Source organism: Leuciscus leuciscus (assembly GCF_965113295.1).
Source record: "Leuciscus leuciscus genome assembly, chromosome: 18".
Lineage (NCBI taxonomy): Eukaryota > Metazoa > Chordata > Actinopteri > Cypriniformes > Leuciscidae > Leuciscus > Leuciscus leuciscus.
In genome coordinates this window covers 3,132,869-3,204,957 of record NC_138742.1, presented here as the reverse complement: position 1 = coordinate 3,204,957, position 72,089 = coordinate 3,132,869, and the positions used below count along the sequence as shown (strand labels likewise).

Below are 72,089 nucleotides of genomic sequence, written 5' to 3'. Positions count from 1 at the left end.
AACTATAGATGCAACGATACATATGCAACGGTATACATGCAACGATATACATGCAACGATAGATGCAACTATAGATGCAACGATATACATGCAACGATACATGCAACGATACATGCAACGATACATGCAACGATACATGCAACGATACATGCAACGATACATGCAACGATAGAACGATACAATGATACAACGATAGATGCAACGATAAAACGATATGATACAATGATAGATACGATATAGATGCAATGATAGAATGATACGATAGATGCAACGATACAATGCTACAATGGTAGATGCAACGATAGATACGATAGATGCAACAATAGAATGAAAAAAGATACAACGATAGATACGACAGATGCAACCATAGATGCAAGGATAGATGCAACGATAGATATGCAACGATAGATGCAAAGATAGAATCAAAGATAGATGCAAGGATAGATGCAACAATAGATATGCAACAATAGATATGCAACGATAGATATGCAACGATAGATATGCAACGATAGATACAACGACAGATGCAACCATAGATGCAAGGATATATGCAATGATATAGATGCAACGATAGATACAATGATATAGATGCAACGATAGATGCAAGGATAGATACAACGATAGATGCAACAATAGATATGCAACGATAGATATGCAACGATAGATGCAACGATAGATACAACGACAGATGCAACCATAGATGCAAGGATAGATGCAATGATATAGATGCAACGATAGATACAATGATATAGATGCAACGATAGATGCAAGGATAGATACAACGATAGATGCATCTTGAAGAATAAACGTTGAGCTGTTTTCTCATCTCACCTGAGCCACAGACCACAAACACAAAGAGTGCGAGGAGCCACGGACCCACCGGAGACTTCTCCTCACTCACCACACGCTGCAGGACAAACACACATTCATCACATCTACTGCTCAAACATCCAATCACAGCACAGCTTTCAGTGTATGGGGCTCCATTTGTGACAAAAAGGACTCGACTGCTTTGTAATACATCCATTCGTCCATGTCGATAGTCACTGCGAACTTGTGAAAAGTCTAATGACCAGTTATTCTGCTGACAGACTTTGGCTCAGGTGTTTCAGAACCAACAAACCAACATTTGAGATGTTGCGACGCGATTGGTCCGCTAGTTAGTCCAGTTATCCAATCATAGCCTCTATTGAGGCAGTCACATGAGTTTATTGTTGAGCATTGATGGATTTATTCAGTAAATATGTTTTCGTCGTTGTTTATGCACGTCTTCTTATCGGATAAAAAAATATTTGAACCAGTTTTTTTATGCGCATTTTTAGAATTTATGCGTTTTTTTATGCAATATCCCAGAATTTGCATAAAAATAGGTGGATAAAAAATATCTTATGACTGCTGTTATTAGGGCTGATTAATAATGGCAAAAAAAAATCACTCTCATGTTGATTTTGATCAATATTGTAATCACAATTAACACGAATAGGAGAAAATCTTATATTAGTAATTTTCATCAAGATAGCGACATATATTGACATTGGATAACTTTCCTGAGGTAAAAGCAATGTTAAGTGACAGTTTTCACAAGCTGTTTTATTGACGTCTTTCCGCGATTGAGACATGATCAGTTTCAGTAAGTTGTTCTGTATCTTTCAAACAGAGTCTGCAAACCGTCACAAGAGACGGCGTTAAACTACCAAAACACTCACACACTATTACAATAATGATGAACATTAACAGCTCACAGAGCTCTTGTACCACCTGACTGCTTCAGATTTATTCTGCCGTTGATAGTGTTGCCAGAGAAACAAATTCAATGATTGGACGAACGTTTTTTGTTCCTGAGACTTCCACAGATGTATGTAATTTTAAAGAAAATATTTAGACCACTTCTATTATTGATTGCTATCAGGATGTGAAGGGTTTAAACCAGAATAACAAAAAGTGTTTATGAAAAAAAAAAAGGCCAAGCCTACCTTTAAGAGCATGAAAACACAATTTAATGTTTGAATTTTTGTGTTAAAATTGACAAAATTTGAAAGCTTAGACTTTGTTTCTTAACGGAAACATGCACATGGCCAATAGTGAAAATAATTGCTATTATCGGCCGAAACCGATTATTGGCCGATATATCGGTGCATCCCTAAAAAATTATAATTATATTAATAATCACAATATCGTTCTTAGTTATTTTATTTTTGTTATTAAAAATAATAATAAAGATGCAAATAACAAAAGGCAGAACAAATACAACATAAGGAAAAAAAAATGAACAGTGCTTTATTTTTTAACAGTAGCGTTCAAGTACGACATAATACAGAAATTGAAAAATCAAATGTTAAAATAGTCACTGCATAGTCTTTATTAATTACAAATAAACTGATTTTAATTAAAAGTATGCTTACAAAGAACAAATGCAACTTTTTAAAATTAAAATAGCCTATATAAACAGTACATTATTTACAATAAAACAGTACATTAATATATATGCTATATGATAGGTCTATTTAATAAATCTATACACAATCTATACCAGACTAACTAATGCAAGCAAAAAAGCTCTCAAGAATTTGATTATTTTATTGAAGGAAAGTAAACCGTCAGTAATATAACACAAACAATAGGACAAATTCAAGAGAAAAAGGATACAAATAAAATAGCTTTTAATGCAAGTCTGACCACCACAGTTTTCAACTAGGGCCGCACAATATATCGAAATATCGCAGATGTATATATCGTGATATGAATATCGCAACGGCTTGCAATAACTGGGGTCATGAAGAAAAGATGAAGAGAAAATCACTCACTCTCGGCTGAATAACTTCTGTAGCTTTAATAAGAATCAGGATATATTTAATTCATACAGTGAAAACTAAGCAGTGTTTTATTTTTACATTTGATTATTCAGTTTGTGTTGTTTAATAACCCTAATGTAGGATAACCTGAACCCCTAAACCCCGAGGTTTACACTGATGTTAAAATAACACTTCTTATATACAGTAAAACACTGATGTTCACTTTCAGAAGCTGTAGGGATGTTTTCTTCTCACAAAAACAATGTGAAACACGTATGTAGGTCATATGATTTTGAATATATTTTAAAGATAATTTGTTTATTTTACACACTTTAAGCATTATCGTGTCGCATATCGAACATCACATTATTTAATGTTATCGCATTTTTCTTCAATATCGCCCTATTTTCAGCTAATAGCCTACTATAGAAATTGAATGATCAAATGTAAAAATAAAACACTGCCATTGTTGGAAGACAAAATTTAAGTTGAAACTTTGAAAATGTTATTATTCGCACTGCATTACCAGTTATTTCTGTTGTTTTCTGAAACTCATTTTACAGATATCCCGATAAACAAACAGAACATTTAGACTTTTGAAATGAGTTTTCTTTGGATGCTTGTTTCCGTCATAGAAAAAAACAACTTAAAAGATAATTGTGAGTTTACATCTCGCTATTGTGACTTTTTTCTCAGAATTGCAAGATATAAACTCAGAATTGGAAGAAGAAAAAAAAGTCTGAATTGCAGAAGTCGCAATTGCGGGAAATAAAGTCCGAATTATATAGATAGTATAGAGATATAATCTCACAATTCTGACTATATAACAGGCTATTGCAAGTTTATATATCATGCAATTTTGAGAAAAAGGTCAGAAATGCGAGATGTAAACTTGTAATTGCAAGAAAAAGTGTCAGAATTGTGAGATAAAAAGTCGTAATTATTTTTTATATTGTTTTATTCTGTGGCGGAAACAAGCTTCCATAGTTTTCTTAACATTCTAAATTAAAACTCTGAATATTATGACAAAGCACGTAGATGAAATATAGATTCATTCACGTTTATACAGTATAACAAAGATAAATGCATCTGAATGTTTTAGAAAACTCTTTTTTTTTTATTATCTAATCTATTTGTTTATTGCACGAAGCAGTCGACACTTTTTGACACAAACAGCACTCCATACTTCTGATATATTTCAGAATAATATGTTACTAATAGCAAAATGCATGGTATTTTTTGTTAGTGGTGAACGTGTATTTGTGTGAATCTATTTGTGCTGATGTTGTGAGCGTAAATATGCGTAGTGTGTAAATCCATATACTGTGCATTACTTTACGTGTTCGCGTGCGTTATGTCTCTGTGAGCCGCGGGAGCGCGCGTACCGTGGTTTTCTGCACGTGTCCTCTCTGTGTGATCGTCTTGCTGTGTTTCTCGTTTGCTACTTTCATCCGCTGCACCGCCGACATGATGCTGAAGCTGCCGCTGCTGGGACGCGTCGCGGGAGGCGGAGGATCGCGCTGGGCCGGTGGACGGAGCGGGTTTGTGTGCGGTGGCGGTGATTCGGATCCGTTCCAGGCGCTCGAGCACTGCACAGCAGCGGTGTCACGTGACCCTGACGCAGGCCACGCCTCCTCCTTACGTCGCTCCTCTGAACCGTTAATAATGTATTAGATATTTGAAAACTAGCTAGTGTAATGTGAATATGTAATATAATATAATATAATATAATACCTCTTGTTCTCATGGCATTGAATAAACAAAAAACATATTTGAAAACTACTATGAAATATGTAAGTATTTTCATCTTTTCCTTTGATATGTAGGCCTAATCTTTTCTGATTTCTACATTGTGACTGTTTCCTTCTTTGTTTATATAATGTTCTCAATAAAAAATAACAAAAAGATATATAAAAAAGATCAACTAAAACTTTGAAACGTTGTATAATAGTTTTCCCTCTTTTTTAGATTTAGATTTTATGTTGTTTCAATGTAAAGCCTTGTATTTGTAACTTGTAGGTTGTTTACATTCATACATAAAACTGTGTGTGTGTGTGTGTTTGTAAAGTTAGGGTGTATAAAATTAAGTGTTTGAGTAAAATTTAGACTGTGTTTTATATATATTTATATATGTAAAATAAGTTATTTTAGCCTAACTTATACATATATCTATTTGTAAAATTCTGTTTATAGTAATAGCCATCTGTATATTATGCTCACATTCTGTTTATAGTAATAGCCATCTGTATATTATATTCAGTACATATCTATCTGTAAAAATTCTGTTTATAGTATTAGCCATCTGTATATTATATTCAGTACATATCTAGCTGTAAATTCTGTTCACAGTAATAGTTATCTGTATATTATATTCATAGGACAAATCTATCTGTAAATTTTTGTTTATAATAGTATTCAACTCTATATTTATTCAGTACATATCCATGTTCTGCACGTATGGAACCACTGTATATCCTGCACTTGCTGCTACTGCACTTCTGGTTAGACCTAAACTGCATTTCGTTGCCTTGTACCTGTACTTGTGTAATGACAATAAAGTTGAATCTAATCTAATCTAATCTAATATATATTCACAGATCCCACATTTGGACAGTTACTTATTATTACGCATAACTGTAAATTTGATCGTTTTCTGTTGGGAATCTGTGCAGTTTAATTGTTGAGTGACACACACACATATCAGTCAGGTTTAAAATCAACAACACCTTTAATTTAGATGTTAAATAACATTTATGGACATCACACAAACAAGTTTTAACTTGTGTTACATATTGAGAACAAGTTCCCACTCACAAAAATGTCTGAACAGAAGCTCTGTCAAGTCAAACATGGTAAACAAAGTAAACAAAACTGACTGGACAATCAGCCAGAGGTCTCTCTCACACACACACACACACACACACACACACTCAAACACAAATACATACACACACTCAGCTGAGAAAACTTCAGCATCTTAAAACGACAAATATGTCAAGTTCTGCGTTCAGTGTAAAAGGCCAAAACTGTGAGTTTTGTTGTAGTTGTAGATGGTCACGTTACAGCCGTTTGGACTGACAATGATCCAGCAGATGCTAAAACAACACCAACACTCTTATGAAGGCAGCATCAGAGCAGAAGGATTCTGTAATGTTCGCAGGTGAAGGTCTGTATGACGAACACATGATCCTCGCGTTCACCTGCACACACACACACACACACACACATGCAGAAAATTAGTCATAACAATAGCACACAGTGATAAACAGGTTGTCATATGATTGTTCACAAATATACTTTGTACAAATATACTAATCGCAATTTACATGTAATCACACTTCAACCGATTTGGCTTATCGCGATTTTGAAATTGCAAATGCTGTGATTATTAGTTATGTGCAGCTTGTCAGTGACGTACGGCTCAGTAAACGCTGCTCACTCTGAAAGCACTGTGAGTTTGAGTCGCTTATAACGTGCATTTGAAAAAGCAACACGTGTCAAACATCTTTCCAAACATGAGAAGCATTTATCAACATTTAATAACATGCTTTTACTCCAAACAAAGAATAAGGCAGTCGTGTGTTTATTAGTCATGTTTAATCAATCAAAGCGTTTCGATCTTCTGTTTATTCAGCGACAGCGATGATGCCCATAGGGGTTTCCTGGAATGATGTGTGTTATCGTACTTCTGCTGCGGGGCATATTTGGCATTTGTGTGTGAGACGCCCTCTGGTGTTCAGATGGATGTGTGTGTGTGTGTGTGTGTGTGTGTGTGTGTGTGTGTGTGTGTGTGTGTGTGTGTGTGTGTGTGTGTGTGTGTGTGTGTGTGTGTGTGTGTGTGTGTGAGACGCCCTCTGGTGTTCAGATGGATGTGTGTGTGTGTGTGTGTGTGTGTGTGTGTGTGTGTGTGTGTGTGTGTGTGAGACGCCCTCTGGTGTTCAGATGGATGTGTGTGTGTGTGTGTGTGTGTGTGTGTGTGTGTGTGTGTGTGTGTGTGTGTGTGTGTGAGACGCCCTCTGGTGTTCAGATGGATGTGTGTGTGTGTGTGTGTGTGTGTGTGTGTGTGTGTGTGTGTGTGTGTGTGTGTGTGTGTGTGTGTGTGTGTGTGTGTGTGTGTGTGTGTGTGTGTGTGTGTGTGTGAGACGCCCTCTGGTGTTCAGATGGATGTCAAGTCAAGTCAAGTCTAGTATATTTGTATAGCGCTTTTCACAATACAGATTGTATCAAAGCAGCTTCACAGTATTAAATTAAAATAATACAACAAGGTTTGTTTCTAGTGGAATTTATTGATTGATAAAATTAAATTAAATATCCCCAAAATATCCCCAACTGAGCAAGCCAAAGGCAACAGTGGCAATGGCAAAGGCAATGGCAAAGGCAATGGCAAAGGCAATGGCAATGGCAATGGCAAAGGCAACAGTGGCAACAGTGGAAGTATGGATGTGTGTGTGTGTGTGTGTGTGTGTGTGTGTGTGTGTGTGTGTGTGTGTGTGTGTGTGTGTGTGTGTGTGTGTGTGTGAGAAGCCCTCTGGTGTTCAGATGGATATCTGGTGCGTGTGTGTGTGTGTGACCATAGATATCATATAATAAAGGCTAGATGTCTCGTGCGCGCTGCTGGCCAATGGAGGTCGACGTCCGCACACGGCGGCCATCTTACCACAGGGTGCTCGCTCACTCGTAATATGGTGCATGTACTTTTAAAAAAACATAACTTGCTCAATTTTCAACCGATTTTCAAACGGTTTGGTTTGTTATAAACGTCAGAGATGTAGTTATGACACTGCATACATATGAATAATTATAACAATGGACTTCCATATGAAAGAATTATAGCCACGTTAATAATGTTTGTAAGAAACCAAACCGTTTGTAAATCCGTCAAGATTTCAGCGAGAAAAGAGGATTTGTGTGCGTGCTGATCACTCACCTTAATTCACAGCTTCCCTGTGGTAAGATGGCCGCCGGTGATGCCGGAAGTGACTCCGCCGTAAGACATCTAGCCTTTATTATATGATATCTATGTGTGTGACGCCCTCTGGTGTTCAGATGGATATCTGGTGTGTGTGTGTGTGTGTGTGACGCCCTCTGGTGTTCATATGGAGTATTTACTAACGATCAGCCGCTGCACTGACAAACTGCACATAAAATAATCGCAGCCTTTGCCAAATCACGTGCGGCTTCATTGCAATTAATTGTGCAGCCCTAGGACATATCAAACATCTTTTAATAATTTTATGTGTACCTGTGTGTGCGTCAGCATCCCAGACCGCTGATGACCCCGATCCGGTCCACCTTCATCCCGAAGCACCCCCGCGCCATTCCCTTCCGGCTCCGGCCCTGCAGCTTCCGGTGCCAGTTCAGGACGTCCAGGACACCGCGTGACGGGGGGCGGGGCAAGAGCGGGGGGGCGGAGTCTGCTGACCCCTCCATGACCTCTGGATGAGCCAATAGAAGAGAGCTGATCCGCGTGACGGGGGGCGGGGCAAGAGCGGGGGGGCGGAGTCTGCTGACCCCTCCATGACCTCTGGATGAGCCAATAGAAGAGAGCTGATCTTCAGCCCAAACAAATCCTGCAGAACCTGCACACAGTTTATACTATGTCAACTTTCTGTATGCTGGAACAACTTGACGATTCAAATAGTACAGCGCAATCCTACTCGAACTGTCTCATATATTTAGGGTACGTTAACACGACAAAGATGTACTAAACATGGAAACGTTTTTCGCGTACAGGTGACAAGGTTGTCAAAACGATCCCCGTTCAACCGGATCCGCGAAAACGGCTAAAAGCGCTGTATTCTGCTGCCAGGCCAGTAGATGGCGATGTCACTTTATGCAAAAATAAAAATAAACTCTATTCATATAGACTGAACACGTAATACGCATGTGCATGACGTCACTGTTTTCACAAATTCACATTTTTGTACTTTTAAACAAGAGATGATAATGATATCATTTTCAAAAACTTGCACTTTTTAACCCGTTTTCAAAAGTTTGTGTTTTCAGGCCCACAAAACACTGTTGTCGTGTAAACGAACGGCGAAAATGCATAAAAAGTTTTCAGTTTTAATGTCGGGAAAACACCCCTTAGTTAAATATAATAAACCTGGATGTCTTACTAATGTGGAAAAGAAAATAGTAATTTTGCGTTTTAAATCTAAAATCTCATCTAAAAAAGTTGAAAGCTTAAGTGTGTAATTTTAAGACAGAATCACCAAAATTATGTCTATTTTCAAATAGATAGCAATACTACATGTACTATTAATATCATATATTTATAGAGTAGCGTGCTCGTGTGTGACTCGACTAGCGCTAGACTTGACCCTCCATTTTTATAAAAAGAAAAAGAGACTAAAACGGCAAATAATATTTTATATTTCTGATGACAACCAGACAATTTTTTCCATTCATTTTCCCATAACGATTTTAAAATGTCTTCGTTAAGAGCTTCTTTGGTCTGTTTGAATACTCGATTGTGATTGGCTGGTAGATGTGCAATTAAACCGTTGCTGCTGAACTGATGCTCGCACTCGCAGGTAATTCGCACATCTCTCTCTCTCTCTCTCGATATGAATTCAGATAATTTTTTATATTATTCATTCAAATAAATGTACTCGTATACGCACTACTTCTCTGACTCAGATCGAGCGGAAGGCTAGACCTAACGAGCCGTAACTGAGGGAAATAACCGTAAATGTTACCCTTCCGGTCAAATATTGCGCTGCAAACATCAAGAACAGTTTTAATTTGTCAATGTTGGCAAAATTCCACGTAGATTATCCTTTAAATAACCCATGAACCAAGCCAACCAGCTACGAGGAGAATCACAATATTACAAACTTGGATTTGAAACTAAAGATTGTTTCGAAAATCTGACTCAAAACTGAACGGCTTTAACCCAAAAATGTTTTCTGAGAACATGCTAACGTTCCCATTAAGCTATTCATGCTATTTCCTTTCTTGTTTCTGTCAACTAAGTTTGATATTCTCATGTCGCATGAGCTCGTTTTCTTAATTGGTGTTAAAACCACAATGTTTAATATTAAGCTGCCCAGAGAGCCAGAGCTGACACTTTGAAAGGATATTTTTTACATGATTGATTTCCCAGTTCCTCTCTTGATCTTAATATACATGTGTTTGTTAAGTTCCTATACGGCTACTTCCTCGCGCTCTTCCATCTCGCTCGTAACTTCTTCTTCTGCTACTTTACTCTCGTGGCAATATTGTTTTAATTATTCATTTTATTCTTTATTTATAAATAAAAATCAACGTTCAAAATATGTAAAGAATTTTTTTTTTTTTTTTTTTAAACGTTTAGGTAACATTCCGTTGTCCAAACATTATGGGAACGTTACTTCTGAATGAACATTCGGGAACACTTAGACAAAAAGGTTTCAGGAAAAAGCATTCCATGATTGAACAATGTTTTTTTGTTTTTTTTTGCTAATGTTTTGAGAACAATATTTAAAACTTCACTGGTTTGTTCATTACTTCAATGATATGATATATACATTCGAATGATATAATCGAATTAAATATGAAAGTATTGATTTAAAGATGTTGATTATGTATGTAGAAACAATTAGCATATTATGCATACAAATATTTGACTAGTTTGAGAACGTGAATGTAGTTTTTCCATCAGGAATTCCACTGCTTTATATGTCTATACAGTGTTTTTAATATGCTTTAAGACAAAGCATGTGTAAGTTCATAAGTCGACACCATTGCTGAGTATTTCCTCCTTAAAACTGCAGTGAACCAAAGACAGTCTCAGAAACACGCTTTGAAATCGCTGGTGTTTCTGACGTCACAAACTACCTTGTAACCAATCAGATCAACGTGTGATCGTCAACCAGTGGATCTCTGAGCTGAGTGAGTGAGTGGAGGCGGGGCTCATTTGCATATTCATAGTACTGCGTATACTTCAAGCTATTTTAAGGCATGAAGAAAATTTTTCAAGGGGAAAAAAAATTTAAATATGTATTTTTGGTGATCAAAGATGAGTTTTATTGAGGATACAATTATTGATTACAGAGGGACTTTAAATAATGTGATTAGATGGCTTCAACTAAAGCAAATACTGTTTGAGGTGTTTATCGTGGAATATTGCCACTATTTTTTAAAAGTAATAGGCAGCATACAGCATATAATGAACCAAATCACACAAGCAATGTCTTTTATCTAACAGGTTTCCCAAACACCGATCTGTCATTCATCCATCAGTCAAGCTAGTCCCGCCCCCAAACTCACGCGATTGGTCGAGTCAGGAGTGAAATCCTCACCTGTGCGTCTGATTGGCGTGCCGATGGCCGTCCCTCTACCTGCGTTGTCACGGTGATGATGAGAAACACGAGGAGAGAGGAGGTAAAGTTTAGAGGAGATGAAAAAGCCATCCTTGTTTTTAAAGAGAAGTAAATATCTGTCCTGTTCTGGCTCGGGTTCTGTCCTGTACGGCTTCAGGACGGGTCTCTGTCGGAGCCGGTGCAACACTCTGCCTTTTAAGAAACATCGCTGTGATGTCACACATCGCTAACGGTTGCCGTGGGCGACGCCCCGCCCCTCACACACGTCACGGCCTCCATACTGAGCGCAGATTCTCATTTCTCCAGCTGATACACACCGACTCTTTCACTTCAGCATGAACACGTCACATGCACGCTCACATTTTTGCGCTTTGTGTCGCGTTTAATCGTCGGCCTCTTTATAGCTCATCACTCTTCACAGTAACAGGCTGATGTGACCTCTGACCCTTTCAGGTTCCGCCCCCTATAAAAGTTCCCCCTGGAAACGGGCGGCGCTCAGGAACTATGTCCTCCTGTGAGAGCGCAGACACAATAGTTCGGCGTCAGATGAGAGTTTCCGTAGCAATGACCACGGGTCACGGGCCTTTCAACCTGCGTACGGACCGACAGACACACGCACGACACAAAATCAGACTCGGTCTCCAAAGCGGCATTTATTTGATCTAAAATATAGTAAAATATTATTAGAATGTAAATCATCTGTTTTCTATGTGAATATATAGTAGTGTAATTTATTCCTGTGATCAAAGCTGAATTTTCAGCATCATTACTCCAGTCTTCAGTGTCACATGATCCTTCACAAATCATTCTAATATGATGATTTGATGATCAAGAAACATTTATGATTATTATCAGTGTTGAAAACAGTATGTATCCTTGTGGAAACTGCGATACAAAACCATTATAAATATATATATATATATATATATATATATATATATATATAAATTACAACTGCAATTATTTGATCAATAATTATAACTTAATTTTGACATTTATGTTACAAAGGATTTAAATTTCAAATGAATGCAGTTCTTTTTACATTTCTATTTATCAAAGAGATCTGAGACATTTAAAACCTTCAAAACTGATGATAATAAGAATTATTATTATTAATAAGCACCAATAATAATTGAGCATCAAATCATCATATTAGAGTGATTTGTGAAGGATCATGTGACACTGAAGACACTGAATGATGGATGATTTGATTGCAGGAATAAATTACACTTTACTATATATTCACATAGAAAACAGCTGATTTACATTCTAATAATTTTTTTTATTTTTTTTATTTTTACTGTAGTTTTTATCAAATAAATGCAGCCTTGAAAATATTTATTTGAAAATCATAAAAAAGTATTTATTATTCCAAACTTTTGCCCGATAATTTACCAAGCCTATTTTTTAAGATATTTTCACACACAAAAAATCACTCGACCGTAACATGAAAAAAATCCTCTATTGCAAAAGCAAGTGTCTAATCGCTGTGTTTAAAAGCAGGAAGTTTTAGAGACTCGAAAACACAGAATAGTGTGTTTCTCTCTCTCTCTCTCTCTCTCTCTCTCTCTCTCTCTCTCTCTCTCTCTCTCTCTCTCTCTCTCTCTCTCTCTCTCTCTCTCTCTCTCTCTCTCTCTCTCTCTCTCTCTCTCTCTCTCTCTCTCTCTCTCTCTCTCTCTCTCTCTCTCTCTCTCTCTCTCTCTCTCTCTCTCTCTCTCTCAGACTTCACAGCACAGCCAACGACAGCCTGACCTCTGACCCCCGGGCACTACATCATACTCACGCATGCTAATATGACACACACACACACACACACACACACACACACACACGGGTGTGTTTCTGGGATGTCGTGCTGAAACGCTTTCGGCCTGATGATCGTCGCCAAGCAACTCTCACAGCGAGCCCCGAAGCCTCCAGCTCTCTGACGTCAGCAGCGCACAGTCCCGCTGTAAAGCCAAAGATCACGGGGAACATTCATTCGCGATACAGTCGCTACAGATCTTTTCTTCCGTGTTGTGACAAATAACTGATTATCTAAGAGAAAACTGTAAGGCGAGACTCGGTTCTGTGCGTCGGTTGTTGATTGGATGTGGAGAAGTGGGCCTGGCACTCAAGAAAACAGAGGCAAATAAGCTTAAAATAAATGAATAAAAAACATGATTTGAATTATATTTATAGTGCATTACTGCAGTGTGAGACTGCGAAACCACTGTTTTAGCTTTAAAGCCTGAATGCATTAATAATGGTTACAGGGGTTTTGTTGTGTTCAGGCTCTACTAGACCAGGTTTTCCTGCTGGAATGTTGATTATTCTCCTCATATTCTCCATTGTTTAATCTCCTCTCTTCCCAGTCTGTCAGTAACGCTCTGGTTTCCCGAAAGCATTGTTAGCCAACTGTGTTTCAGCAGTTTCCCCGAAACCATCGTTCCAACGAACATTCGCAAACAGCATCGCAGAGAGTTGTGTGTGTGTAACGACACTCTCGACCTGTGGTTAGAAGAGTTTCTAGTTTGCATGACATGTGGACTCAATAAATCCTGATCTTCAGCCAAATAATCAAGCTGACATTCAGTGCAACCTGTGTCTTTTATTTACAAATGTCATTTACATCTTTTAGTTTGTCAAGAGATTTAAAGGACTGTTTTTTGAAGAAGAGTGCGCATGTGTGAACGAGCTCTAGTGTGTAAGAAATAGACTATCATTGAATCTGAAAATAAAGCAAAATAACTGAGAAAAATTTGAAATAGTCCTCAGATGCATGTCTGTAATCTATAGTAAAACATCTAGCGTTAATTCAATCTCAAACAGATTGTTATTACTCCATCACCTGTGTGACATCAACGCGGTTGAACAACCAATTTGCGACATAGTTTCGGGAAACAGTCGTGACGAGCTACTTGATTTCTTCAACAATGAATCGTACTATAGTAGTTAAACAGCGAGTTACATCAGTGTTCAGGGAACACCCGTTTAGTTCCTGTCTCTATGAAGCCCCTCCTTCTGAAAAGCACACTGTGCTCTGATTGGCCGGTTGGAGCAGTGTGTTGTGATTGGTCGAGCGCTTCGAGTGTGTTTGGGGAATGTCCCGCCCCTTACCATAACCGCCAGTTTAACACACTACTAACTCAACCAGGCCCCGCCCCTTTATTCTGCGTATGAATTATTATAATGAGGAATATTGTGACGTGTTCATTCCCGGAGGAAACTCAAGACTACACTGGAGGCGTTTCAGGAGTTCAAAAACACTCATATAGAGAATAACTCACTTTTCATGCTCAAACAGCAACATCACACACTAAAGACAGATGAACATGTAATAAAGTATAATAGGTCCTTTTTAATATTTTGAATTAGTCATTTTAGTTGGTTTCAGTAATTTTATAGTGTTTTTGTCATTGTATTCAGTTCTGTGGTGATTTACTCATTGATCAGGCGTGTGATTGGTCGATCGCTCATGCTGCAGGCGTGTGATTGGTCGATTGCTCATGCTGCAGGCGTGTGATTGGTCGATTGCTCATGCTGCAGGCGTGTGATTGGATTACATTTATTCATTTAGCAGATGCTTTCATCCAAAGCGACTTACAAATGAGAACAATAGAAGCAGTTAACCTAACAATAGTGCTATGACCCTTCCCAGATTAATCTAACACAGTACATGTACTGTTTTTATTTTTATATTATAAAGATAATAGAACAGAAGATAAAGTGTTAGTATTAATGTAATTAGTATTGTAAGTTTATGTATATAAACTTTGTAAGTGAATGCAAGCTAGTATTAATGTAATTAGGATCACACACTAAAGATGAAGATATGGAATAAGCTACAGGTCCCCTAAATAATGCGCTGACAGGCCGTTTCTTTCACTTGTTTTATTTATTTACTCATTTCAAAAAAGCACTGATGGAGGAAGGTGGATGTTTAGAGTTTCGGGTGACGGTAGTCTTTGCCTGCAAACTTGGCCTTGTCACCGAGCTCTTCCTCGATCCTGTTGAACACACACACACAGACAGATGAGAGTTGGCACACACACAGATTGTCCTTTAACCTGATTTGTGAGGTGTATGATGTCACCGCTGACCTCATCAGCTGGTTGTACTTTGCCAAACGCTCCGATCTGCAGGGGGCGCCGGTCTTAATCTGATCACATGAGGAGATGCGTTAAGTGTGGCAGAACATTTGAGAAGAGACTGTTTTCACAGCGAGGGGATATTGCGTCGCTGCTTAAAGGTGCAGTGTGTAAGTTTTAGCGGCATCTAATGGTGAGGTTGCGAATTGCAACGAACAGAAGTTACGGTGGTCGACAGGAAGTGATGTCGTTGTCTGAGACAGCAGAGAGTAGCCATTTAAACAATGAGGTTTCTTTACAAAGATAAATTAAGAAATTAGTTTTACTTCATTATTCAGTAAAACAATGTTATAGCGAATATTATTGTTACTTGTTCATCATTGTCAGTGTTTTATTCGCTGACTTTAGCTAGCTTCTTTACATGAACAACATAGTGACGAAACGCGTTTGTCCGCTCAGGGCCACTGTAGAAACATGTCGATGTAAGTGTATGTAGATAGAAATGGCTCATTCTAAGGTTATAAAAACATAAAATACAGCAGAATTTACAGCTGATATTGCATTTGTCAGCAGATCCTCCTAAATATCACACAATGCACCTTTAATGCGTATAGTGGGGCGGAACATTCAAGAACTAAACAACGTTATTTTGTATTTGTTTTCGCTGTGTGATGCGTTTGGTGTACCTGTCCTGTGCAGAGACCAACCACCAGGTCAGCGATGAAGGTGTCCTCGGTCTCCCCGGAGCGATGGCTCACCATCACACCCCAGCCGTTAGACTGAGCCAGCTTACAACTACACACACACACACACACGTGTAAAACTGAGCGGTTCAATGGAGTTTTGCAACACTGATAGAGTTGAACACTGATTTAACAGAACGTAATCAACTTTGAACTGAATAATGACACTGTATGATGAATTACCAGTGAACTGAATTTAAGAATTTAGCAACATTGACACGGTTATTGAACTGAATTGAATGTTTCATAATTGACGAAATTCAGCATTGACATTTATTGAACGGAACAATGACACCATTTAACTCAGTTTCTGTTGTAAAGCAGTTCTACAGAATCATTCTTTTCATAATTGATGAATTTTGCAACATTTACACTATTATGGAACTGACTTGAATCAACATTGAACAGAATTTTGCCTAATGACACCATTGAATTCTGTAGCGCTGCTTTACAACAGAAACCGAATTGAATTCTTTTCATAATTGGTGAAATTCAGGATTGACATTTATTGTACTGAATTGAACAAACCTTGAACTGAATTTATTTCATAACTGATGAATTTTGCAACATTGACACGATTATTGAACTAATATTAAACTGAATTGAATGTTTCATAATTTATGAAACTGTCAGCATTGACATTTATTGAACTGAATGGAATCAACATTGATCTGAATGACAACATTGAATCCTGTAGAACTGCTTTAAAACAAAAACTGAATCGAATTTTGCAACATTAAAACTTATTGAACTGAATTAAATCAACATTGAATTGAACAGAATAATGACAATATTGAATTCTGTGAAACTGATTTACAGCAGGAACAGACTAACATTCCTTTAATAATTGATTAATTTTTGCAACAAACACCGTTATTGAACTAAACTGATCCAACATTGAACTGAATGAAGCTGAATAATGACTATTGAATTCTGTAGAGCTGATTTACAACAGAATACGAATTGAATTTTCATAATTGATGAATTTTGCAACACCGACACCGTTATTGAACTGAATTCATTTGAATGACACTTGTCTTCCATAGAGCTGCTTTTTAGCGGAAACTGAATTTCTTTTTTATAAATGATTAATTTAGCAACATTTGGTTAATATTTTGCCATTTATTACGGTGAAGTTGCTCTATATTATATAAAACGCTATAGATATAAAGTTGATTTGACTGTCTATATCAGGAGAATCATCATGGGCCCTGTAGTGCAGCTCTGCGAGGAGGCCGTAATGGGCCCTGTGGTGCAGCTCTGCTAAGAGGTCGTAATGGGCCCTGTGGTGCAGCTCTGTGAGGAGGCCGTAATGGGCCCTGTGGTGCAGCTCAGTGAGGAGGCCGAAATGGGCCCTGTGGTGCAGCTCTGCGAGGAGGCCGTGCTGTATACTCACGCCTGGATGGACTCGGTGACAGAGCCGATCTGGTTGACTTTAAGCAGGAGGCAGTTGCAGGCCTTCTTCTCGCACGCCTGCTGGATGCGTTTGGGGTTCGTCACGGTCAGATCGTCTCCCACCACCTGGATGTCCACAGATCCTGTAAACTTGCTCCAGTTCTCCCAGTCGTCCTGGTCGAACGGATCCTCAATGGACTGAACTGCAGAAAAGCCCAGACGCACATAAACAGGTCTGTTTGTGCACAAACCATGTGTGTGAGAAGTGTGTGTGTGTGTGAGAGAGAAAGAGAGCGCCAGTGTGTGAATGTGTGTGTGTGAGAGAGAGATCCAGTGTGTGTGTGCGCATGTATGTGTGTGAGAGAGAGAGCCAGTGTGTGAATAAGCGTGTGAGAGTGTGTGTACCTGGGTAGTTCTTAATGAAGCTCTTGTACAGATCTCCCAGCTGCTCTCCAGTGATGTGGCGCTTCGGGTCGTCGGGTGATTTGAAGTCCAGGTCATATTTTCCACTCCTGAAGAACTCGGATGCTGCAACATCCATCCCGATGATGATCTTATCAGGATAGCCGGCCTTCTCGATGGCGGATTTCAACAGCTCGAGAGCTACAGAAATGCATCTTTATTAGAGAACGGTTAAACTTTTTTTTTTTTTTTTTTTTTTTTAGTGTATAAACCAAGTGGCAACCTTAGTGTCTCTCTTGAATCCAACACAGAAGTGACTTAAACTGCAGTTCATCGACTGGCCACTAGAGATCGGCTCCAAAAGAGAGTCAATCCCATAGAACCCAATGTTAAAATACCCAACTTTACAGCAGCATACAGGGGCGATCGAGACGCTGGGTTTATGAGCTATACTGGGACCAGCCACCAGGGGGCAATCGAGACGCTGGGTTTATGAGCTATACTGGGACCAGCCACCAGGGGGCAATCGAGACGCTGGGTTTATGAGCTATACTGGGACCAGCCACCAGGAGGCGATCGAGACGCTTTGACTTCACTTGTGCGGCACGCTTAGAATAAACTCATGCAATAACTCGTACCCTCGTTGTTCTCGAGGATGTTGGGTGCGAATCCACCCTCGTCTCCCACGTTGGTGGCGTCTTTGCCGTATTTGGCTTTGATGACGTTCTTCAGGTTGTGGTACACCTCAGCGCCGATCCTCATGGCCTCGTGGAAGTTCTTGGCTCCCACAGGGAGGATCATGAACTCCTGCATGGCCAGCTTGTTTCCGGCGTGAGAGCCTCCGTTGATGACGTTAAACGCCTGAAGGGAAAGAAACGAGAAGAGAGGGATGAGCGCGGAGACAGACAGTAGTGCTGGGGGTATACCGGTTCATACCAAATACCGGTGTTTATTTTTGTTATAATATGAATTTAATATACAAATCGATTTTTAGTATGTCGCTTCAACAATGTTGGGAACGCGGCGTTTTGAGAACATTGTTTGAGGGTCTTTTCGCGGTAACTGTGGTGATGCACTTGTGTGTGTTACTAAGCCTGATGGTGAAGATGGAGGGGTTAAACTATAATTGATAGCGGTCAAATTATATTACAGTGTTTCCCATACATTGGTTCACAATATCAACACAAATAGATCTTCCAAAAGGCTTTGACATCGTTGAATGAGCACTGCACGTTTCAAAGTCAAAACGCGGCTCGGGAGTTTTTAATATGAACGTATCTTTGAAGAGAACCGATACTCTTCGATGTTATTTTCCTGATAAAGCAGCATTTATGAGCGTTTATTAAAGCGCCTCCTGCTGGCGACTCTTTGTAAAACAGCATCATTCTGTAGGGCCTTGCAAACCTTTATTAATAAGTGTATAATTTAGAAAAATACCGTGATATAAATTTTTGGTCATACCGCCCAGCACAACTAAAAAAAGACTAATAAAAAAACAAAATAAAATAAATAAAAACAAAAAACAGTTTAAATAAAACTGAAAATATAAAAATAAAAACTAATTCAAAATATAAGTAACACTAAAGGCATACAAATAATACTAAACTAATAAATAAATGCACATAATTAGTAACGTAAATGAAAAATTTTATAAAATAAAAAAAGTTGAGTTTAATAGTAAACTAGTTTAAAATATTAACAAATAGAATATTATAAAAATAACCTTAAAAACGAATAAAAATGACAAATGCACAAAATAAAATTACTAAAACTTAAACAGATTACAATGAACACAAAAATAAAAAAGCTCATTTAAAATGTTAATAAATATTATAATAGCATACAATACTAAAATGCCGCTTCATAACCCTTAAAAATAGTGTGATCTAGAAGTTTGTTGGGGCGGCACACGTACGGGTACGGGGAGGATCACGTCTTTGTTTCCCGCGAGGTCTGCGATGTGGCGGTACAGCGGGACTCCCTTCTCAGCCGCGCCGGCCTTACACACCGCCAGACTCACACCCAGGATAGCGTTCGCTCCAAACTTAGCTGTGGGGGAGAGTGTGTGTGAGAGAAACTAATGACACGGGTTAACATGTGTGAGAGTGAATAAATGTGTGTGCATGTTGTTGAGTGTGTGAGCATGTGTATGTGGGCATAAATGTGTGTGTATAAATGTCTTTGTGTGGGTGTGTGTCCAAGCGTGTGTATGTGGGCATAAATGTGTGTATAAATGTTTTTGTGTGTGTGTGTGTGTGTGTGTGTGTGTGTGTGTGTGTGTGTGTGTGTGTGTGTGTGTGTGTGTGTGTGTGTATTAATGTTTGGGTGTGGGTGAGAATGAGCATAAATGTGTGTATATAAATGTTTGTGTGTGTATAAATGTTTGTTTGTATGTGTGAGTGTGTATATTAATGTTTGTATGTTTGGGTGTGGGTGAGAATGAGCATAAATGTGTGTAGGTGTGGGGGTGTATATATATATAAATGTGTGTATGTGTGTGTGGGTGTGTGTACGTGTATATTAATGTTTGTATGTGTGAATGTGTGTATTAATGTTTGTATGTGTGGGTGTGCGTGAGCATGAGCATAAATGCATGTATATAGTTTGTATGTGTGAGTGTGTGTGTGTATATATAAATGTATGTGTGGGTGTGTATATATAAATGTTTGTGTGAGTGTGTATAAGTGTGAATGTGTGTGAATGCGTTTGTGTGAGCGCGTGAGTGTATAAGTGTGTGAGCATGCGTGTATACAAATGCACGTGCGTATAAATGTGTGCGTGCGAGTATAATTGTGTATGTGTGAGACTGTATGAATGTGTGTGTGCACAAGTGTATATAAGTGTGTGAGCATAAGCGTGTGTGTGTGTGTGTGTGTGTGTGTGTGTGTGTGTGTTATTTACATTTGTTCTCAGTTCCATCGAGTTCCAGCATGAACTTGTCAATTTTCTCCTGATCGACGACGCTGAACTTCTGTTTAGAGAGAAGGATGATGGGGTGACATTAGCACACACACACGTTGGCTATTCACAGTCATCTTTGATCAGGAACAGTAAAAGTGTAAAAAATAAAATGATATAAAATAGTTTCACTGCAGTTGTAACAAAAGAAATGATCTTAGGTTATTTAGATCTGTACACGAGAGCATGTCTTCACTTGTTCAAGCAAATATGCAAACTTTCACAACTGCACTACAGTAAACATCTACATTTCTATAAGTTGAAACCAAGAAAACAAGAGAATCTCATGCATTTGATCATCAGGTGAAAAAAGAAAATATTTGATTGACAGGTCAAAACCATGTTATGCATGTAGTGGCCAGTAGATGGCGGTTATTCATTCTAATATTTATGATGGGATGAATCAAATAAATGTGAATATTTATCAGGTAAATGGAGCATTTCATTAGTTTAATTATTCAAATTGTATATATTTTAAATACAAATGTACATATAAGAAATACTATGAGGTTAAAGGGTTTATTAGGTTGGAAGCCAAGAATTTTAATAGGCAAGGCAAGTTTGTTTATATAAATATGATACCAAAAAGCATCACGATAAACAGTGTGTAAAAGTAAACGCAGAACTGAACATTTTTCAAGTTCAAAATATTTCACAAAATAATTTGTATGTTAAAAATGCTATAAAATAAACAGTTGTTCCACATTTGACGTTGGCATCACACAAACCGAGCCGCTACAAGGGTTTAGGAGCATTTCCATTGCAACTTGTCAAAGGATGAATTGGAGTGAGCTTCATATGCATAATTTATTATGATGATGATTATTAAAATATGTGAAAAAGGAAAAAGGCAATCCATGATCTCACCTTCTCAATCAGTTTGGGAGCGATCTCCTTGTTCACATGGTCCACGGCCTTCTGGGTACCTTAAACACACACATACAGTATATTAATATTTGTCTTTGTGTGTAATGAATGAGGTGTGTGTGTGTGTGTGTGTGTGTGTGTGTGTGTGTGTGTGTGTGTGTGTGTGTGTGTGTGTGTGTGTGTGTGTGTGTGAGATGTACCTTTGCCCAGGTAACGGGTTTTGTCTCCATCTCGGAGCTCCAGAGCCTCATGAACTCCAGTGGAAGCACCGCTGGGAACAGCCGCCCGGAAACGCCCTGAAACACCAGAAAACAATCAACTCTTACAAACTTTTCCTCAAGACAAACTCTGAATGCAGAACTGAAGTAATTTAAGTAAAAAAAAGATATATAAAAAATGTAAAGGCCTTGAAGTGTGAAGATTATTGATCTACCTGCCGGTCTATTCAGTAAAGGTTGCTAGGGTGTTGCTAGGTGGTTGCTAAGGAGTTGCTAATGTGTTCTGTTGTTACTAGGGCTTCACCAGATTAAGTCAGTCACTGCAGGGTTATATTTAGATTTATGTCTATACGAAGTTAACCGAAAAAATTATTAATGAATAAAAACTATATAGACTTTTTAAATAAATTATTGATTAAAGTAACTTACAACAAAATAACTTAAACTTCAATGAAAACAAAATTATTTCAAAATAATGAAACCACAATAGTATCTCAGTGACACTAAAACACAGCATTTGTACCTTTGCTTGTGTAAAGATCGACTTCAACAGTGGGGTTTCCTCTGGAGTCGAGGATCTCACGAGCGTGAATCTTACTGATGGACATCCTGAGAGAGAGAGAGAGAGAGAGAGAGAGAGAGAGAGAGAGAGAGAGAGAGAGAGAGAGAGAGAGAGAGAGAATCTTTTGCACTGAACGTTTAGTTTCTTCATTTCTGCGCGTAGCAAATAAAGTCCTGTTTGTTTGTTCAGATAGCATATTTAAAACGGTCAGCAAATTGATAGAGAAAACCATTTTTATGAATAAAAAAAATTGGAAATTGGTCAAATGAGTTAAGACCTCTGCACAAACCCTTAAAATACTGTACACACACGGTCACCCCTCAGCTGTCTGGTACAGTCTGAAGTGTCGCTGCTATTAATAGAGCGGCTACAGTAGAAGACAGAAAATACCTCAGGAGAGAGTGTGTGTGTGTGTGTGTGTGTGTGTGTGTGTGTGTGTGTGTGTGTGTGTGTGTGTGTGTGTGTGTGTGTGTGAAATCTCAGTCATACCTCAACGACTCCATATGACCTTTACAAAGCCCTGCTGAACCCTGACCTTTGTGCACAACATTCTGACCTTTGCATTTGAGCAATGACACTGTAAGAGCCTCACACACACACACTCACACAGCTTTATAGAATACATTAGGCCGACACAGTAGATCTGATTTACTTCAATTAATTAATCGACACCAGATCTTCTAAATTTCAATTTGATGCTGTTGGTACAACAAGTTTGTTTTTTTCTGCAAGTTTTGCAGATTTGTGGTGGAATATAAATATGTAAACAATGCAAATGTAATTTCTCTGACAGACAGACATGCAGATGGACTATGGAAGATTGTTTCTAGCATGGAATAATTAAAGGCAATTGTGACTCACACAATTCAGATTTTATAACTCATCTCACCATTGCAAAAAAGAAAAACCTCAAGAATTGTGAGAAACTGTCATAAATATATTTTCTATTCCGTGGCAGAAACAAGCGTCCATCCACGTTCCCTTCGGGTTCGTCTTTTCTTTTTTTTAACCCTATTTTTCATATTTGAGAGATAAAGCAATGTTCAAAGCTAAAGCAATGTTTCAATTTGTAAATCAAAGTTCTAATTTTTGATACCAGTTACCAATCATTTATTTTTTCCAATCAAGATATTGATACTTTTTATAATCATCATTCATTACAATGTCTTTATTCTAAGTTTTGCGAGATGGACAGAGCATAAATCACCAATCACAGCACAGCATTTTATCGAGCGCGCGGTGCTGCCCACGAACGTGTGGCACGTGATCACACAAATCCAACTATCTATAGGCGCGTGCACATTGACGCAACAATCAGTTATTAAATAACCACCTAATGACGCAATGTTTAGCTTTTAGCAATATGTGGACTTTACCCGAAGTGTAACTTTTATATAGGTTTTTTTTATAAATAATAATAAAAAATGATAATTGTGCATCGCATGTCGTTTATTAGTCATGATGTTAAATCTCCACTGATGGTCCCAGTAAAACATGAGTTTAACGGTAACGTTTCCGATCTAAAGCCGAAGACTCTGATGGTGTCACCGGAAGCGTGAAGGTCATTTACTAACAGAAAGTTTAACGGTCTTATATCTGCACCGGTTTAACAAACTCAGCGTTCATCTACAGTCTCCACATTACACACTATATCTCCTAACAGCAAACTTACACACTCGTCCAGCTTCTCAGGCTGAGTAAAGTTTAATATGAAACCTCTACAGGTCCCAGATCAGAAAACGTCTCAAATAACGACCGAGATTAGCGAGAGTTCGGTCATTAGAGCTGATCTCAGATCAGATGCTCCAGTCAGGAAGTAAATCCACATTAGACTTTAACGCACTTTTGCAGATCTCGTGCACGCGCCCGTTCGATACCGCAAAGCAAAGTGTCAGAAATCCTTCATAAAAACACAGTTGCAGTGAAATATGTGCGTCTTTACCTGAGGGCGAGTCGCGTCGGGGTCAGTCTCGGCGTTTCACAGGGTGTGAATGAACAGTGAAATTGCAGCGCCGCAATTTATAGACGGTCTCTAAACTACGCTCCCGTATATGGGAAAGACTTTAGGGAGCGTCTAAAAACACCAAACGTTTACAGAGCGCGCGAGTGTTTCAGGACACGCATGTTTCATATTACAACAAAGTCATTCAATATGTAATTGTCATCAGTTTGAAGAGACAGTTAATCATTTGTTTTGGGACTGTGTGTGTGTGTTGCAAAGTATTTTGGGTTGACTTTTCAATCTTTTTTTAAAAGGTATCTATCTTCAAACTTCTGTATTATAAGCCAAAAAATAAATAAAAATCTACTTTTTGCCGAATTTTATATTCACAAATGTAAATTTTCAAAGAAAAATCCTTCTTTTTTATTTTTAAGAAAGAGTTTGGTATGTATATAAACTCCTTGAGGAAATCTGAAAACTTCGACTCGATGTCGTAAAACATTTAAGCTAATTTAATATTCTTTGTTGTTTTGTCTTGTAACCCTCATTGTTGTCTATTATTCTTCATTACTGTTTTGTCTTGCATAATATATATATATACGTATATATAATCACTCATTTAAACAATATATATGCATCTGCTTTGAATGACGTTAGAAACCATGACGCACTTCTTTTAATTAATTTATTGTAATTTACCCAGGCACTATTATATTTATATAATAACCTGATGTGGTTCTAACTAGTCAAATCCACATCAGGCTTTATATACAGGACACAACCTGAATACATACACACATCAGGCAATAAAGCATTAAATCAGCAGCTAATGTAGTTGAAGTGCCAATGTTTGACATTCTACCAGATCAATCTTGCCATTTTTAGATTAACGGTCACTTATTCTGGATATGTTTGGAATGGATTGTATACTTCTACACTGCATACTGAAGAGTGTGTGCTGTGAGTGCCTGTTATTTAGACAGATGTCTAAATAAACATCAGGTTTATTTCTCTGGTTAAATACGGCAAATCTTAGTCAATATATTTGGGTATTCCACGCATACTGAAAATGAACATGCAACTGCATACTGCAAAATTAGTACAAGTTATATAGTTGTATGACCACCTGTGAACAAAAGGCCTGTTTGATTCCATGCACTTCATCCAATATCAAATGTGCCCAATCGGGTCAGCCTACAAACATACGTCATTACTGCATAACTTTATAAGCATTAATATTATTATATGTGCAAATGAGCAACATTTTTAACAGATTTGTGATAATTATTAGGGCCTCTGCTATGTCTAAAATATGCTTGCTGCATGAAGTATGATAATATGGCTGAATGTGTATGTTCTAGATCAAGTCTATGGAAGTCAAGACTCAAGTCTGTTTCCGCCACAGAATAAAACATTTTAAAATATAATTGCGACTTTATTTATCAGAATTGTGAGCTATAAAGTCAAAATTGCGAGATTTAAACACAATTGCAAGAAATAAACTTGCAATTCTGACTTTTTTCCGCAGAATTGCGAGTTTATATCTCACAATTCTGACTTTATAACATGCAATTGCAACTTTATGTCATGCAATTCTGACTTTATAACTCCAATTCTGAGAAAAGATGTCAGAATTGCGAGATATAAACTCGCAATTGCAAGAAAAAAGTCAGAATCGCGAGTTTATATCTCGCAATTGTGTTTATATCTCGCAAACTGTGTGTTTTTTGAGAGAAAAAAAGTCAGAATTGCGAGATTAAAAGTTGCATTAATTTTTTTATTCTGTGGTGGAAACAAGCTTCCATAAGAGTCAGATATTTATAGATCAGGGATTACAGAAAGAAGAGGTCAATGATTGAGGACTGTCTTTTCCTTTCAGCCGAGGTGTAGAAACACTCAGACTCTCCCTAGTCGACCTCCAGACTTGAATGAAAGGTCAGGGTTGAATTAAAGGGGGAAATGTGAGAGTGCGTTTGGGTTCGGACCTAAAGGGCACCTATGATGATCACACACACACACACACACCGCACGCCTCTCTTTTCCCTGTTTCCCCCTCTCTACCCTTTAACACCAGGCTAAAATTAGTTTCACTATCACGAGAGCTGATGGACACTTGTGTTGTTCGGGAGCGGCCGCAGATTCACAACACTTGACATTCAGCCGTTACATACGGCGTTAAATATGTCAAAAATAGTGTCGACTGCTTTGAGCGATGCATTCGCTTTCTTGGGCTTCAAACTCCCATTCACTCCCATTATAAAGCTCGGAAGAGCTAGGATTTTTTTTAATATAGATCTGATTGTGTTTGACTGGAAGACGAAAGTCACGTAGGCTACACCTGGGATGGCTTGAGGGTGAGTAGATTATGGGATAATTTACCTTTCTGGGTGAATTAACCCTTTAAGGCCTATTCACACCAAGAACAATAACAATACAGACAACTATGATAACCTATATTAACCCCCACACAAATGGACGATATTGTTTTGGTTATTAACTCGTGCTGCGGTTTTTTCCACGCTCAGAGTTGGAGTAAATCACTCCCCATAAGTAGCAGTGCTTCGCCTTCTGAGAATATAGTTCCCAGTATGTATACGGTTAGAAGATGGTTGTGTCTCATGTGACCTTGTTATTCGTACACGCTGTGACTATACAAATCACAACATGTAAATAGGAAAATGATGGCGTTATTTTGTCACTTATTGGGAGCAGTATGCTAGCTGGAGCCATTTACCTCCAGTCTTTGTGCTAAGCTAGGCTAGCGGTGGGTGCGTCAGACAGAGTTACGGCACGCACGGAGATGAGAAGGGTATGTGTGGACTTATCTAACTCTGGGGGATACGGTGAATAAGCTAAAGTCTCAAAAGGTCGTTGTGTTCCTTTAAATGCTCGAGCTTGTTAAAGCAGGATGGATTCTGATTGGCTGTCAATTTTTCAAATCGTTCATCAGCTGAAAAAAAGCAAAAAAACATTCTGAAAGAGATTTCCAGCAATTGTTATACTTGTGGTGTGTGGACTCTGCTATTCTTTTATATTTTTGAACGATTTTATGAACTATATCGTTATCGCTATAGATATCGTTCTTGGTGAGAACAGCCTTTAGAAAAAAGGTTCAGAGACAGTACATCTACAGAACCCTAGTGGATAAACAAGGGGAAAATAATTGCGTAATACTTTCATCTTTAACAGGTTATTAAAAAAAATTCGAGTGAAAAAGTATGTTTACAAGCTTTTTTTAATTCATAAAATGTACGTAAAATTAAAACAATACTTATTAATGAAAATGTGCTTTGAAGCACCTGACGGACGTCTCTCTCTATTTATATCTATATATGAACCTTTTCTACTGTGTGTGTGTGTGTGTGTGTGTGTGTGTGTGTGTGTGTGTGTGTGTGTGTGTGTGTGTGTGTGTGTGTGTGTGTGTGTGTGTGTGTGTGTGTGTTCGCTAATTGGATTCAGCTTTCATCTACGATCTCTGGTTAACCATGAAATGAATCCTGCTGATTATCCTGCCCACACGCGACGCAGAACATGCAAACACCGTCACGGTAAGAGGTTGTGGAGATTATTTGAATAACAAAAAAAATCTAATCTCTCAGTGAACAAGAGACATTCAGAACAAAGAAAACGTTCATATATAGATATAAATAGAGAGAGACGTCCGTCAGGTGCTTCAAAAAGAAAAAAGAGAGAGAGAGAGAGAGAGAGAGAGAGAGAGAGAGAGAGAGAGAGAGAGAGAGAGAGAGAGAGAGAGAGAGAGAGAGAGAGAGAGAGAGAGAGAGAGTGTGTGTGTGTGTGTGTGATGGGTAGGTTTAGGGGTACAGTTAGGCCTGGTTTCACAGACAGGGCTTAGAGTAAGCCAGGATTAGGACTTAGTTAAATTAGAGCATTTGAGTAGCTTTAATAAACGTGTCTTAGAAAAAAGACTGGTGTGCATCTTGAAACAAAACAATGGCGCTGACATATTTTAAGATATGTCAGTGCAAGATGCTTTTAGTTAAAACAGCTCAAACATACATTTTAGTCTGGGACTATCTTAAGACTTGTCTGTGAAACTGAGGGTTAGTGTGTGTGTGTGTGTGTGATGGGTAGGATCAGTGTATGAGGAGAGAATATACAGTTTGTACAGCATAAAAACCATTACGTCTATGGAGAGTCTTCACAAATATAGTAAACCAGACATGTGTGAGTGAGTGTATGTTTGTACGAGTGTGTATGCGAGTGAGTGTGTGTCAATCTCTGTCACAGATCTGACGTTTCATGTCTGTGTCACATGCACAACTTCCTGTTTCCTCTGTTGCACATACAGTTCCTCCACAGCCCTGAAGAGTGTGTGACCCCGCTCACAAACACATGCTGCAGATTACTTTAGATGAACATTCTGCTGATGTTCCTGGAAGAGCGTTTGCTCATAACTTAGACTGAACGTTTCCTGGAAGCTGATAGAACACTTGTTGGATTGTGAGTTTTGTTAGATTGTGCACATATACGCGTTTTCATCACTTTATTTTGAGAGCAATGAATATATTTCTTACCCTAGTTTTTTGAAACTTTCAAAGTGCTGTTGAGAATGAAAGTAGAACAGAAATTACATAAACCCACCATTCCTTAATTGTTGCGTTTAATTGATTGCGATCATTTACATCCATCAGCAATCATTCAGCTCGTGTTTCATGAATCTGCTGAGTTTCAAACAGCCTAAAGACGGCTCGTGTCGTTCACTCGAGTGTGCTGAGAATGCAAAACCCTTCCTGGAAGAGGAGAAAGAGTACGGCAGCCTGTGATTGGCCGAGACACTCGCACGCATCACCCACTGAATATTATAATGAGCTCTTGACTGGAGTGCTGTGCTAATGAAAGCTAATCGTTAACTGAAAGTCATCAACTGGAATAAACCCTAAACAGAATCGAGCTGAAATATTAGATGAAAAATGTAAACAAATATGAAATATGAAGAAGCAGTAAAATTAACTGGAAATAAACACTAAAATTGAAGCTTAATAGTAATATTTAAAAAAACGAAACATACTAAAAATTAAACTAAATTTAAAAACCATTATAAAAATGAGCTTGCAGACGAGTTTCAACTGTGATCCAGTTAGTTATACTGATATGAATCATGATATATGAGATATGTTTGAATCGTGACATGCGTCTGCTGATGTTTGTCGTGTGGTGCGTTACGCCCCGGCCCGTTCCTCCCACATGAACACACGGACAGGAGCATCTCCACAGAAACTCATTCTCTCTTTATTTGGCATCGAACAGTCAGAATTCTGGGTTTTGTTCAGCAGGATTTGACACAAACAATCATACAATCAAATGCGAAAACCGTTTGACTATGACGCTCCGCCCGTCCGAAACAGCGAAAAATACTATAGTACCATAAATCAATCAAATTAATTAATTTGTGATAAAACTAATAAATGAGTTTGATATAAACTAGAGTTTGTGTTCCACTGCCTGACTGGAGAGATGACGAGGAGAAGCCAAGATCTCAAACTCCTGGAATGTTAAAACGGACATGATGATGATGAAGATGAAGATGATGATGTTTTGAAGTTTGGTTGATCTTGGATCTGTTCTTCTGGCTTCTGGAATGGATTCCTGAAGATGGCCGACAGATGAAGTGGTCAAGTGGGCGGAGTCAGTAGGGCAGGGGGCGGGGCTTGTTCACATGTTCATCTTCCTGAGGTATGCGGTCATGTCAAAAACGAGTGGATTGATTTTCCCTCCGTGAGCATCTTTTACTCCTTTAGCAATGATTATCGCTGAAAAAGAGAGAGAAAGAGAGAGAAATAAATATCACAGGTCAAATTTACCCCCAGAGTCGAAAGAAATATAAACAAAATATAAATGATATATTATTTATACATTCAAATTAAATATAAAATAAGTATTTTTTTAATATAATATTTGTGCATGCTTTATATATAAAAACATGTCTAGGTCAAATTTCATCCCAAAATCTAAAGAAATATAAATAAAATTTTAATTATCAATTAATTATGAATTAAAATTAAATATAAAATATATATTTTTAAAATTATTTACATATAATATTTGTGTATACTTTATATAAAAAACATGTCTAGATTAAATTTCATCCCAGAATCTAAAGAAATATAAATTAATTATAAATTAAAATTAAATATAAAATAAATATTTTAAATATATTTACATAATATTTGTGTATACTTTAATTATAAAACATGTATAGGTGAAATCTAGCCCAGAATCTTAAGAAATATAAATAAAATATAAATTTGCATGTAATATTTGTATAAACTTTATATAGGCCTATAAAACATGTCCATATTCACCCCACAATCTAAAGAAATAAAATGACATTACATTTGTAAAATTAAATATAAATATATTAAATATGTTATAATATGTGTATATACTAAAATATAATATAATATATAATAATTATATTTAATATATCAAGAAAACAAAGTATTTTTAGAAGCACTGAAACATTTTGCATTGTGTGACACTCAACATCCTGTAAAGTGAAAATCTCCTCCACTGCACTGTAATGCATCCGGACATTGAGTTTGACTGTTTTTGGTAACTGTGATACCGTTTTTAATTCCTTCTATGATGATTGTTAGTCACCATGATGTATGCACACATATTTTATGGGTCTCACCTTTCTGAGATCGGCCGATGGTGAATGAAAAAGGGTCGGGCTCTGTCTCTGAGGTCTTCATCTTGATGTCCATGGTGTTCTGGCCGTCCACATTCAGAGCGTCTCTCAACACTGTGCACTTCCTGCCAGCCAGAGTCACACCATTGGCAAACAGCTTCCCACGGTCACCGGCAATAATAGCCTGAACCTCTCCTGCCTACAGAGACACACACACACAGACACACACACACTGTGAGTGTGGATTGTGGGGGATAAAATGGTCCAGAACACACATGCTGAAACATGTAGAAACATTTCACACACAGATTCTTGCACGGCTCATGTTTTGTCATGTTCCTGAAGACGACGCTCACCTCAAGACAAGCAAAACACACACCATAAACCTGCCCGTGTTTCTATGTTTGATTGTATTCCATCATTCCAGAAGATTCTTAGATTGATTCTTTTATTTCAACAAGATTTTAGGTTTAAATGCACATTAAAGTATAGAGAAGTGTATATTTTAGATTGCAGAACTCACTGAGTTTCTCGCTGTTTACATTTTAGGTGGTTCTGTGGTTAGATGAACCAGCATGAACACTACAGCAACCCTAGATAAGCTGCGGTCATGGGATGAATTCACTGTTTCTCTTAAAAGGGACTTTCACAGTATGAGACCGACAGCATCTCTAAATTCTTTAAAAGTCTGAGCTGCATGTTACAACAAGAATGGAGAAACAGAAACGCACAACAGCACAGACACACACACACACACACACACACACACACACACACACACAAACATACATACACACACACACACACATATATATATGTGTGTGAGTGTGTGTGTGTATGTTTGTCTGTGAGTGTGTGTGTGTGTGTCTGTGCTGTTGTGTGTTTCTGTTTCCCCATTCTTGTTGCATGAATAATATATATATATATATATATATATATATATATTTATATACTTATTATATATAAAGAGATCTCAAAATCAAGTCAAAATGAAAGTTAGCAAGAGGAACCCAAGAAAGGAAGTACACACACACACACACACACACACACACGGTGTTGAAATAATCAGCGGTCAAAACTGAATGTTGCTTTACATTAGACGCAGAGACGATAGTTTCACTTAATGGAGAATGTCTCTCATATAAATATATTCTAAATATTTAATAGCTGATGATATATATATATATAATCATCTGACATTCAGAACGAGAGCGTGCGCGCCATGGGCGGAAGCGGGGCGCGCGCGCGCAGAGAGAGAGATAGAGAGAGAGAGAGAGAGAGAGAGAGAGAGAGAGAGAGAGAGAGAGAGAGAGAGAGAGAGAGAGGTCCCCACTTCCGCCTTTCAGCACGCATGACCAAATAAGGAGCAGTTCACAGATCTCCGCGCGACTGCTGTGAGGAAATTCAGCGCGAATGAATTAACGGTCGAGCTGAAGGAGATATATTCTTGTTACCCAGAATCAAACTAATGAAAACTACAGCAGTTTACTTTCACGAAACTTATAGCAAGGTTTGTGGCTTCACACAACGAGAACTACCGTTATCATCAGCAATGCTGCGAGCGCATCCTGATTTCCAACGACTTTTATAAGCGGACGACAGAACATGTAAGTAAAAAAAAAAAAAACTAGTGCCATTCAAATAAATAAGTACGTAAATCAATCAATAAATAGATCATAATCAAATGAAACATGCGAATAAAAAATAACATTTTGTCTGTAAATGTTGTACCGTGACTTGGCTAAGCCAGCCGCCCGGCGCCGAAGCCCAAACGGACTCCTGACCCGGTGTCAACCCGAGAATGGCCGCATCATCCACCCATTCGCTCTTGGTCAGGCTGCTGATGTAGCTGTCCCAGCTCATGACTGCTGCTTTAGATCTGAGGAGCAATAAAACACGATCAAATATCATTAATATTAGTATAAACACGCCCAACTTTTCTTTACTCTGCTGCGAAAGAGAACTTCGATCGCGTCAGTTAGCCTATCATCCATGCCGCGAAAGCTCCAGGAAAGAGATTTAAAAAAAACAAAAGCGATAAGAGAGAGAAAGTACCTGAATGCGTCTCTGCTCCGATGCAAAGTGAGTTTGAGGAAGTCCGTGTTGGTTTATATGCAGCAACGCGCGCGCCCTGCCCTACGGGCCACTTCCGCACCGCGCGAGACGCTTATGCTAAACATATAATGAAGATGCACTGTTTGCACGATACGTTCACGTCGCAAAGTTTGCTTTTTAAATTCGTTGTATGCATCCAGAGCTGAGATTTGCAGCTAAACAAATGAGTAGATAAATGACAAGAGTAGCACATAGGCGCACAAACTGTAGTGCATTGTATATTTAAATGCATTTATGATAAGGAGGAATAAAGCATGTGCGAAATACAATCTGGATTAAAGAAGAATGCAAGTTTGCAGTCTCTGTCATTATTCAAATACAGTAGTCAACATTTGACGTGGATCAAAAAAGTTAATCAAAGTTGTCCTAAGACGAGAACATTGTTCAAAAATCATGTATAACTTTGATGAAAGGTTTTGATTCACTTCAAATGTTGAGTAATGTATTTGTTATGTGCAATTGCATTTTAAAGGGATAGTTTGCCCAAATTTTTAAAGTGTGAAAGTTGGTTACCACATAGTTCTCAGTAGCCTTTGACTTCCATAGTAGAAAAAAAAAAAAAAATTCCTACTATGGAAGTCAATGGCTAATGTCAACTTGTCAACATTCTTCAAAATATCTTCTTTTGTGTTAAGCAGAAGAAAGAAACTCATACCGGTATGGAACAACTTGACTGTGAGTAAATGATGACAGAATTAAGATGTTTGGGTGTTTGGAGTGTTCCATACAAATATAAAACAACGAATGTAAAAACACCATACAAGTATCATAGTCATATGATAGTTTTGAATGAGGAACAGACTAAAATCGCATCTCTCAAATCTTCTTCACACTTCCACATGTTTGAAATGGCACATTGCATTTTGATTACATGCCACCAGCAAACAAAAAATTCTAACATTCCCATTAAGTTATGAAAACGTTATTTCTGGATGGTCTCAGAATGTTTAAAATGTAAAAAAAAAAAAAAAAAAAAAAAAAAGGAAGGAAGTAAATGCGTTCTAAAAAGTTCAATGACCAAAGTATAATTAACATTCTTGTGCTGACGTTTTGAGAACATTATTAAAGACTACATAACTTTAAATCAAAGTTCTAATACTGGAAGAATGTTTTAAAGAACTTTCTGAAAACATTCCCTGTTAGCATGGATTGCCATACGAGCCATATGGACTGCAGTTATGATAGTTTTATGGTGTTTTTTAGACTAAAGGTCTAAAAGCCCGAAATTCTCGTTCGAAATTTTCACGTTCAAAAATAAATACGACCTCGCGTTGTGTCAATCACGCTTACACACTGCCTTCGAAACTTTCGGACGGAAGTAAATGCATAGCTAACATTAACAGACAATGAGCAATATATTTTTAAAAGCATTCATTAATCTGCGTTTATGTTAGTTAGTTAATGCTAACTTTGACGTTACTAGTTAACTAGCTAACTAAGACGTTATTAGTTAATGCTAATGAGAAAAATTGTATCGGGTAAAATGCGTATTTCGCATCCGTAGTAAGCATTTTGAGAGGGGTTTTGACAATTCAGAGCCACCGTACAAGCAAACGCGAAAATCCAGAATGGCGTCTGACAAGTCGATCCACTTCGTCTCTCAGCACAAAGCACTGCATGACAAAGAAAGTGTAAAATACAAAAAGAGAAATGAATATAAAGACAGATTGTGGCAGAGGATTGCGGAACAGCTTGGAAAACAGGATGATCCTCCTTCTCTACGCAATCTCAGGATTGGATGGACCCAATATTTCCTTTTATCGGGTCAATATTTCCTTATTGAGAGGGCAACAAAATCATCCTCACTGCTTGAAGACTCCATTTTGTAATGTTTTGCGAATTTTTACGCAACGGATTAATTAATAACGCATCGTACTCCGTGTGCGAGGTTTCTGTGCGTGGCGAGTTTTTAGGATGATGAATACGAAATATGAAAATTTCGGACTTTAAGAACAGGAAAAGAGCTGCGTTAAGATTCTTCAAGCATTCTTATTTTGTGTTTCACAGAAAAACGCAAAGGTGAGGAAATAATGAAAAGAATCCTTATTTGTTTCCCTTTTAAAGCTTGTCAAACAGGCTCCTGCATCATGATTCTCAGATAACAAACTTGTTCTTGTGTTTTGAAGGTTCTCAGATGGACTTGATTTGATTCACAGATGCAGTTTCACTCAAGTGCCCCCCTTCCTAAGTTCCTTTTGACTTTGGTTTTGGGTTAAATCTGAGTTAAAGTGTACAAGTTTGAGCTGATCTGGAGTTGTTGTCGTGGGTTAGGCCGAAGTTTGGCCGTTTGCAAAGCGACAGAGAAAAAAGGAGGCGGCAAAATACAGCAGATCTTCACCACAACATCCTGTTTGTGAATCTGCAGACTGCATGATATGACAGGAAGAAATACAGAGACAGTGAATGAGGTGAACTGAATTTCATTCCACTACTGTATATGACTGTGAGAAGATGCTGTGGGTGAAGATAATCTCTCTTTCTCATGTTGTCCTATCAGAGCTGACCAGACGACACCGAGAAGTGACCAGTGAAGGAACCAATCAGACTGTGCCATGCGAGAGAACGAGGCGGGTTGTAACATAGAGTTGTAACATTTCACCCGTTAACAGGGGCGAGGGAAACCGGTCAAGAACATGCCAAGTTTAGTCTAGGGTTCAAAAGAAAACCTTGCAATTATATTGTGCATTTAATTTTTTATTAGTTGCATTCAACGCTTTCACTTTTGAGAGACTTTTTATTTGTGATTCACATTAGATTTTCTGGTACACTGCCATTAGTTAGGTGACATAACCTAACACTGAACAATACTTCTATAGCGTTAATGTTCATTTTTAACATTTACTGATACATTATTAAAATCAATTGGTTGTTTTTGTGAATTGACTTCCCAGTGCATTAACCAACCAACATTAACGAAGATTAATGAATGCTTTTAAACATATATTGCTCATTGTCTGTTAATGTTAGCTATGCATTTATTACAAGGCAGGCAAATACACACACACACGCACACACACACACACGCACACACATGCAAACACATAGAGCACGTGACATTTACTGCACAATTGCTGTATTGCAGTAATGTTTCAAAAGTGTTTCATTCTGGAAAATGGGTTGTACTTTACAAAAAGTTCCCATTTGTTAACATTAGTAAATATTTTTTTTTTTTATATATCAATATTAAAAATATTAAAAATAAACATTAACACTGTATTGTTCATTGACATTTAGTTAGGTTACATGAATTAACAATGTACCAGAAAATCTAATGTGAATCACAAATAAAAAGTCCCTCAAAAAGTGAAAGGATTGGATGCAAATAATAATAAAAAATTAAATAGATTTTCTTTATGCAAAATATAATTTCCAGTTTTTCTTTTACAATAACAGTTTACAATAAGGGTCACTACAGTAGTTAACATGAACTAATAATGAACTGCACTTATACAGCATTTATTAATCTTTGTTAATGTTAAGTTCAATATTTACTAATACTTTATTAAAATCTTGTTAACATTAGGTAATGCACTGTGAACTAACAATGAACATCTTTATTTTTTATTAACTAACATTAACAAACACAGTAAAAAATGGTTATTTCATGTTAGTTAATACATTAACTAATGTTAACTAATGAACCTTGTTGTAAAGTGTTACCCAAACTCTCTACTGGAGTCTAAAGAGTTTAGAAAACAGATCTACTGGAGCTGAGGAATTCATGCTCATGTTCTCACTGGTTAGACCAGAGTGAGAGACGTTTCTATCATAACATGCGAACACACGCTGACTAATGTAGTGAAAAGAGAATGTATGCCTGCGAGGCAGGCAAATACACGAACACACACACACACACACACAGGACTAGGAATCTTAGTGCTGGCTGTGTAGAATGTATTTGAGGCCAGCGCAGACAGAGCAGAGACATCCGTATCTTTGAGTTTATCAAGACAATTGATCAGCAATAGGCCTTTTTGAGCGAAGCAAGCAGAGAGATTGCATAATCATAGATCTTCAGCCAATAAAAAGCTCATTAGATCACTAAAATAATAGTACAAAGTCCAGAGCTCTAGATAAACACAGATGAACAGTTGAACTGAAGGTTCTGTGCCTTCCTGTATAAAGCATCTTAAAAAAAAATAAAAAAAATCTTACAATTCATACATTTGTGAATTTCAGTCATGATGGTTCTTTTCCACAACATTGACTGTGGTAATAAGAATTTGGCTATTAACATGTAACATTTTAATTCTATTCTGCTGAAATGGGCGAAATGACTTTGATTGAGATTCAAAGATCTGAGTCGGTAAAACCATCTGAACTTCCCGTCACTACTTTACATCCGTCTAGAGCGCGTTTAGATGGAAAAACAATGGAAAAGTATCGCAGTGGAATGGAAAAACACGTTCTGTGTGAACCGAGCTTAACGATTGGCTGGTTTACGTGATAAACATTTTAATTTAGGTGTTTATTAACGTATAAACATTGATCAAATTACAGTCTTAGCACACATCAAATATGGTTAACATCTGCGTCACTCGCAAGAACAAACTCATCGAATCAAACACATGAACGACCCATTACTAGTGAAGTTTTCCCAACCTATGTTATACTTAGGAAAATGACTGTTAAGGGGCTTTATGCAACATCTTTTTTTTAAAGGGATTACTTAGACATTTTTTTTATTATAATGACATTTCACCTAAAAAAAACAACAACAAAAACTGGATTAGATCCACATTAATAACCTATAGCTGAAGCGGATGACAACAGTGTCAAATAAAACTACTGACTTACAGTCACTAATTATGAGTAAATGTGACGCTTACTGCTTGATAAATCCACATATACGAGTAGATTCTATCTATCTCTTTATTTGACATGGACATTGGACGAACCATATGCATTGGTTTTAGTGTTATAGCATGCATGCTAATTTTCAACACCTGTCCACGGGAGGCTTTTAGAAAGAAAATACAATAACAAGACTAATAACAAAAGTGATAACAACAATACCAAAAAAAAAGAAAGAATAACTAAAATATACTATTGAGTGCATAGAAACTCTTTTGCAGTGGTTTGTGGAAGTGGGCTGTGGCTGATGAAGGTCTGTGTTGTTTCCATTGTAACAATGCCTTCTCTGACTGGGGGATTATGGGTAGTGTAGTCCTTCTCAAATTTTAAACGCCGTTTTGTAAACTTTAAGTTAAAATCACATTGACGTGCGTCTACTACAGACGCTTATGACGACACTTAAACTCTGTGAGTTTGTCCTGAAAGGTTTATGTGTTATAAATTATTATTATTATTTTTTTGTCTGAGGTAAACCTTCACAGCCATGCTCATTTCTGTTTTATAGGTTGAGTGAAAGCTAGATGGAAATTCTCCAGTCAGTCTAACAACACGCTGTCGATGTCGGCTTGTATTTCTGGGTGGAGTTTGTGGTTGGCTAAGAAAAAGCCTTGTGTGTTAAGAGGAAACTCATTTGCCAGTCAAATGTGGAAGAAAATGTCCATTCTGCAAATGTAATGAGCTTTGAGAACAATTGTGTGCTTTAAAATGACAAAAAAACACCCGAAATGACACACAACACACTGCCATGAAGGTAAAGCAACCAAACAAAACACATGATTTTAAGAGTAAATCCTGTTACTTAGTGTTCAGGTTTTTATCACATCACTGTGGCTTCTAGATTTTATGGGTCAACCACTTTTAAAATGTCACAAAATTCTGTTCCAGATCAGGGTTAGCACCACATTCACAGGGTGCAATTGCACTGATAAAGTTCTAGTGTGAAACAGTCCAATGCTAGAGTGTTAAGGTGAGATGTTGAGCTGACAACCAGTCATAAACTGCTCAAATATAACCCAATAAAAAAGATGCAAAAACCACCAAAAAAGGAAGACACACACACACACACACACAGAACTTCAGTGCTGCACTGACTCAGTGACTTCCTGTCTGTGACAGGAAGTGGAGAAACTGTCTGTTATGCATGTGAGGATTTTCATCTGATCTTAAACACCCTCCTCTCAGTTTCTTTCTTATTTCCACTCATCCTGTTCTCTTCTCACAACCTCTTCCTCTCATATAACCTCTGTTTGATTGCACACACACACACACACACACACACACACACACACACACACACACACACACACACACACACACACACACATTTCACAATATTAGTGAGGACATTGCCTAGACTTCTGCTGATTTCATATCAGGTTAATTTTCTATTTTCTCTAAAGGCCCAAATCAAGCCCTTCCCCTAAACACAACCCTCACAGAAACATGTGCAAAACACTAGATTTAAATATAAAAGTTTTGGCCGTGACCTTTTTAACTAGTGATATCTAATATAATGTCCTCACTTGTTGGTTGTCTATACAAGTGAGAACATTTGGCCCTCACAAGTATAGCCACACACACACACACACACACACACTTCCCTCAGTATAATATGCCCTTTTTAGGCAAACTAGGAAGTGAGAGAATGTGGGGGAGATTCTGAAAAAGTGTCAGTGAGAAAGTGAAAGTCTGAATGCAGTTCACACATCACATTAAAGTCCACACGTGTCTTTTTTTTTTTTTAGGTAGCTTAGTAATTTAAACATTGTACTAACCTTTAGTACTAACAGACGGGAAACTGCATGTTGCTAAATAAATGGTCACAGAAAGACAAATGCCAACACTCACTTCTGCATATCGATCTGCTGACCTGTTTTAACACGCTGGGGAATTCTCTGAGGAATGCAGGTTTTGCCTTTCAGGGTTTTTTGTGTGTGTGGTGTGAACAGCGCCACCTTCTGGGGAGATACACAAACTGACCAACTTCCACATTAGCAAGAACATCACAACAGTACAAAGTTCATGCACTCAGAGTTTTAAGGCACCGTGTAAAGTTTAGGTTTTCATACTCGAAATACTTAATGCGGTTTTACTGGAGTTGAGGATTCTGAGCAATTTTAACTAATTTCTATTGCACCTTATAATACAAATAGTTTCAAAGAAGCTTAACACTTAAAACCAGAAGTCAACAATCAAATGATACAAACTTCAGATACGAGATGCATTTAAATTCTGCTATAAAGCAGCTCTACACAAGAAAAGTGTCATTACTTCTCTCAATTCAATTCAGTGTTGGTTAGGGTTGGGTATCGTTTGAATTTGAACGATTCCGATTCCGATTCCGATTCCTTGTTTCGATTCCGGTTCCTAACGATTCTCGATTCCGATTCTTTTAAGAGGCAGGGTCAAAAAAGTTTAGATCAATTTTAATTCTATGAACTTTTTATGAAATTTACTATGAATTTCTCATAGGGCTGTTTTCAACTACAATATAAATATAAAATCTATTTTAAACAACTTTTTTAGGACATTTTAAATGAGCTAGCTAACCAACGGTCTTTCTGAAGGAAATAGTCTGACCTTCTCCATCAATTGAAATATAAAAAAATTTGCATCACAATAAGTGTATTGTATTGTGATTGTCACTAGCATTTTAGTAACTAAACTGACTTTTATTAGGTTTAGTGACAACATGTTACAATGTTTACATGGTACAATTTCTGGTAAGCCACGCTTTTTTATTATTTCATTTCAATTCAGTTATTGTGATTTGATTTAATATTGACTCATTTGGATAAATATTAGGTACTCAAGATAGGCGTTAATTTTTCTCAAGAAAAAAACAACTCACCTAATGCTGTAAACATACAGAGAGCCCTATCAGCTGGCAGTATTATTTAAGGTTTTAAATTAAATATAATGCGTTTTTTAAATTATAATAACAACTTTATTTAATGATATAAGTACAAATATAATAAATATGTAATATAGTACACATATTTAGCAAAATACTCTCTATAGCTCTTTTTTTCTTGCCAACTATGTGCTATAGCCTATATGTTCATTAAATGGCTTTCCTGAGGTAAATATGACATAATTGTTCTCCAGCTATGTTATTGACCTCTTCACGCTGATAAAAAACACTGATTGATCGATATTATGTATGAGGAATATACATTTAGGTAAGTTGTAGCCTACTGTATATTTCAACAGTGTTCGTGTTTTTTTTACTATTAGCTGCTAGTAGGGATCTGTCACGTCACATTTACAAGCGCCAAAACGGTATTTATTGTTTGAATTTCGTAATAAAATTGACAGAATCTGAGAGCTGAGATTTTTTTGTAGCCTATATCATAAAGTAACTGCTGTCTAGTCTGTCGGTCTCCGTGTCCTCTTTGCTTCGCGATTTTATTGTGCGTGAGAAAATGGATGTGTGGCGTGAGAGCGTGTGAAAAGTCTCAATTGCGTGTGTCTCACGGTAAATGCGTGAGAGTTGGCAGCTCTGCATGTGTAAATGTGTTTTCATGAATTTTTTTTTTTTTTTTACGTTCGCCGGCATCGCGCGCAGTTTTCAAACGGACGAGCAGAGGACGAGAGAATAGGGTTGCAACTTGCAAGATACCGAAGAATAAGAAAACATCATACAAGTAAGTTTTTAAGGTTTAACGTCAGGGTTGTTTGCTCTGAATAAATTGTATGAGATGCTGTGTGAGTTAATAAGGCAACTCACACAGCGTCTCATAAAATGTATTGGTTCGCAGTTTAGCATAAATATACGCTTACACCTGTGCTAGTACACGCATTTACCATGCCGTGTGTACGTTACAAATGTTTAACTAAAGTGTCAGCGAGTTAACATTTGGCAGTTTGAAATCGATTATGTAGTTACTTCAGTTCAGAATAGGGCTAGAAATGACTTAGACAGCGGTTTCTTCTTCCGGTCGGCGGACTGTGAATCGAAACTAGGAATCGAAATTTAAACTTTTGAACGATTCCGGGAAAATCGCAAAGCTAGTCCCGGTTCCAGTCGATACTCGATACTCGATACCCAAGCCTAGTGTTGGTTCATTTCAAAGAAATCGCGCCATTTCATTGGACACGTGGTCTAAGCGTCAGTAATTGAAAGCGGCAAAATAAATATATGTATGCAAACGCCATCTTACAAATATTACACAATACACTTTTTTTATGTGTATAGTTGGGTGCATGTTGTGCTGGTCAGTGGGGGAAATTGCAAATTCATGAGGTGCATATAAGCTCACACAGCATTTACCGAAAACTCTCAGGATGAAAACTAGCTTTTTGATAGGTCAGTCTTTTATTGGGAGAACGTCAAGCACATTCCAAGGACAAAAACAGCTTCAGTGACACATAGATCTAAAGGTTTCTTGAAGAACAAGCATCCAGGGTTGATTAAACAGATCTGAAGTTCCAGTAGAGAGCTCATCTTTATAAACACACACTTAAAGGTGCATTGTGTGATATTTAGGCTACGTTTACACGTGGCCGGTTATTTTCATAAACGGACATTTCACCCTCTCCGTCTTCAGAAAAGTGTTCGTTTACACAAACCCGTATATGTGCCGTCAAGAGCATGCCAAACCTGTAGGTGGCAGTGTAACGAGAAGCTCAAGCCCATGTTAGCCAATCAGAATCCCGAAAATATAGGTCGCACAATTTGACGCAGTGCAAGTTCTGTCGCATACTGTGACGTCGACTGCCTAAAACTCAGTTTTTCTCAGTTTACATGCAAACGGAGTTTTCCAAAATCTCCACTCTGGCCAGAGTTTTTAGAAAAAATTGTTTTCAGAGGCGAATTCTCCGTTTGCGTGTAAACGAAGGGAAATGTCTCAGTTTTTCAAAATAACCATGTACGTGTAAACGGGGCCTTTGGAGGATCTGTTGACAGAAATGCAATATCATATACAGAACTACGTTTTCAGTGGTGTATAAAGACCTTACATAATGAACCGTTATGTCTTATTACCTTAGAATGAGCCATTTCTATCTACATACACCGCGGGTAACAATAATATTCGCAATAACACATCGTTTTATTGAATAATTAAGTAAACCTAATTTCTTAATTTATCTTTGTAAAGAAACGTCATTGCTTAACTGGCTACTCTCTGCTGTCTCAGACGACGACATCACTTCCTGTCGGCCACTGTAACTTCTGTTGGTTGCAATTCGCAACCTCACTAGATGGCGCAAAAAATTACACACTGCACCTTTAACATTCAGATGGACAGTCATTTCAAATGCAACCCGATCACTAAATGCGTCTCTATAGCACGCATTGTGTTTATCATGCAATTTATACGCCAAAATTTGTTTTTACGTGCATATGATACGCATGGGTAGGTTTAGGGTAGGTTTAGTAGTGGTAGGGTACGTGCATATGATACGCATGGGTAGGTTTAGGGTAGGTTTAGTAGTGGTAGGGTACGTGCATATGATACGCATGGGTAGGTTTAGGGTAGGTTTAGTAGTGGTAGGGTACGTGCATATGATACGCACGCATGGGTAGGTTTAGGGTAGGTTTAGTAGTGGTAGGGTACGTGCATATGATACGCATGGGTAGGATTAGTCGTGTGGGGTGCGTGTGTATTACACGCAATAAAGTGCGTATCAAATGCATGCGAAAACTGCGTATCATATGCACGTAAAAACTCATGTTCGCGTATAAATCGCATGATAAACACAATGCGTGCAATAGAGACGCATTTTCATGAGAGTGTGTCCTCAGGTTGGCAATAATGTCACAGCATGATCACAGCAAACAACATGAGGGCCGAATATTGGTGGGAGGAGTGTGGCCCAGATCAGTCCATTGATTATCTGGCCCAAAGCAAGCTTGTGAACATGGGCCATTTATCTGGCCCCGCTCTGTTCCACACAACCCCTTTTCCCTCGGCTCTGTAGTGGCTCAGATCTGGATTTAAGACTAGGACCACAAATAGGCTATAACTGGCTCGATCCTCAGCCAATTAATGACCCATAACTGTAGTATTGGTACAAATTCTACCGAAGATTTGGATTACAGCACAGGAATTTAATACTTTTTAATGATAATTTTATTGTGTTTGTGGCGTATTTTACACCACATGATAATGGTAAAATTATCACACAAATTTCATTCTTTTATAACTTGTCAATTCAAACAATATTACCTTTTAAACTTTTTAACCGATTCAAATCTCTGTGATAATTTTACCATTATCGTGAGATATTTATTTTGTTCACCATGAAGTACATGTACCAATACTGAGACCTATTCAGGCCCAGTGCAGGGCCAGTGATTGGCTAGGACTCAGGCCAGTTATGGCCCATTTGTGGTCCTCGTCTTAACTCCATATCTGGGCCACTACAGGGCCATCATTCTTTGTGATATGTGGGCAAAAGGAAAGGGGGTGTTGTGTGGACTGGAACTGGGACAGAAAAAAATGTCAGTGTGGGATTTAAAAGTGAACTGCTGAATATGAATATTTAAGACCTGTAGGGGGAAGTCTAATGCAGTTCAATTTAGCTTAAAAAGCAGCAAAGAAGAACCTGTTGTATGTGCATGTGTAGTCCACCAGTGAAGCGTTTGATTGTACTGCTTATTGCTGAACTCAAATGATCGATCTTTAATTCTCACACCTTGTTTCAACCTGGTATTAAGATGCATTTTAGTCAATCTGATCACAAGTAGATGAAGGAGATGCATTTCTGTTTACACCTGGTCTCTTTTGTCCACTTTCAACCACTTCTGTCCTGATTTCTTTGAGGGGAGGAAGTTTCAGCAATGAAAACCTCAAGAAGCTTCATGACAAGTTTTACGACAGTGATATCAAATGCTCATTCATGCTGTGTTTCAGGTGAGGTACGTTTGAATGAGAAATGTGTGCCTTCAAAGAATGGATCTCACAAAACTACTGTATACAACCAGAGAGGAAATCAGATGCTACACGTCATCATTTGGACTACTTTGCTACTGCTTTCAAAATATTTTTTTATTACACTGTCTGTCTGGTACATTTCTCTTATAGACTGTACATTTGTGTGTGTGTGTGTGTGTGTGTGTGTTATTTTTGATTACATTTAATGTAGTTTATCGGCATGATTGTGATAACATAGAAAATTACCAAAATATTTAACAAAACAAATAATGGCAAGTACTGTAAAAAATATAAAGAGGTATACAATGTATAAAAAAATAACAATTCTGTTTAGGGACTGGGCTAGATAAGGCTCAGGTCAGGTGTTGCTCTGTTTTGGTTTCCTTGAGGCTGAGAATCGGTACCAAGAATAAAACCTATTCTGTCTCAGTGCAGGGCCAGTTGTGGGTTATTACTTGGCTGAGACTTGGGCCAGCCATGGCCATTAGCCGCGTTTCCACTGTCGGGCCAGGGCCGGGCCAGGGCTTTAAACGGGCGTGCCGGGCTGATAGCCTCGGGCTAATAGCACCAGGCCTGCGTTTCCACTGTCCTGCCAGAAGCTCCACAGCGCTTCACTACAACACGCCCGTAACACACCTCTCTGGAACAACGTCACACTAACCCATTCACCAACAAATGGAAGTTTTATCAGAAAACGAATCAGAAATCACTGGAAACAGTGTTGAAAACAAACATGATAAAAGCGGCCGTTTGCTGGCATTTTTGTTGTTTACTTGAATATTTAAAATCCAAGCATCGATGTTTTACCACAGGTTTACAATAAAAAGTGATACATTGATCATAATGAATTAATTTATGTCAAAATTGCACATTAGTCACTCAGAAATAAATTACCGTTAGGTCTATTTCACAAAAGAAAGAGGACACACTTACTTCTTCAGTCGCGTCTGTTACTGTTTATTTACAGGACATATTTACATCACATTTAGAAAGAATGATAATTTCTGAAAATATATGCCACCAAAAATACGACCTGAGGAGCTTTAGCACTCTCTCGACTCCCATACAGATATTTTCAGTCAGAGAAACAGAGGAAGCTCCCCAAAAAAAAGTTGCTTTATTTTATGATAGTCCGGTATAAAGAGACGAGACGTCGGCTACTGACAGATAAAATAAAAACATGACTGTGATAGCCTTTATGATTGGTCTGATTTCTTCAAGCGTATGTTTTTTTACTATGCGTATCTTCAAGCGTTTACTATGTTTACTATGGTAATGGTTAGCGCGCATAGTCTTTTGCATCACAAACACAAGGCATTCAAACATGAACGCGAGTTAAATTATTTTAAAAGTCTTTAATGCTGACAGAATCATCCGGCGCTGCCGTCTCCCGACTCAGGTGAACTCCGCCTCTGTTCGTAACCACTCCTCTAGCCCGAGCTGGCCCGCTCTGGCCCAAGGTATTCGACGGGCCAGAAATCCTGGCCGCTGGCCCCGAGTAAGCCCCGATCAAGCCCCGGAAGTGACAGTGGAAACGCGACTGGCCCTGGCACGCACTAGCACGGCCCGGCCCTGGCCCGACAGTGGAAACGCGGCTATTGTGTGTGATCTAGATCTAGGCACATGCATAGGCTATTACATGTTTAGTCTATAGGCTTTTTTATAGGCTATAGGCTAGCACTGATTCTCAAAGTGTGGTACGCAGGCTCCCTCTAGTGGTACACAGAGGAATCACTGAATTAAATATTAATGTTACTGGTGGATGATGAAATTATGAAAAGTTCAACGAAACTGCTATCGTGGCTTCAATCTGGCAAGAGAAGTGCGGATCAGAAACACTTGTTAACGCCCTGGGTCATAAGGTGCACTGCATACTTAATCTGGTCCTCCAATCTCGATTGAATTGATGATTGGAGAATGTACTTCCACTGCAGCCATGATTAACAGCAGTTGGCGGACCCGGTTAACGTTTTCTATGCAGAATTTGATTTGATGACAGTCACGAGACCGATTACACGATCCAATCACGTTGATGGATAAAAATAAAAATAAAACAAGCATGTAACGAGTAACGACCACAAACGAAGGGAAAATAGCGGATTAAAGTACCGATACATCACTTAAAATGTACTCAAAAAAATAAATAAAAGTACAACAATTTTTAACTAGCCTACTCAAAAAAGTACGATTTCTTAAATACTTAAATACATTCACATTTTTATGCATTTGGCAGACGCTTTTATCTAAAGTGACTTAACATTGCATTCCAAGGTACACATTTTTACATTCTTATCAGTTATTACAGTATTTATATTTAATTATATTTACAGTATAATTACAGTAACATGAGTATTTGTTACCCCAGCTGCTAAAGCAACCTCATTACTGATTTTCTGGAGCTCAGCTATACAACTACACTGTCAATATACTCTCAACAGGTAAATTATTTATTTCTTAAAATGTCTATAAAGGACACTGTATGACTGGACTTATAAAAAAAAATATAAAAAAATGTCTATAAATTATAGCCTAACGTTAAAAATTGTAACATGATTGGTAGGAAACCAGTCTCTTTCTCTTTTTAGTTTAACTGAAAATGAAAGTGTGAGCAGCTCTGTTCAGCTAAGGAGACTCCTCTTCTCCACAAAGTAAGTAAAAGAGATATGGAATTAATGATCCATTGTTTGATTTTTTTTTTTTTTTGAAAAAATACGTAACAATTGTAACAATCCAATTGTGTATTTCAGATGCTGTCACGTATCGTAACCTCTTTATCTGCAGAGAGAAACTGCCACTCAGAATACACACATAATGAAGGAAGAAAAGACTTAATTCTGTGTGATTATACAACATGTTGTATCAGTTTGTTGCTGCTAGTCAGAGCTATTGCTGTAGGGTGTATGCTTCCCCTGCCAAACTAGCAATAGTTCCGCGATTATAGAACATGCTTGTTGTATCAGATTTTGCTGCCACTAGGGGTGTAAGCTTCCCCCAACAGAGCCCATACAAATGTTCAATTGTTCCCCCAAACAAGCTTGTTGCAATGTGTCCTGCTTGCTCCAGCTGGGGTGATGCTTCCCACATAAGACTGGATCTATAGTGCGCAACATATGCCGCTAACATCAGGATGTATTAACCATCAGCCTTAGTCGTGTTGGGGGTAGCGTGTGTGTGTTTAAAAAAAAAAAAAATCCTATTTTCTTGGTTTCTACAGAAGAAAACTACAACCAAGTATAACAAGGTTATACGTAGTGTACAGTGTACACAGTACACATCAACAAATAACTTGTCTAGTGATTGAAATTTATGCAATCCTACATATTTGTGCCTAAATATATCCAAGCATCAGCATCACGCTTGTTGCATTAAACCATCCAGCGGGATAAATGACATGTGTTGCTTTATTCTGCGTGAACCGGAAGTTTCCACCAACATTACTTCAGTATTGTGACGTATTTCCAAATGAAAAGGATAATTGAAAAGGAAATCTCCATCTCTCATCTCTAGCTCACAGTCGTCACTCAAAAGAAACTGGAACTGGACTGCGGATTATACAACCACAAGCAAGCAGCTGATTCATTTTTATATCTCAATTTTCACTTCATCATTTCAGACGGCATGTCATTCATGGTAACGTGCATGTTTGCTGCTTAAGCATTCGGGTATTGACAACATGCTTGTTGCTATGGCTCATGCGGGTATTGGCAACATACTAGTTTAGGTCATCCAGGTAAGGGCAACTTACGTGTTGCTTAAGGCTTTCCGGTATTGTTGGTAACATGCTGTTGCTTCAGGTTGAAAAGCAGTTTTTTTAAAGCAGCAAAGGGCAATGAGGCAGAAGCACCATCTAATGCTTCTTCTCAAGAGAATGATGTTGACATTGAGCTAGACTCATATCTGGTCACAAGAAATACCACAAAATAAATTAGAATACCTCTAATTTAGTTTTCTTCCAGCTGAACTCCATTTTTCAGGCTGCTTTTATGAAGGCCAGAGTGTGCTTGTTATACCACAGCGTCAGACTATTCTACCATATTTATAACAGGACATATGTAACATGTTCCTGCTGAGGTTGATTAGAAGTTGACTGAGTCCCGCCATGTCCCAGCTGAAGAGTCCAGCCATTTTCCCGCTCAGGCTGATGGGTAGTTGAAGGAGTCCAGCCATGTCCCAGCTAAGGTGCTTATGCTCTAAATTATTATTTTTTTGTCAATAAAACCAGTTGTCTTTCTGGAAAAGTGCTGCATTTCTTTTTAAACTTGTTCACCAATGCAGGTTGCGTATTGCGAGTGATGCGGTAAAAGTCCCGAGAACTTTTCTATCCCTTCAGAGGTGTGTGCGTCTAAAATGTAACCCTGACCGTTTTACTTGCCTTTGTTAAATAAGCACTCGTTAATAAAATGTTGATATTTCGATAATACCTCAATTGTACGGAACGCATGCTTAATTTGTGCAAATTTCTATGTCACTGTCCATCTTTATTATGGGGATTCAGGAGGCGCATAGATATAGGCTATGTACAGAACTTTTTTTTTATTATTAAGCAAAAAATTAATTATTTTCAAATATATGCATTTAAAGTGTGTATATAAACTTTTTTTTTATGACATAATTATACATGTACATTCATATGTTTTACAATTACGATTACTGTAGGCTAATATATGTAGCAGGGCATTCAGTTACTTTTGAAAAGACAAAAATAAGGTGTCAGTTCATTAGATTTTAACTTTGCCAGCTATAAAAAAAAATCTAGCATTTCCTCACGTTTTACCACTGATTTTTAGTGACAATCGATATGCATGGGCCACTGGCCGATGACAGTTAATTTTACTTGTCAACAGTGTTTACGGGACCTGAAAACAGGTTTCAAAGAAACCATTGTCATTTGTGAAAATGGTGATGTCATGCACATGCACCTGAATATTACATGTTCAGAGTCATGCACGAGTACTTGACAACCAAAACAACAATGGAGGACAATAGGACTGCGTTTGTGCTTCTCAAGATACTGAGTTTACTAACGCTTTCTTTACAAAGTGACATCGGCAACTACTGGCCGGGCAGCAGAATACAGTGGTTTTATCACATTTTTATCAAAAAGCGAATCCGCTTTGCCAACATTGTTGTCTGTATGCTAAACCTTCCCATTTTTAGTACATTGTCAAAGGGATCGTTTACACAACACCATTTTCAACTAAAAATGAAAAGCTTTTTAATGCGTTTTGCCCCGTTCATTTACACTACAAATGTTTTTTGTTTTTTTTAAATGATACCAGATCGTCTCCGTGCAAATGACAAAAACGCAAATTCGGAAAACAAAGACGTCATATACAAATTTGCATATCACATGTTCAGTCTATAGGCGTGTCGTTTTCCTTTACAAAGTGACATCGCCAGCTACTGGCCTGGCAGCAGAATACAGTGTGGGAACTGGGATTGTTTTGACAACGTTGTTATAATAATCGTGGTTTCAATATTGACCAAAATAATCGTGATTATGATTTTTGCCATAATCGAGCAGCCCTAACAAAAAGTATTTGCATTTTTAGCAAATCACACTATGCAATGTGCACAAATGTTCAGACTTTGAACTTGTTGATTGGTCACATAGGCCTATATATATATATATATATATATATATATATATATATATATATATATACACACACACACACACATCTAATGCATAGGCAATCAGCATGACTTAACAAACTGCACTAAACAAAAAAACTAAAAGTATAAGAATAATACATAAGAAACACAAAAAATAGAAAGTGTATTCTGTGTAATAAGACTGAGTTCTAGAACTTAAGAAAATAGTATTTATTTTGCATAAAACAAAATATTTTTCACAAGACAATGAACATAAATTATATACTGTACAACAACTTTTCAATTCTTCATTGAGAAACACCATTAAAATAAACATCTTAATTATGTTTGAGTGTAAAAAAAAAAAAAAAATACCATCATCAGGAAGTGAACGCTGCACAACAGCACATGTTGATAGAGATATAACCTCCACCAGGAACCACACACTTTCTTCCATCAAAAGCACGTAAAGCTCCCAGACAGGTCTGAGGTTCTGCACTTCAAGTAAACAGGATCTAAATTCGCACAGATAGTGTTTGTTACCCAACAAACGCACAGTCTGACACTTGAGCTTGTCATTCATCTCTTGTGCTCTGCACTTTTGAGTAGCTCTTGCACGGGTTCTTGAAGCACGCAGGTGGAAGCGACACGGGCCACGAGAACGTGCAGGGAACCGTTGTTCTAACGTTCTTCTCCAGGAAGTTAAACAGTAGGTTCCACCACGTTCGGTTCAGGTAGTTGTAAGGAGACCCTCTCAAGGCCTACAAAATCAGGAGAGAATCCAAAATGTGGTGGTTATTTTGGTCCAATTTTCCATTTAGCACAAACAAAACATTAACCTGTTTGTCAGCATGAACCTGTAGAATATGAGATATAGAATATGAGCTTTTGTTTCAGCAACTAATTTGCTGCTTGAGAAACATTTCCAAAAAATGTTTTGCTTGGAACATTAAATCAAGTGATTATTTATCATTAATTGTCAACAAAATTGTGCATTTCAGCAATTCATAGTTTTACATGCTGGAAATCCTCAAATTCAATCTACTGCATCTTCCCAAGTAAGAAGAGACTGAGCGGAAGTCGAATGTTGCTTTTGTAGGATCTGTAGTTCATGCAAGCTTTTACCTGGTTGTTGGCCATGGTGTGGTACCAGTAGAAGAGGCGTGAGGTGATGAAATACGCCACCACTACATCCACGCTGTAATGCTCATGCGCTATCAGGATACAGACCACGCCCACTGCACTTAGCAACCAGCAGATCACGTGATAGCAACGCCAGAGCAGCGAGCGGGGCGAGTCTACAACACAATAAAACTTACAAATGTAGTCACACAAAAACAAAAAGAACTAGCAAGAAGAGGCTCTCAGAGCAAACATTTGGGCTTATGAACACTCAATATTTAATCATACAATAATTACTGATACGTCAAAACACGATGCGATGCGATTGTTGATTTGATTAGTTTCAGTGGCTAGAATATTATCATATTTGCCTATTCTACAAAACTTGTAAATTTGTATTAACCCACAAATGCAACAAAAACATAACATGAACATTTAATCTAACTGGGACATCCACAAAAGAAAATACAACTTAGTTTTTTTAATTTAAAATAATTTAAAATAAACACATGAGCTCATCAATCGTCTGACGGTGGCTCCTGGCTAGCTCGCCAGTTTTTTACATATAAAGAAATTTATTTTTAGTTATGTGAACGTTAGAGGAACATTCCATTCTAGAATTTTGAAAATGTTATGAGAACATTCTATTGTTATTACTGAAGAACGTTATTGAACAGTTATGGAAACGTTCCCTTTTAGCTGGGATGTTTTCATTCATTTGATAGAGAACTACAGTGTAAAAGTAAAGACCCAATCACAACTAACGCAGACAAAAACACCACTTTCGAAGGACCGTGCGCAAGAGAACTGTTCTTTGTCTTTAAAGGGGACATATCATGCTAAATCCACTTTTTTAGCCCTTAAATGCATTTTGTTGTATATTTGGAGTGTTTAGAAGTACAGAAAAGTTGAAATTAGTCTCTTCAGGTGCTTCGTTGATATCTTCATATTCTGTTTTGGTCATATTTTGCAACCTGTTCCGATTTTTCTATTCTCTATTACGTTTTTTGAACAATAACGTCATAGTATTTGCAGCGGAACTGCCAAATAAGGACATCGACTCCCGGCCCAACACTTCGAGCAATCCGCCATTTTTATTTCTCGCTGCGATTTTGTAGTCCAAGCTCAAGGATGCAGAAGTTACGAGAGGGTAAGTCAAAATCTTCGGTTGTTGGATGTAGTAACCCACACGCTTCATTACACCGTCTCCCAGCATCAGAACCTCTTCGAAGTGGTTTTTCACGGAAATGTACCCACATCTGTGGGTAAAGTAATTTTTGTGTGCGCGAAGCACTTCAAGGATAACTACTTCAGCAACAACAGGGTTTTTCCTGCATTGAACTTGTTTTAGCGCCCGCCAAAGCGATTTTTTGTCCCGCCAAAGTCTTATTTGATCGGTGAGTAATGTAGATGAACTGCTGCGCTTGTGACAGGGCGCATGTTTAACTGAAAGAACGAGCAGAGAGAGAGACTCGGTCACGCGCGCACACTCTCTCTCTTCTGAGCCAGGCGAAAGTGTAAACAAGAATTCACCGTCTCTATGACGTCTCCAAACTAAGCGCTGTCTTGCTTTCTCTCCCTCGCACGTATTAATCAAAATAAATCGACACGGTGGTAAAAGGTCGGAAGACCAAAGTTTCATGTAGAGGATTCAGAGATTTTTTTCCCCTGAATTACCGTGTGAATTGTGCTAAATAAGTTGACTTATCTTTTCTGAAAAGCGTTCCGGGCATTAAGCTGACATAAAACAACACTTTAATAAAACGAAAAAACTATCCAATGATGAAATGTTTTCTGTGTTGACACAAATCTTGGATGTCCAAAAGTTTCTGTGCCGCTAGATAATCGTATCTCTGCTATCAAACTACAAAAATGGCCGAACGGGGTGGAGTTGAACCGAGTGTCACCTCTGCAACCTGGAGAGGGGGCGGGGTATGAAGTGTCTCATTTGCATTTAAAGAGACCGCACCAAAACGAGTTGCTCTCAGACGCACATCAGAAAAGGGGTAGAAAAGGGGCCTGTGGAGCTATAATAATGAGGAATTCAGACCCAAGCATTGCAGTTCCGCTTTATATAGACCACAAATGTATGATTTATATGTAAAAAGGAACGATTTAAAAGCATGATATGTCTCCTTTAAGTTGTCATCAAAGGCTGGTAAAATTGGGCATTTACCAGTTATTGTGGTAAAAAAAGAAAAAAAAAAAGAAGAAAAAGACAGTAATGGTTTCCTCGTACTCACATTCCTGGACGAAAAGGAAGGTGAGGGTCAGCATGACCGTGTGGCCGCTGTACAGAAAGTCTCCACACATGAGATGGGAGCCTGTGATGGACAAACCTCCTCCAGACACCAGCTGCAAAACTCGCTTGATCTTGCCGTGAGAATCACCGTGGAGCTACAGAGAGAAGCAGAGCGAACATGAGGTAAAAGCATCCAAGCTGCACTTCACCATTACACGCAAAAGAACATATCAGACGTGATTTTTAAGCTAACCAGAACTTAAAACATATAATTTAACGCACAAATAAATGCACAGTCGTCTGCTTTCCAAGCTAACAGTAACAGTGACAAGCTAACAGTTCTGCCAAGGTTCTCTCAAAGTTGTGAACAAACGTTCTTCCAGTAACATTAATATAACGCTTGTTCAAAGTTATCTGGTCTTTAATAACGTTCTCAAAATGTTATTTATACATCGTTCATGAAACATTTTTTCTGAAACGTTTTAGTTGGAAACTTATTTCAGAATATTCAGAGAATATTCAAAAGTAACGTTCCCATAATGTTTGAAGAATGGTAAAATGGAATGTTCACATAACCAAGATGTTTTTGTTTTTTAAATGTTGGATGTTCAGGAACATTCAGGAATAATTGTTTTCATAACTTAATGGGAACGTTAGCAAAACATTCTTAGATTATATATTTCATTAGCTGGGCATCAAGATATACATGTAAGAACGCGATGGTGCATTTTATACGTTTTAAGACGCATTTAGTGATGTTTATATAAGCAAAAAATCTGATGATTAATCAGTTTTCTCCTACAATTTAAATTAACTTTTTCCCATCAGCTTTTTTTTTTTTGTAGTTGCTAGAATTTTTTATCATTTTCACAAAACTTTCATGGCCCCATAATATTTCGTTGTATGAACATCTGAACATGCAATATTGCAAAAGAAGAAAAGCGCCTCTGCTTTTAAACAAAAAAACCTTTTTATTCTAGCTTCATGCATTCTTTTTTATCTACACTTGAATGTGGGCAAGTTTCATAAAGCAACATTATGAACAAAAAGCTGATAAAATGTTCAGCAATGCTTTTATCTCTCACTTCTTGTGTCTTGATCCGGAGATTCTGTACTACTATTCTGTTGGTTGAGCCGCACTCACCTTCGGGGCGCACTCCATGTGCATGCTGGGAACTGGAAGAGTTGTGATGTACATGGTCACCATACGGTACAAATACAACATTCCCTGCAGGAAGAAAAACCTTCGGCCCACGATGGCTCTGTCAACACAACGGGACAAGGAGGAATTATGGGACTGAGTTGAGTTTGTATTTACTCCTGCATAGCATACGTCACATGTTTTATCAGTCGAGGCAGTGATTGGATGGCAGTGTTTGGGAGTAACTAAATAAAAGTAGCAATGCTGCTAACTAGGGCTGTGCAATATGGAAAAAATAATCATATTGCAATTTTTTTAATGAATATTGCAATTGCGATTTTATTTGCGATTTTGGCAATTGTTTTTGCATTTTCAAACATGCTATATTCTAAATGTATTCAGTGCACAAGAAGTGCATAAAACATTTCACAATGAAACAACATAGTATTAACAGCTTGATAAACAAAACTGTAATAAACTGTCTTTAAAACAGACAATATAAAATACATTAAGATTAACTAACCTAAACTTGAGTCGTAACATGCAATAAATACAATCTAACAGAAATCAAAACCAAAAAATTGATTGCTATATAATGGACCGTTAAACTAATGGTGTAGTATTTTACTTCAACGCCCGTCTTACATTTATCATTCATTTCAGGAATAGCAACTCGTGTGATATGAGTGTGAGATGGCAGCTGGTATCTTTTGTCGAGTGTTTGTATTAGAAGCCGGATCGAAAGCCATCTTTACTGACGATGTCTTTGCATATATGATATTGCGTCTGTAATTTCTTTGTGCCGTTTTGATCCGAATTCTCTTAAGGCGTGACGCTTGAACGGTGGGTTCAGGCTGGCTTTGATGTGTGCTTTTGTTAGTTTCGATGGACTTCGTCAACATGCATTGATCATACAGTTTTTTATGGTGTTGTTTTAAGTGTTGGAACAGGTTTGTAGTATTGCCCCGTTTCGTTGCAATAATCATTTCACAGGTCTTGCGAATGACCTTGCTCTGTGATGCATCCTCTCTCCTGAATTCAAAATACTCCCAAACGACTGATGTTGAATTTCTCTTTTGCACCACATCATGTTTATTCTGACCTGCATCCATATTTTATGTTCTTTCCTCCCGTTCGCCTATTCTGTTCTCCCGCTCAGCTTCATGCGCACATGCGAACGTGGCAGTATTCTGAATTAAAATATAAATTAATTCGCAGCCTTATGAGGTTTAGAAATCGCATGTGCTCATCGCGATTATTTTGTGATTACGATTAATTGCACAGCTCTACTGCTAACTTAACCTAACCTTTAACCCCTTAAAGTCCTCCTGTGGTGAAAATCCAGCTTTTAATGTTGTTTATGTGTCTATGTGGTGTTTTTAATACGCTTTAAGACAATCCATGTGTAAATTCATAAGTCGACAGCATTGCTGAGTATTTTCTCCTTAAAACTGCAGTGAACCAAAGACAGTCTCAAAAACACGCTTTGAAATCGCTGGTGTTTCTGACGTCACAAACTACCTTGTAACCAATCAGATCAACGTGTGATCGTCAACCAGTGGATCTCTGAGCTGAGCGAGTGAGTGGAGGCGGGGCTCATTTGCATATTCATAGAACCGCGAATACTAAATGAGGCAAGGGTGTCGAGTTACATTCAAGCTATTTTAAGCCATTACAAATTTTATTTCAAGGAAAATCGTTTAAATATGTCATTTTGGTGATCAAAGGTGATTTTTAAGGGATAAAATGATTGACTACAGGAGGACTTTAAGACCTGTTCACTCCATGCACAATAACTTAAACGTTCTAAAAATCTTTCTAAATATAAAAGAATAGCAGAGTCCACACCACAACAAGAACGATAACGGCACAGAGAAACAAATTTTACAAACTAATTTTTTTTAGCTAATGAATGATAAAAACATTGATAGCCAATCAGAATCTATGCTGCTTTAAAGAGCATTTAAAGCAACAGACGACAAAACTGCAGTGCGTGTTAATAATAAACAGAACGATATCATCTGCTGGTGTGGTATTGTAACGTATTGTAAAGCTGCATTAAAAATAAATAAAAGGAAAATTAAATAAGACTATAAAATAATAATTATTGTTAAGAAATAGGCTATTACTATTGTAATATTTCACCCTAAATTAAAAAAAAAATTATTTAAGTAAAATGGTAATACATTTTTTTTGTTCACAGTACTGAAAAATTACAATCCCACTATACAGTTCCGGAAGTAAAAATCTCATCTCCATATGGAAATTGATTTTGAATGCTAACTTATCTAAACCTTTGAAAAACAGCCCTACTGTGAGCTACGAGGTTGTTAATCAATGGTGTATGGTTTAGTTGAAGCCATCCGTTCGTATTATTTCAACATGTTTTAACACATGGTTACCGAGTCGATCGTTCCCTGGGGTGCGTTTTCATGAAAATCGAATATAAAGTGTTTTATCTCTAAAAACAGATCAGCTCATAACACTAGTATATGGGGCAGAGAGTAAGTAAAAATAAATCGCTAGTTAATACCACTATCAAGGCTCAAAATAGCCTCACACTAACATGGTAGCATAATGAGGGTCCCTACATACAAACCGAAGCATTGAGAACTTTGTAAGTGTACAGACAGTTTAATAAGAAGATAGTTTATAAAGACAGTACATTACGCATTTACAGGCAGCGGGCATCTTGGAAAACAGTCTCGACTAGTCGAGCCACGAACGCCGTGCTACATTAGATTTCACAAACGTAATTCCTATCGACCAGCTCACGTAGCACGGCGTTCGTGGCTCGATTAATCGAGTCTGTTTTCCAAGATGCCCGCTGCCTGTAAATGCGTAATGTACTGTCTTTATAAAGTATCTTCTTATTAAACTGTCTGTACACTTACAAATTTCTCAATGCTTCGGTTTGCATGTATGGACCCTCATTATGCTACCGTGTTAGTGTGAGGCTATTTTGAGCCTTGTTAGTGGTATTAACTTGCGATTTGTTTTTACTTACTCTGTGCCCCATATACTAGTGTTACGAGCTAATCTGTTTTTAGAAATAAAACTCTTTACATTCGATTATCATGAAAACGCACCCCAGGGAACGATCGCCTCGGTAACCATGTGTTAATTACCCCAAGGTTAATTTTTCACTGGAGTTGTCCTTTAAGTCGTAGCGAAAATCTTCATTAGCCAATGATGCTGTACAGAAAATCTCACCAATCAGAGTGGCGGCGAGCAAATCGTGACAAAAGAGCTCTTTAGCTCCGCCCACTCCCATGAAGCACTGCGAATGATGTAACTGAGTCAATCTCTCTGTACTCTCAAAATACATGTATACATATCCATATTGTACAATAAACGTTTTATTGTTATATTTTGTTAATAAATATTTTGTTGTTACATATAAATATCACAATTTTTAAACGAGTAGGTTTACATTTCTCATAATTCGATTATGCTGTTCACAATGCTTCATGGGACTGTAGTTCTTTCCGTCACTAAAGCTGTTAAGTTCACAGACATGAAGTGGTTCATGGCTTATAACTCTTTAACCAAGACTTATTAAAATCCCTATGGGAAAAAAAGAAATAGAAAAAATTATTCCGAAACCAACACCGCTGAAAAAGGGCACTAATGCGCTCTATTTGAGATGGTCCTCACTGCAGTACACGAAATCCAGGGGGAGGAGTTGGATCCAGATCCAACTCCTCCCACCTTACATATACCTACCAGTCTCCACCCCCTGATCCCTAAACCTACCCATCTCCACCTCTTAGATCTGGTTCCAACTCCGCCCCCTGGATCCAGTGTACTGCAGTGAGGTGCTACTGCTCTATTTAGGGCCGTCTTATTTTCTTAACTTTTAAACGTTAAACGTGGTGGAATTTTGGTTTTATTCCGATAAAACGAGCAGCTCTTTCACCAAACGCTCACCTGTGCTTGAGGAAGAGCCATTGGATGAACCACAGAGCCACCAAGATCATCCCGTTCACCTCGGTGACGGAAAATGCCCACTCCGCACGCGGCACGTAATCGAAGAACTTGTCCGGTAACGGCGGGCTGACGGACTTATCCGGGACTCTCTCGTGGATGACGGTGATCATCACGGTCGTAAGGATGAGGTTAAAACCAGCCCAGATGAACGCGATTCCCGTCTTCCACCATTCCGACGGCAGCCGAGAGACGCCGGACTTCGGGATGGCGATGCGGATGTAATCCTGGTTTTTCCGCAAGGCTTTCCGGAAACCACGCGCCAAACGTGTCGGCTTGCTGTCGTTCGGCCTGTCGGCAACCTGATTGCTAGCGGGCGTGTCCGGAGAGGGGCGTGTCTGTCCGGTTTGGGGGCGTGTCCTATCTTCCACCATCACCATCACATGGAAGTCGCCGTTGTCTTGTTCATCTTGTTCGTCCAGGAGTTGAGATGCTGCCATCGCTTATACACTAAAACAGAGCAGAATACTATTTAATATTAAATACAATATTTCATGTAATATTGAAAACAATATGCAGTATGCCACAATAAACATTTGTCAAACTGCTGTCACATGAACTCATTTCAATGTGAATTCAATGTGTTGCTTGCAGTTTCTTTGTAATTCTATGAAATAAAAAAATAATAAAATTGTTCCTACACCAATTCTTTCAGTATGCTACCCTGGAAATCCAGAGTTCTCGCGAGACCACAAGTTGAATTTGCTCAGCGAGTTTACTCTGGCGTCGAGTAATGATGCTCATTAAATATGCCCTTGTATCCGAGCTGCACCAATCACATCGCTGTATCTGTTATAGGCGGGCCAGAGACGAGCTAAACAGAAGACGACAGTGCTGTGACTCGAAGTCATTAGTAAACATTGCAAGATGGCTATGGATGAACACCAGTTGTTTGAAACGGCTTTAGTCGCTACAATGAACGAGTTAGACTTGGCTTTTTATCTAAAAGAGGAACAGAAGACGGCGCTCGAATCCTTCCTTTGCAAGAAGGGCGTTTTTGCTGTTTTGCCGACCGGATACGGCAAGAGTCTAATCTACCAGTTAGCTCCGCTGATAGCTAAGCGTATGGGGCTTGTTGTGATTGGTCGTGGTGTTATCCAATTGCGTGCAGTGAGATAGAATTCCATAAACGACCAATGTTGATTCTTTGTGAGAAGGAGGGATTATTTTGGAGTCCTAAGGACTGTAACCGAACAGATGCAGTAAATATGCGGTTGTTGTGTTGGACCTTGGACGGCTGAAAGGCGCAGTAAGTTTCACTGCTAGTCGCCATTTTACGATTATAATTACGTTTAACGTCCGCCTCCTTCCCTGAACCTGAACATCGTTACCGCTACGATTTCATTCTAATAAAACAGTCACTTTATTTGATGAATTAAAATTGTGTGGTAACGCAGCGCTGTTGAACTTGGTCAAAACAATCATACAAAAAATACGTTTAAGTGTGTTGAAACTTTAAAGTTATGTTTTATCGTCACTGCTATGATAATGAGACACTTGTACAGGGCTTGAATTTCGGCGCGGGATTGCGGGTATTGCGCATAATTTTAATCATTCCCGCAGGTCTCCCACTTATAATGCGGGAAATTCCCACAAACATTGATTCACTTTAGCATGTAGGTTGTATTGGTAAATTAATCCACACAGATTATAAAATCAAATTTTAAAACTGTCTACGAGACACAATTTCACAAACAGCGTGAGTGATTCAGCGGTGCTGCGTCTCCTATCTCTCGTCTCTCAAAATGGGTTGAACAAGGTAGCTAATCATTAAGCGCACTGCAGGCGGCGATAATACACTCTCACGTTTCGGGAGTCGGGATAGACGGAATTGTCAGTTGCATAATCGGGCCAGCATTGCATCATGAGTAACTAAAGTTTACCATTTGCACGTCTTTTTAAGTCTTACCAGTTTAAACATTCACACGATTTTAAACTATTTGGTACTTGCGCGCTGTCTGAGAGATGTTTCTCTTCACACACACGGAGTAAAGCCACCTCACACACAGCTCGCGGGTAACAAAAGTTATTTTTCGTGGATTATATCGCTTTAACAGTCAAAACCATGCGAAAATTATGTCAATTTCCGTCTTGGTGAGTATCCTCTAAACACAGTCGGTTATGTCTTAACCCTTGTATGGTGTTCGGGTCTGTTGGACCCGTTTTCATTTTTTATCAAAAGAAAAATGATACAATTAATTATTTTTTCAAACTGAGACTCATTGGCCTATATATTAACCATATATGCTGTTTATATTGCTTGTAATTGGGATGAAGTAAACATCTGTTGAGTATTTTAACATAACATTTTTGATTGTGTTGAATTAAAAACCCCAAAAATGCAGCGGGTCCACCAGACCCACGAACACTGGCTGAGTAACAAAAATATGAACACCACACAAGGGTTAAATAAGCATAAATCGCACGTGACCGTATAATGAACACAGGATCCGTGCACTAGCTCTTAAAGGGACAGCAGCCATATGTGTCTGTCATTAATTTGGTTGTCAAAACAACAAAACATAGCTTTCATTTTAAGGAATCAGGATTAATAGCCTATGTATTTAATTTAGTCAGGATTAAAATACTACCCAGTGTTATTTTACGTTTGATTACTTTATTCAGTCTCTGTAGTATTTCTGAATACTAGTGTTACACCTAAGCAAACACTTTTCTCTTTATCTCTCTTTATTGGGATCTCTATTCTATTGTATTTATTTGTGCTACTTTTTTCAATTTAATTCAAAGATTGAAATCAAGCTTCCTTGTGTTGTGTAAATTCTTAAGAACAAAATTACCCCATTGTAAAAATGCAATGAGTGAGCATACATTTTTATTGTATTATTATTTTTGTGTGCAGCACTTTGGAAACCGTGTGTTTATTTAAATTGTGCTATATAAATAAAATTGGATTGGATTGGATTTAGGTGAGATGTAATAATAAAAAAAAAAGTCTTAACTCCCCCCTCAAATAAAAAATTCCCCCCCATAAGAATCACCTAAGGGGGGATTTCCCCCCCATTTTCCAAAACGAAATTCAGGCCCTGCTTGTAACACATTGCCTTAAGATGATTTCAATATGAGAATATAATTTTAATGGCTTGTGTTGCTAAATGGCATGCATATACAGTACAGGCCAAAAGTTTGGACACATTACTATTTTTTATGTTTTTGAAAAGTTTCTTCTGCTCATCAAGCCTGCATTTATTTGATAAAAAATACAGATTTTTTTTTTTTTTAATATTGTGATATTATTACAATTTAAAATAATTGGTTTTCAATTTATTATACTTTAAATTATCATTTATTTCTGTGATGCAAAGCTGAATTTTCAGGATCATTACTCCAGTCTATCACATGATCCTTTAGAAATCATTCTAATATGATGATTTATTATGAGTGTTGGACACAGTTCTGCTGCCTAATATATTTGATGAATAAAAGGTTAAAAAGAACTGCATTTATTCAAAATAAAAAAATATTTTCTAATAATATAAATCTTCTTTACTATCACTTTTTATCAATTTAACACATCCTTGCTGAATAAAAGTATTGTTTTTGTTGTTTTTTTATACCAAAATGACTGACCAGTAGTGTATATTGCTGTTACAAAAGATTTCCATTTTTAAAACATTTGCTTCTTTTGTTTATTTATTATTCATTTTTGTACTTTTTATTCATCAAAGTATCCTAAAAAAGTATCACAGGTTATGAAAAAATATTAAGCAGCAGAACTGTTTCCAACTTTGATAATGAATCATCATATTAGAATGATTTCTAAAGGATCATGTGATAGACTGGAGTAATGATCCTGAAAATTCAGCTTTGCATCACAGAAATAAATGATAATTTAAAACCAAAATTTTTTCAGTATTTTTGATCAAATAAATGCAGGCTTGATGAGCAGAAGAAACTTCTTTCAAAAACATAAAAAATAGTAATGTGTCCAAACTTTTGGCCGGTACTGTAGGCTATCGAATGGTGGAGAAAATGATGTATTACTGTTTCTATAAATAAAGCTCTCTCTATTACTGTCACTATTCTGTTAGACACTTGACAGAATAGTGTTGTCTCTGAGGTACAATCATGTGACTTGCGGTTAAATCAAGAAAACAAGGGATTTAAACAATAAGACTGACCGTGTTGAGCTTTATAACGATTAGTTTTCTTTCAATAAATGTCTCCAAACACAGTTGTGAACCTGTCTAATAAAACAAATCATAGGCTATATTAAAGCATCTTTGGTGTTTCCATGGTTTCTACAGAAGTAAAACCAGAAATCAAGGGTAACGCGGATATGACATCATTGACCGGTGACGTATTGATTATTACAAAATTGTTAGACTGGTTAAAATAGCTGATTTCTCTGGATTTAAACAGTGTTGGAAACATTTGGGATAAAGTACGTACACAAGTCAACACAATATAGATCATTGTTGGCTTTTGGATATTTGAATCCAAAAATCGTACATATTGTGCCTTAAAGTCACACAGCTTGGTGAAATTGACATTGTACAAACATGACGGAGATCTACACCGCAAACAGCTCGTTTTCGCTCGATTTAACCCAAGTCATTTTAAGGCATGTCATCTTGGAAACAAGTCCTGGGTCGGTTTCACAAAGATAGACTTTGACTATGGCTTAGATATAGTAGATAGTCAGACTTCAGATAGACATCTAAATCAGACCGTTGCACAAAGCACTTAAGACTCTGACTATCTAAAGAAGGACTACACTGCAATGCATTCTGGGTAAATAAGACACTTTTCAAAACAAAAAACATGGCGGATCGAGTAATCGCATTCAGCCGCTCAGTGCCGTTTACCCCAGCGGAACATATGTGTTTGTTGGAGGAGTATAACAGTTACAAGGACATTTTACTTGGGAAATTTAGCGGAGAATGTAGTAACAAGAAGAAATGTTTTAATTATGAGCCATTTTCCCTTTTCTTTTGGCTATTGTTACAGCTGGTTGCCAAGGTAACAGAGTCTTAGCCTGCGTCCCAATGTGCATACTATCCATCCTAAATAGTATGTGACATTAGTAATTGTCAATATTATTTAGGGCAGATAGGGTGGGTAGTATGCACATTGGGACACAGGGTTAGACCCAAGTTAGCCTGGGGGGAAGGTGTCTGGGGGTAAGTTAGCCTGGGGGGAAGGTGTCTGGGGGTAAGTTAGCCTGGGGGGAAGGTGTCTGGGGGTAAGTTAGCCTGGGGGGAAGGTGTCTGGGGGTAAGTTAGCCTGGGGGGAAGGTGTCTGGGGGTAAGTTAGCCAGGGGGGAAGGTGTCTGGGGGTAAGTTAGCCTGGGGGGAAGGTGTCTAATGTTTTTGGTCTAAATTAAGTCAGTTTTGTGAAACAGTCTAACTTGCATTAGACTAGTCTATGAGCACATTAGGCTATAGACTTATCTAACACTATAGACCGGTCTAAAATAGCTTTGTGAAACCGGCCCCAGTACAGCTACTTTACTGGGGAAAGACAGAAACCTGATGGTCAAGATTACATTTTGATTACATAAGCCCATTTCAAATAAATTCTGACAAAAATTCTGATAATTTTAGCATCATTGTAAAAATAAATAAATAAATGCATGTGTGTGCTTATAATCAAAAACATTATATAAGCAAGATTGTCAATGTTTTCGAACCAAACTCGCATTCCAACAATTTCTGACACGGTTTTCCATGCGTATTGTTATAATATCCCTCTATCATATAGAAGCTGTAGTGTGTTGATTTAGTGCAGTCCACAAATGTTTGGGCGTTTCAGAGTGTGTGTGTGTGTGTGTGTTTAAGAGTAAATCTAAGACACACCCTGAAACCTGTGACACAACTACTCATTCAGATCCCTCTATGGACAGCAGTCGGACCGGTTTGTGCCGTTCTGACGTGAAACTCAAGACCCCATTCAGATTCTCCCCCGCTGAACCCCATATCAGTCTAATTGAGGAAGGTAGGAAGGCATCAAGGCACATGCAATATTTAGGCGTGTCCCAGTTCTTTATGCACTACTCTCTGCTGTTTAGTAGTGTAAATAGTGTTCACACTGATAAAGTGCACTTCAAATACACAGATGATGCACTTCAGTTGGACACTTCATGTTAACTTCTATATCCGTTTTACACTTTCATTTTTTGAAGTGCTTTCACTAGTGCTTATTCCAAAACATTCATGAATCACAACATTCCAACACAATTACAACATCCAACAAGGGTTAGTTCATCAAAAACGAAAATGATCCCATAATTTACTCACTAGGTGTATATGACTTTCTTCTTTCAGTCGCACACAATCTGAGTTATATAAAAAAATATCCTGGCTGTTCCCAGCTTTATAATGGGAGTAAATGGGAGTTTTTGTAGCCCGAAAAAGTGCATCCATCCATCATAAAAGTAATCTCTACAACTCCAGGGGTTAGTAACAGCCTTCTGAAGCAAAGCCATGCGTTTTTGTAAGATAAATATTAATTTTTATAACTTTATAAACTATTATATCACTAGCTTCTGGTAACAGCCGTACGTGAGTCTAGGGATAATTTATAAAGTTATAAATATGGATATTTCTCTTTAAAACGTCGCTTTGCTTCAGAAAAGCCTTTATTAACCCCTTGTAGGTGTATGGATTACTTTTATGATGGATGGATGCACTTTTTTGGGGCTTCAAAATCTCAGGTACCATTTACTCCCATTTTACAGCTGGGAAGAGCTAGGATATATATATTTTTTTTTTTTAACTCTGTGTTTGGCTGAAAGAAGGAAGTCATATACATCTATGATGGCTTGAGGGTGTATAAATTATGGGATAATTTTCATTTTTGGGTGAACTAACCCTTTAAGTTTAGATCTGTTCTCAAAAAGGGGTTGACAGTAAACAGGTTTAAGAAAACACACCACAGAATCACTATGGTGCATGTTCGAAAACATGGTAAAACCATGAAACGTCTTGTGAAAGTCACAGGATGTTTGACTCACTGCGTGTAAATGTTTGACAGGTAACTGATGTGATTTGACAGCATTGCTGAGCTGCCGCAGAAGTCATTGAACTCACACCTGTGCACGCGCACACAACCCACGGCGCGCCCCCGAACTCAGACCTTCATCATCATCATCATCATCATCATCATCATAATCATCGGAGGCCAAAAAAAGAAAAGTTCCGGAAGCATCCGGATCCTAATGGAATGATGATCGATCCGGATCAGCGCGTGGCTGCCGGTAAAACCCTCTCAAGATCCCGAAATAAACACAAACACAGAGATTGCGTCTGAAAACACACTATCCTGCCTACCTAGACATCAAAAACGCCTAAAAATGCGGTCTAGGTAGAAAACTCACTAGGTTTTGTGACATTCCCTGTAACTTTCTTTATAGACACATGAACATCGCAGTTTTTACTTGAGCGTTTATCACTTCATAAGCAAAGCAACAATAGAAACAAACAAGAATCACTTTACATAGCTTATTAAAGTTAAAATCCAGCGCGACACACACATAAAACAGCGTTAATAAATCATAAAACACGAGACCGAGTGATGTGGACGGACGACTTACCTGTTTCACACCGGAAGACTCACTGAACAACGGTTATGGAGGGGGTGGGCTTTAACCCCGCCCACACCTGCAGCCACGCCCACGTGGGCTCAGAACCACGCCCTCTACAGTATAATCATTGCGTCAGAGTTAATTAACAAATTACAAAAAAAATCGTGTTATGCAAAACTGGCCTCAGGAATGAGACTGGAACTCCATCAGAAATGCACCGTAAACTTGTAAAAGTGATAAAACGTTTAAAGCTTTTAGAATGTATTTTAATATTTATTTGAACATTGTTTACCATGCATTATTGTTAACCTCCCTTTGTTTTATTGTACTCTTGTATGCAAATACATTTTCATAAGCATAAAAATAGTGCATATGTTATTAATTTGGTAACACTTTACAATAAGGTTCATTAGTTAACATGAACTAAGAATGAACAATACTTCTTTAGCATTTATTAATCTTAGTTAATATTAATTTCAACATTTACTAATATGTTATTAAAATCAAAGGTTGTATTTGTTAACATTAGTTAATGCACTGTGAACTAACATTAACTAATGAACAGCTGTATTTTTATTAACTAACATTAACGAAGATTAATAAATACTGTAACAAATCTTTTGCTCATTGTTTGTTCATGTTAGTTAATACATTAATTAACATGAACTATCGAACCTTATTGTAAAAAGTGTTACCATTATATTATTATAAGATATGTCGATATATTATTATATTTATGCGAGTGCTTTGTGCAAAAACAACATCATTTACCATTTTATTTAAAAAATATTAATCTCCATCACGCGTAGCTTTCAAACAAACCTCTCAGATTTCATTAAAATGATCTTCTTCATTTGTGTTCAGAAGATGAACAAAAGACTTGCGGGTTTGGAATGTCATGAGTAAATAAAGACAGAATTTACATTTTTGGGTGAATTAGCCCTTTAAATGTGCCAAAAATACTGTAAAACTGAATGATTTTGGTCTTTTTCACTGTCTAAAATGATAAATTGACTCATAAAGCCCTTCTATATAATGTTTTCTTGTACTCATTCCCATAAATATTACATATTATATTACCAGTAATTGTATCTGTTATATTTATTATATCATAAATACAATATACTTTCAGCATCTTGTATTTATGTGAGTTAACTGTTAAACATGTTAATGCAGAACACCAAGGCTTTTGGTGGTTTTTAATGATTTATTGGTGGGATTTTGATCATGAATGACAGGATGACTGTGTTTTCATTTGATCCCGCCGTTGCTGATGTTCGGGGCCCGGCAGAGGCCCTTCCCACGGACTTCGAATGCCGCGCCCTTATACGTGGCCACGCCCTTCGCATCTGTGCCCAGGTCGGGCAGTAAACGCTCCCAGATCCGCTGTTTGGGATTCAACTCTTTCTCTGGTTCACCTGCACATCACAAACACAGTCCGTCACAAACTCTGATGGCGGTTTACAGTGTTGGGGGTAACTCATTACAAGTAACTTGAGTTATGTAATCAGATTACTTTTTCAAGTAACTAGTAAAGTAATGCATTACTTTTTCAATTTACAACAAAATGTCCAAGTTACTTTTTCAAATAAGTAACGCTAGTTACTTTTTCACATTTATTGACTGACAGCTCTCCTGTCCTCATGTTGAGAGAAATAAAGTGAGGAGGTGGTGTGTGTGTGTGTGTGTGTGTATGTGTGTGTGTGTGTGTGTATATGTGTGTGTGTGTGTGTGTGTGTGTGTGTGTGTGTGTGTGTGTGTGTGTGTGTGTGTGTGTGTGTGTGTGTGTGTGTGTGTGTGTGTGTGTGTGTGTATGTAAACATGCTGGTTATTTCAGTTCTAGACTAAATATGAACATGCATTTACTCATCTCACTTGCACGAAAACATTCAGTATTCCTCAAAATGAATAAAAACAGTAATTAACTATATTAAATTACACAAAATATACTTTATGTATTTAATCTCACTTTATTAACCAATGTCTTTGCTGCTGACCTTCAATGATCTAATTCAACCATACTAATAAGCAAAACTTACTTTAGATTAGATTTAGAAAAAGAGTGTTGAACTTCCTTCTCCTTATTGTTCTTTAATCCAGAATAACAGAAGCTGAAAGGTTAGTTTGAGCGGCGCCCTTTACTGTACAGGAGTAAATATGCATTTCCTTCAGCCTGAGGCTTATTCACTTCACTTTTGGTGTGAAAGGGCCTTAACATTTGCCAAAAATAGAACTTTTTTGTGGTTATTAAAAAACAAACAAGTCCAGCCCAGGTGAGAAAAAGTAATGCAAAAGTAATGTAACGCATTACTTATCATAAAAAGTAACTAAGTAACATAATTAGTTACTTTTTCGCAAGTAACGCAATATTGTAATGCATACCTTTTAAAAATAACTTCCCCACACTGCTGTTTATGCAGGGTTTATGACGAACAGCTCTTACCGGGGTAATTCTGGAAAGTGATTCTGTCGCCTGGCTGAGCAGAAGTGGGCGGAGTCAACGGTTCCATGCTCTCTTGATTGACAGCGCAGAGGAGGCGGGCCTGCGACTGAACACCTCTTACCTTCACTGGCCGTCCGTTACACAACAACACCACCAGACAGCCCACCAGCTGCACACACAACACACAATACATACTGAATAACGGATGTTTTTTGTTTTGTTTTTTGAGAGAAATTAATACTTTTATTCAGCAAGGACGCATTAAATTGATCAAAATGAGATTTATAATGTTACAAAAGATTCTATTTCAGATAAATGCTGTTCTTTTTAAGTTTCTATTCATCAAAGAATCCGGAAAAATAAAATGTATGACAGTTTCCACAGAAATATGAACAGTTTTCAACACTGATAATAATCATAAATGTTTCTTGAGCATCAAATCATCATATTATACTGATTTCTGAAGGATCATGTGACACTGAAGACTGGAGTAATGATGCTGAAAATTCAGCTTTGATCACAGGAATAAATTACACTTTACTGTATACTCACATAGAAAACAGATGTTTTACAATGTAATAATATTTCATTGTTTTTACTGTATTTTTTATCAAATAAATGCAGCCTTGTTGAGAATAAACACTTAAAAACATTTAGAGTCCTTTATTTGACCTGATATTTTTAAATACTTTAAAATCAACATGTATAAATATTGTTCAAAATATATGTTTAAAAAAATTCAAATTTTGACTGTTTTGAGATTTTGAAATTTGTTGTTTATTTGGAAAATATATTTCTTTCACATGTGCTGTTTGCAACATTTACAAAATGCTTCCATCTATTTTGGCCTGCAAAAATATTATACATTACATATTAATATAATAAATAGTACACATTTTTTATCTACATGGGATTTTAATAAATTTTTTATAACATTCTGGAGTAAACAACCAAACACAAGCGTCTCGAGTTGCTGATGTTTATTTACAGCTCCTTCAGTGTTTTAGGATGTTTATGAGGATTAGGGAGTTCGGGAAGTAAATGTATTTTATTTTATTTTATTTTGTGGATTAGGGCAGTAAGAGGTATATACAAATCAGTTATTTTTTTGTTCGTTATTTTGGGCTCTGTCGGCTCAATCCCCAATAAACCTGTTAAATTCAATAAACCTTGTTTCATTCGCTACCTTATCGTTTCGTATCGTTTTTCATGTTCGGTCTTTAGACCTAGACGGGGTGTAACAATACGACTGTGATGTCGTTAACCTGTTCCGGAGGCACGTGATTGGTCAGCCCGCTGACCACGGTTCTGGGAGCGGGTTCTCCTAACTCCACCTCCTGGACGTACAGCGACGCTGAATCCGGATGTTTCCGAACGTCCAGAATCCGAGCGACCCGCAGGTCCAGACGGGACACGTCGGGTTTCTGCTCGCGCAACAGAGCCGACTCAGAAGTCTTCGGGAGCGCCGCGTCCACACCTGCTCCTGAGACACACACACACACACACACACACGCAAATCACTCTCTGAAACACAACAGAATGAATCGTGTCTCATACAATACATATGCAAGCAAATGCAAGTCAACAAAAACAAAACAGCATGAACAAATGCTGCCAGTTTACTCAGATATTGATCCGAATAATAACTATATAAGGCCAAACTTTAGGGTGAGTAAACACAAGCCTGTGAGCTCATAGTTCGAACTGTTGAAGAATCAAATCTTGAAGAATTGATCACTAATCTGAGTATTGAGTTCTCTGTGTCTACGGTGGTTTACATTTATGTATTTGGCAGATTCATTTGTCCAATTATTTTGCCATACCTCCCTATTCTATAAAAACTGTTGTATTCGTGTTAGCTGGTGGGATTCTCAGTGGAATTAGTCTGAGATCCCCTGAGAACTGCTCGGGAAGATCTCCTGGCCGTGATTAAAGGACATTTGCTGAAGTCTGTTTGTCGATTATTCCTGCGCAGGAAGAAAGCTAGTAAGGGAAGCAAGTTAGTTAGGCAGACTATATATTAAACATCGATTGGAGACGTTAGGGAACGTAGATTGGAGACGACCCAGTTAGTTAGGTTTAGTGAAAAATCGAAGACACCATGTAATAAAAAATAAGAAATATCTCGGGATTCTGACGATTTTGACTTTTCCCCCTCGCAATTACAACTTTATATCTCACTTATTACTTGCAATTATGAGTTTAAATCTAGCGATTCTGAGAAAAAAGTCAGAATTGCAAGATATAAACTCACAAATGTGAGAAATATGTCACAAAAAGTGTGATATAAATGTGCAATTGCGTAAATGTTTTTGTCAGATATAAACTTGCAATTGATAAAAAAAATTCTGAATTGTATGGTGTGAACTCACAAATGCAAGAATTTTTTTCTTATGATATACACAAAATTGCAAAAAAAAATTGTGAGATAAACTCGCAAGTGTCAGGGTTCTGTCACTGCTGTCTAGTCTATTTCTTGGTTTTGTGACAGAGCCCTGACACTCCTGCTTTGTCTTGTACTGTGTAGCACAGCTTGTGTTTTACTCTGGCTGTGTGCTTTCATGTTGTCATGTTCTGTGTGAACACGTGGCTTCATTAGTTCTCATTAGCTGCGTGTTCATGTCTCGGTTTGTGTGAGCGCATGGCTTGTGATTTGTTTTTACTGGTCATGTGCTCTCCTGTGGATTGTCTAACCCCGCCCATCTTGTTATCTGATTATTGGTTAATTTGCCCCACCCGGGGCCTGTTTCAATAAGGAGGTTCAACCAACTCTGAGTTAAAACTTGAACTCTGAGTTGACTTACCCTGAGATGGAAAACTCTGAGTTTTCGGTTACAGAACAGCTGAAATGAGTTAGTTCAATCAACTCTGAGTTGACTGACTCTGAGTTAAGCGCGTGCACCACAACTATAAAAAGCCATTATCAATGGAGCGCAGATATTACGAGTCACCATGGCAACAGCGCCAGACAAAAAGAGGTCTTCATATTTCTTCACATTTTAATTACTGTTATACAGTGATGGGTGTAATTAATTACCAAGTAATCTAAATACTGTAATTTAATTAAAGGGATTACTCTTAATTCTTCTATAATTTAAAGTTTAATCTGATGTAATTGTATTAGACTATAGAACAATTCTGTATAGGCTATTTAACATACATTTTTAAAAGTTATATTTTTAATGTAACCTTCTCCCTCTACACACTTTGGTCAATTCAAGAATAATTCATGCAATTGTTTATTTGAAAGCATTAAAAG

At 37.7% G+C, this 72,089-nt stretch overlaps 6 protein-coding genes and 2 long non-coding RNA genes across 10 annotated transcripts in view; 2 read left to right on the top strand and 6 right to left on the bottom strand.

The window, feature by feature from the left end:
- The window catches only part of LOC309481001 (stress-associated endoplasmic reticulum protein 1), an 8,540-nt gene extending 4,125 nt beyond the window's left edge, over positions 1-4,415 (bottom strand). Inside the window, exons 1-2 of the mRNA XM_082145786.1 lie at positions 4,178-4,415; positions 832-907 (exon numbers count right to left, since the gene is read on the bottom strand). Of these exons, the coding sequence (XP_082001912.1) occupies positions 832-907; positions 4,178-4,261 (160 nt within the window). The 5' untranslated portion in view covers positions 4,262-4,415. The remainder of the gene's footprint in view (positions 1-831; positions 908-4,177) is intronic.
- A 1,081-nt stretch (positions 4,416-5,496) lies between these two features.
- On the bottom strand, positions 5,497-11,960 carry LOC309480258 (C-type natriuretic peptide 2-like). The gene is given in 4 exon segments (XM_082144669.1): positions 5,497-5,992; positions 8,035-8,165; positions 8,168-8,371; positions 11,078-11,960. Coding segments are annotated over 3 exon segments (435 nt in total). The 5' UTR covers positions 11,189-11,960; the 3' UTR covers positions 5,497-5,992; positions 8,035-8,045.
- A 2,996-nt stretch (positions 11,961-14,956) lies between these two features.
- Positions 14,957-24,385, bottom strand: eno3 (enolase 3, (beta, muscle)). 2 transcript variants are annotated; one of them, XM_082145671.1, is made up of 12 exons: positions 24,256-24,385; positions 22,275-22,360; positions 21,734-21,829; positions 21,534-21,592; positions 20,610-20,679; positions 19,624-19,757; positions 18,347-18,569; positions 17,712-17,909; positions 17,308-17,509; positions 15,855-15,963; positions 15,181-15,239; positions 14,957-15,087 (listed from the first exon to the last, which is right to left on the bottom strand). In XM_082145671.1, the coding sequence occupies exons 2-12, from the start codon at positions 22,357-22,359 to the stop codon at positions 15,021-15,023; spliced, it is 1,302 nt and encodes a 433-aa protein (XP_082001797.1). In that variant the 5' UTR covers position 22,360; positions 24,256-24,385; the 3' UTR covers positions 14,957-15,020. The 2 variants fall into 2 exon arrangements, 1 of the variants encoding a protein (XP_082001797.1); XR_014199812.1 differs by lacking the exons at positions 14,957-15,087; positions 15,181-15,239 and having other exon boundaries at positions 17,308-17,615; positions 17,690-17,909.
- A 5,098-nt stretch (positions 24,386-29,483) lies between these two features.
- Positions 29,484-33,096, bottom strand: pfn1 (profilin 1). Its single transcript, XM_082145780.1, has 4 exons — positions 32,963-33,096; positions 32,639-32,786; positions 30,911-31,106; positions 29,484-30,026 (listed from the first exon to the last, which is right to left on the bottom strand). Exons 2-4 carry the CDS (start codon positions 32,768-32,770, stop codon positions 29,929-29,931), a joined length of 426 nt encoding a protein of 141 aa, XP_082001906.1. The 5' UTR covers positions 32,771-32,786; positions 32,963-33,096; the 3' UTR covers positions 29,484-29,928.
- Positions 33,097-33,248: 152 nt separating this feature from the next.
- LOC309481018 lies at positions 33,249-43,998 on the top strand. Its single transcript, XR_014199842.1, has 3 exons — positions 33,249-35,430; positions 35,520-43,240; positions 43,418-43,998. It is a non-coding gene; the product is annotated as an uncharacterized lncRNA (long non-coding RNA).
- Positions 43,999-50,568: 6,570 nt separating this feature from the next.
- sgms2b (sphingomyelin synthase 2b) lies at positions 50,569-66,416 on the bottom strand. The gene is made up of 6 exons (XM_082145677.1): positions 66,397-66,416; positions 58,788-59,294; positions 54,861-54,978; positions 53,718-53,871; positions 51,478-51,650; positions 50,569-51,113 (listed from the first exon to the last, which is right to left on the bottom strand). Exons 2-6 carry the CDS (start codon positions 59,282-59,284, stop codon positions 50,928-50,930), a joined length of 1,128 nt encoding a protein of 375 aa, XP_082001803.1. The 5' UTR covers positions 59,285-59,294; positions 66,397-66,416; the 3' UTR covers positions 50,569-50,927.
- LOC309481025 lies at positions 59,294-64,435 on the top strand. Its single transcript, XR_014199852.1, has 3 exons — positions 59,294-60,962; positions 61,259-63,975; positions 64,162-64,435. It is a non-coding gene; the product is annotated as an uncharacterized lncRNA (long non-coding RNA).
- Positions 66,417-67,560: 1,144 nt separating the features above from the next.
- aimp1b (aminoacyl tRNA synthetase complex interacting multifunctional protein 1b) overlaps positions 67,561-72,089 on the bottom strand; it is a 12,738-nt gene continuing 8,209 nt past the window's right edge. Inside the window, exons 5-7 of one of the 2 annotated variants that reach the window (XM_082145726.1) lie at positions 70,096-70,307; positions 68,831-68,999; positions 67,561-67,805 (exon numbers count right to left, since the gene is read on the bottom strand). In XM_082145726.1, coding sequence (XP_082001852.1) covers positions 67,639-67,805; positions 68,831-68,999; positions 70,096-70,307 — 548 coding nt within the window. In that variant the 3' untranslated portion in view covers positions 67,561-67,638. Of the gene's footprint in view, positions 67,806-68,830; positions 69,000-70,095; positions 70,314-72,089 lie in introns of both variants that reach the window. The other variant, XM_082145725.1, reaches the window with a different exon arrangement.

Bases quoted from the DNA above. Each gene is read 5' to 3' on its own strand.
- sgms2b (XM_082145677.1), bottom strand. From the start codon at position 59,284: ATGGCAGCATCTCAACTCCTGGACGAACAAGATGAACAAGACAACGGC. The intron at 54,979-58,787 runs GTGAGCGTTTGG...TTGTGTTGACAG, and splicing joins TGGCTCTTCCTCAAGCACAG to AGCCATCGTGGGCCGAAGGT. The intron at 51,114-51,477 runs GTAAAAGCTTGC...CTGATTTTGTAG, and splicing joins ACACCATGGCCAACAACCAG to GCCTTGAGAGGGTCTCCTTA.
- eno3 (XM_082145671.1), bottom strand. From the start codon at position 22,359: ATGTCCATCAGTAAGATTCACGCTCGTGAGATCCTCGACTCCAGAGGA. The intron at 20,680-21,533 runs GTGAGATCATGG...CTCTCTAAACAG, and splicing joins CTCCCAAACTGATTGAGAAG to AAGTTCAGCGTCGTCGATCA. The intron at 15,964-17,307 runs GTGAGTATACAG...GTGTGTGTGTAG, and splicing joins GTCACCGAGTCCATCCAGGC to TTGTAAGCTGGCTCAGTCTA.
- pfn1 (XM_082145780.1), bottom strand. From the start codon at position 32,770: ATGAGCTGGGACAGCTACATCAGCAGCCTGACCAAGAGCGAATGGGTG. The intron at 31,107-32,638 runs GTACAACATTTA...GTGTCTCTGTAG, and splicing joins GCTGGCTTAGCCAAGTCACG to GCAGGAGAGGTTCAGGCTAT. The intron at 30,027-30,910 runs GTGAGACCCATA...TCTCTTTTTCAG, and splicing joins CATCGGCCGATCTCAGAAAG to CGATAATCATTGCTAAAGGA.